This window comes from Emydura macquarii, unplaced genomic scaffold, assembly GCF_026122565.2.
Source record: "Emydura macquarii macquarii isolate MOO-44397 ecotype Brisbane River unplaced genomic scaffold, CSIRO-AGI_Emac_v2 contig_1551, whole genome shotgun sequence".
NCBI classification, from domain to species: domain Eukaryota; kingdom Metazoa; phylum Chordata; order Testudines; family Chelidae; genus Emydura; species Emydura macquarii.
Genome location: NW_027131688.1, coordinates 15,067,572 through 15,127,266, shown reverse-complemented (window position 1 = coordinate 15,127,266; position 59,695 = coordinate 15,067,572). Strand labels below are relative to the sequence as shown.

Sequence of the window (59,695 nt, the reverse complement as noted above, 5' to 3'; positions counted from 1 at the left end):
ATCACAAACTTTCAATGTTTCCCTGGTGAGACTTGGTCTTCACTTGCAGCTTTCCTAGGCTTAACTTTTCATTGCACTGTTCATGTTTTGGTGATGTGAGATATTATGTCTAGTTCTGGGTGTTTAATTTCATTGTCAAAGTCAATATTTCTTGTGCTTTAGCACCTCTTGAAAATGCTCCACTCTCTTTGTTCTTTTTCTGTTAAGGTCTTTTTCCTTGTTTACCCATTACAGGCCCTCTGGCTAATATAACATTGCCAGTTAGATCCTTGTTGAGTTGTAGTGTTTTACTATCCCTTCTTTCAGCAGCCTCAACTTTTTTGACCATTTTATCCATATATTTCCTTTTCTCTTCTTACAATGCTTCTACTGTTTCATCCTTTGTTTTATATAGATTTTTGCGGCTGCTTTTTTGGTAGGTGTTTTTAAATAGTGGTTTGCTTTGGCTTGTTTCTTTTTCCCCCCACATAGTTCCACATATCCTCACTTATCTAGACTTGAAGTTTGCTTGTCTGGAAACTAACTACAGTTTTTGTGGCATTTATTATACTGTCATGCAGAAAGTACCGTAACATGTCCATGTTGATTTCTAGCAATGGATCTAAGTCTTATAGCACCTGAAATTGATTCTTCAGTTCAATTTGAAACTGCTGCTGTATCCATTAGCCTTTTTGCTGTAAATTTTCTTGGTACTTTCGGAGATTTTGTTTTCCTTAAGTTTACCTTCAGTCCTGCCACACACAAACTGTGGTCACTTCCAACATCAGTTTTTCTGTATACTCTAACATCCTAGAGAGTTGATCTAAATTTCCTTCCAATATGTAGCTTGTCAGTCCAATTCCTGGTGACTCCATCTGGGGAATTCCAAGTTACTTTATTTATCTGAGCCCTGATATCAGGTACAGTTGTACTAGTCTTTCACAGTTCTGATTTTGGGAACCAAGACCATGATTGCTCATTGCTTTCTCCATTTTGTTGTTATCATCAACCTTGGCATTAAAGTCCTCCATTACTGAGCAATCAGAGTTTATAGACGTTGTTGTCTGTTTGTGCATTACATTTATAATTGTCATTTTCATGTATTGTGTTTAAAACCTATGTCAGTGTGATTCGCTGTTAATTCGTTCCCAATATAAGTGATTTTTCTGCTTTTGGAAATCACAGTGTTGCTACTTGATTATCTTATGACTTTATTTTCATTTTTGAATTGCTTTTTATCAGCTCTTGGCCATAGACATTTTCTTACTCTAAGGATTTTGAGAATATATTAATCCATTTCCTCATCACCTGTGTGGCTTTTGTTGTTGCAGCCATCATTCTAATGTTTCAGAAAGTTATTTTCATAGGTTTTTTTTTTTAAACTTTTTTACCTTTACTAAAAACTTTTCAAACACTTGGCTTCCTGATGGCTTTCACCAAGACTAGTTATTTCAGCAAGACATGCTGTTTGCCAGAGTGACTATCACTCAACGCCCCCCCATGTGGAGGAGCAGTGAGCTGCTTTTTGTCTGGTCCCTACCCTATGACCTGTCTTGGTTGGATGAACGTACCAGGAGTTAAAACTATCTCTGGCATAGCTCTGAGGATCATTGTAGCACACAGGTCTTCCTACCACATCAAGGTGCAGTCAGGGTGGGATTTTCATGAGTGCATCACATTGACCAAACTCTGCTCCCATTAAAGTCAACGAGAGTTCGACCAATGATTTCAAGAGGAGCAGTTAGGCCAATGTTGAGTGCTTCTGAAAATCCTACTCTAAACCTACAGAGAATCATTGCAGGTGGTACCTTGAGTTAGGTCTCATGCTGTAACTATTAGTCTCTCTTTTCACAGGGTTGTATCAAGAGCATAAAGTTTGGCAATCTATTAATCCAGTGCCTGAGGAACAGTTTCTTTAAAAGTGCCATCATTACAGGATTTTCCTTGGGTTTCAAGCCTGCAGAGCAAAATAGGCAGCAAGCTTCAGAAGCTGAAGATTTTTTTTCCCCCCAAGATTGCTATCCCACACACATCAGTTCTGCTTCTGCAGTGGAAATGGAGCAGTTGATTGGTACCTCCAAAAGCCAATTCCTTTTTTACCACTGACGAATGAGAAGCTCCCTCTGGCAGCCAAAGCAACTTGGTTTTGGGCTGATTTTCTTTTTCTGGGTTTTCCCCTCAGGGGTTAATTGATCATCAGTCTGCTGTCAATTTTAACAATTAAAACATTTAGAGAGGCTCCTGCCATCTCTTTGTCATTGGATTAGATTTTTTGCTGGTTAGGCCTTTTTCTCTCCTCTCTGAGGTTAGCTTTGGCTCCTATGGAGATCATGCAGGCTGCTGCAAATCTCATGAAGGGTCGCTATAGTACTCTCTTCTTGCAGACTTTGCGAAGCAAGAAGGAACACTCTTCATTTACAATGTTCGTGTTCTTTTTCTAGCACACTGCTGCCTAGCTCCTGTGTTAAAATTATGGATTCCAGACCCATATTAGTGTAGCTAACTCCCAGCTGTAACCTGTTCTGGGTACCTTTCCACCCATTAAACAAATACAAGTATAGATACAACACATCTACATTGATATCAATGTAAATACTGTGTTAGCTATAAATCTGCATTTGTTTAAAACTGGCACACACCAATGAATGCAGAAAATGCAAACTTCATGATAAACTTCTGTGTTTAATTTTCTTTAGCAATTTAAAATATTTTTAAGGGCAGTAGCAACATATCAACTGTTGCATTATGAACATCTTGGGAAAACTTGCCATTTAAAACACAGAAAATCAAACTTACCAGTAACAAGAACCCTTTATCACTTTTCAGAGCACGGTCTGTTGTAGACATCTGCTTGTACCATGACTGCTTTACACACACACACATCTACAAAAATCTGACTCTATTGAAAAATACTGAAAAATGTTTAAAGCCCTGCTCTAAATTATATTTAAAAGAAAAATCTCAAACTTCTATGAGAATTGACTTAATTATTATGGAGTGTATATACACAACAGGAGCTATTAAAAATCAGATTTGTAGTCTGGGTGCAAGCTGGGTGTCATTCTTATGAGTCTAGCTGCACCTGTATCCCTTTTGGTTTCTCAGGATATCTAGCTCAGGTCTTAGGCCTCTTGCCTCTCTTGGGGGTGGAATCATGCAGTTCTTCCACTATTAGACTGGTATATTGTTCAGACTATCCTATGCATATCTACTGCTTACCACCCTGCATTTCTTCTTTTGGGAACCTGTGACACATGAGATTGACCAACAGTCTCCTTAAAATAAAATACTTTTATTTAGCTATTGGAAGAAAGCATTCTAGAAAAAAGGATTTTAAAACAAGAAACAACCTACATGCATGTCTATCATACCTACAATACTACCATCCCATACTGGTGACCTAGGGAGGCCTTACTTTTTCAGATACACCTATGTTTTCCAGTGCATAGTGTCTTTCAATCTAGTTCCCCCTGGGACCCATCAAGAGTGTCTCTTTTTAATCCCTGGCAAGGTTCTTTGTTCTTTTCAATGTTAGTGGGTTTTGGTCCCTCCTGGTCAGACCAGTTCCAAAGGGGAGGGAAGGGGAGAGTATCAAGCCAGACTAGTTAGAGCTGATAGTCCGATGACCAGGCCAACATACACTATTAAGAAATTGTTATATGATACTCCATTATCGTGTCACTGAGGTTTGTGGACCACTGGTGGCAGCAGAATACTTCGGTGGTTTGCTGAGAGCTGGCTCATCCTGGTGGTGATTCTCCCTGTTAAAAGAAACAGCAGGTGGAAGGGGAAATCAAATAAAGTGCAAAAAAGCAGGCAGTGTGAGAGCTCTTGCGAAACGAAAACCACAACCCTTTATGCCACTGATGAAGCTAAAAATACTTTTCCATGTAAGCAATTGCTGTAGTTCAGTGGCCATTTGTAAAAGTTCATCTACTTTAAACTGTATATATAAGTGATCAGCAGACTTAGTTTGAGCTATATGTATACATTTAGGGCTTGATCCTTCTCTTACTGAATTCACTAACAAAACTTCCACTGACTTCAGTGGTGCAGGCTCAAACTGTTAGCCATCACTTTTGATGATCCAAAAGTTTGATAATCTCTGGTATACATAATGCATTCTTGATGTTCGTTTAGCCCTTGGCCTGTCTGCTACAGCTGCCAAAAACGGTGCCAATTATAAAATATGACTTCTTCACTGCATTGAACAATGGACTGAAATCACCTATTTATTGAAAATCACTGGACAATTTTCAGAGCACAATGACTTTGGTCACTACTAACCTGGGATGGATTTAAATCAATAACCTAGAGCTTAAAAATCTACTATTTTCGCAGTCCCCATCACCCCCCATCCAGGATACCACAGCTTATCCCTTGTTGTTCTCCCCTGACTCCCAATCACACCCCATGCCCCCCGATAACCTGCATACTATCCCTGGATGTTTTATAACTTTGTCTCTTTAACTTTATCGGTTACCTTTTTTATTTTTGTTAAACATTCACTTTAATAAAACTTTTAACCTCATGTTTTAAAAAATAAACCACTAACAACTAATTAATTGTGGACCAATGATTATTAAGTATTTTTGTTGTTGATTTAAACTAAACTGGCTGGCTTAGTTATGACTATAAAAACTACAACTGGGTTTTTTAGTTTATATAACTCAAATGGTCAGTGACTTTAAGAACTAAAAATATTTATTTAGGGCTAAGACTGCGATATGCCAAAATTCAGTCTGTTAAAGGGTTTAAGAGTTGAAAATGTAACTGCTGCCAGTATCTTTGGTATAATGGTAAGAGCACAAACAGTGCCAGTTTAGCATGCAGACTATAGAGTGGCATCACAGTTGTCATAGCAACGGCTGTTGCTGAGTTGGCCTCATTACTGTATCAGTATCCTATCTAGACTTCAAACTGACTAACCTCAGTAATAGAGTTGAAGGAAAAATATAAAATTCTTCTAGTTTGGTTTGGCTCTTCCCTTCAATTCTTTTCATTAAAGGGCATGTCTAGACACTGCTACACCCCTTGCTAATCAATGTAAATGCTTATTTCGTAAGCAGCATTTGATAAAACACTTGACTACATCTTTTAGTGGATGCATTATTTTATAATAATGGTAGTAGAACAATTTGAGACAATAACTAACTGGTCCAAATACACAGTGCTTTTCTCATATTACTTTGAAATTGTGAATCCCAATCCTGACAGCTGCTAAGCATTCTCAATGTCTGTTGATTTCAATGGGAGTTATTGGATCAGGCCCCAGGTCAATAAATAAAATTACAACCTCCCCAACATCAGTGCAATCCAAAACTCAGTCCACTTCAAAGTGAATAATTCCATGAGAGGCAGAATAATTTTTCAGCAAATAAGATGTCAACGGTATGTGTGTGTGATGGAATTAGAGCTGATTTTGTAGTAATTTATGAATAATATGACCTCATTATTGGAGATACTTTACTGTATGAATAGGTTTGTTTTGTAATAGGAGGGTTGTCAGAACAAACAAGCAGGAAGGAAAACAGCTCAAGACAAGCCACTCTTCAGTCAACACTAAGGGGTTGTTAAGAAACAAAGCTGGATAGGAAAAGACCACTAAAACAACAGATGATCAGAAGGACTATTGCAGTGTAAAAAGGAACTCTCGAGAGAAAGAGGAAGGGTAGTTGCTGGAGGAGCAATACTGGGAAGCTGTACAGAGTGACACACACAATCATCAGATAAGAAGTCTTCAATAAGAAAGATGTGTAGACTATTTATTTTGAAAATCCTTTTTCGCTTATGCTTTGTTCTTACTGTGAGAATAAAACAATACTTTGATTTTAAGAAAGTTGGCTGGTCACTGTATACGACAGTGGTCATGTATTGCTAAAGAGAAGAACTGTAGATACCAAACCCAGTTGGACCAGCTGGATAGGCATGGTTGATACATAACGTACTTTAGCCGCCACAAGTCCCAGTCTAAGAATGGGAGAACTCTGGAATTCCACCCCATGGGAGGTAAATGCATGAGACCTAACGTGAGGGGGTGTGTACTCAGAGACCCCCAAAAGGGGGCAGAGGTGCAGTAGCTCTAGAACTATAAGGTGCATAGTTTACAAATGCATTCTTTGTTAGTATTTATTTATTTATGTTGGTTATTTAATTACTCTGTATTATAATGAAATAAATCAGTAAGTCCCCTCCACTTGTTCCCACTCAACCACTGCATTAAAACACAAGATCTTCTGATCTTCTCATGCTGTTATTCCTCTCTCTTGCTGTATCGACTATGCATTCATTATCACCATTTCCCCACTTTTCCTACAAGCACCTTTGTACTTGCTCTCTTCTTTGCCATCATAAGAAACCCACGTGTCATTGATTATTTTTAGGTCATATGCTTATTCAGTGCCTGCTGACTGACATACTGCAAGGATAAAAGAGCCACTCCCCTCTAGCATGCTAGTTGGTAGCTTTCTTGGCCTCTATGCTGCCTCTTGTAGATTTTTTTTAAAGGTACATACTGCTTTTTAAATAATAGGTCACGCGGGAGATGGGGAGGACTGTATTTAAAGTTAGGTTTTATTTCTCTCTTTAAGCACTCAATTCTCACTATTTGTGGTGGAAAAAATCTTTTTGTTGCAAGTCATTTGAGATTACCACTTGCACACGATGCACAGCTTGGCAGATATAAAATTAAACACATGTGGAGTGTGTGGTGTTCATTAGTGCCTCAGGCATACTGTAAACACTTAAATGCTTATTTATTAATGATTTTCAATTGAAGCGCTCAGAAAGTACTTGAGAAACTGAAATCAAGAGTTGAGTAAATCATATACTTTCTCTAATTATATACAAAAAACAATGATAAAAGGACATTAATATTGCAACATCAAACACTAGAGTGGAAATACCAACAATTTTCTCAGCAGGTTGACTCAAAGCTCCCAGCCTCCTGTATTAGTTAACAGGTGCTAACTTTCTCCATCTTGTGATAAAAATACTTCCACAAGAGTTCTCATGAATCCTTACACAGTTACTCATGAGCTGCTCAGGAAGCCAATTTAAGATTGAATAAGTCTGTTGTATAAAACAAAACTGGGCAGACTGTGCCCAACAGCCCTGTCCACCATGTGACGATCTAACTCTCTCTACAGTCCTGTCCTTCACCTTCTTGATGGCCACTTTTGGTGGCCTCTGTGCAGTTCAGGATCCATACAGGGAAGAAAGACTGGAAACAGGAGGGGATGCTGGGGAAAATTGGATGGTAGGGAATGATTATCTACTCCCTGCTAAGACCACAGAGTTTACCTGGAAAAGGCAATCCGTTCCAAGATTCCACAAAAGGATTAAACAAATACATGGACAGTGAGAACATCCATGGCTACTTAGATAGAATAACAAAAGTTATAATGGATGAAAACTCCTGCTTCAGAAGACAAGCCAACTACCAACTGTCATGGATAAGGAAAGAACATCACCTGCAGCCAGGTTATTCAGTTCCTATCGTATTTTGTATTATAATAACTGTCAGTCTGTTCTCACAGACTTCACCTTACCATTGTGTATAGCATTCAGAAGCAGCTTATTTCAAAGAGCGCTTTCAAACTTCCTAAACACATCATCCTTTACTAATGCATGTCAAGTAGCAGTATTTAGAAATCTGCCTATACAAAATAAGATACTTTATAAAATAATATCTAAGTTTCAAGTAAAGCAAGATGCTTCCATATTTTTTCTACAATTTTAATATATGTATGAAACCACTCCAGAACTAATGAAGTTTGCATTTTTCCTTTTAATTAAATTTTATTTGCCTATGTGGAAAAAACCTACCTTTTTACTGACTCACTCCTTGTAATCTTATACCACCTAGAAGGGAATAAGATGCATGACTTTAAAAAAAAATCTTATTTTTTGTTTGTATTTTAATAGTGCCTAGAGGACATAAATGGCAACCAGTGTCTTATTGTGCTAGGAATTTTGCAAATATGTAGTGAAAACACAGTTCCTTTCCCAAAGGCCTTGCAATTTATGATAATGACTTAGGTTCTACAGTGTCTGGTACCTAAACTTGGATCTGTCTGAACTGCTCTACCTTGTTTTAATTTGTTGCTCATGAAATAGAGGGCTGCTTATAATAATTTTAAAAAGTTGTTTCTTGAAATTTTTTTAACAAGCAGCTGCCAGTGTCCTACAAAGGAAATGTTGTGATGTCCTGTTTGGTTTGCAGGGAACTCTGTATTCTGTGCCAGTGTCAGATTTGAATATAGTATTGAGACTCTGCAGTACAGGTATGACATTCAGAAAATGATATATTCTGTTACAATGCTTTTCAGAACCAGATGGGAGTACTAAATATCACCTTTGCAACTGTAGGAGGATATAATTCAAAGTGATTTTGCAGCAGCTTTTTCAATGGGAACAATGAAAAGAGGAATTGGTTAAGCCTCTGACCAAGAGCATTGCTAAAAATCCCAGCAAGTTTGTAGAAGGGCTGTTAATCTAAAAATATTTCTCAGTTCAAAACTGACAATTTGTAGTGCAACCCAAGTAACATCTATAATAGAAACTGTATCAAATGCATTGCAGTTTCACAAAACATATATAGCATGTTAAAGTCTTCAAAATTGTCATCCAGCAATCTATACGTAGACTTTAGAGTGTTTTGTCACTGATTTCAATGGAGCCAGGATTTCACTCAGTCTTCTATTTGCTACAAAATTAATTACATAAGCCCTGATCCTGCAACCAGAGTCAAGTAGGCAGACTCTTGCACCTGTGCAGAGTCCCATTGACTTCAATGGGAGTCCACCCATCTAGATTTGATTTGCAAGACCTTAGACAGAATGTCTGTTTCCATAGCATTTTTATATCAGTCTGAAAAAATTCCTGTTGCCCACTCACCTGAAACTGGTAAAATATCATGAGCATTTCATGATCAATCATAGTCAAAGGCACCAAAGTAGATTTTGTGCTTATGCTTGTACATTTTCATAGCAATTTTGAAAGGCTATTATATCACTGTAGTACTAAACACGTGATAGGTCACTATCATGGCTGTACTGTTCGTATGCATTATATAAAATTAGATTTTAAATGCACAACTCAGAAAAAAAAATCTGACCTACGAAACAATTGCTATGGAACAAAAATTAAAGGAAAAAAACCATCCTATGGTAGCCATTTGTGAATTACTCTGTCTTCTGTGTCACTACTAATAGTGATGTCTGTACTCCAGTAAGCTATTTGTCTGTAACTTGTCCTCAATGCAGAAAACTATACCAAATACACTACACTAATAAGAAACCATTCAGAAATAAACTTATTGTTATTGAAATCTTGGTTCACAGAATATCAACACTGTTATGAATTACAAAGAAAGTTGACTTTCTCACATTATAGGATGTTCCCAGATAAGAATGCACTCTAATAGTCATAAAAATAAATCATTATGCTGCTAGAATAACCAAATAAAGTAATGTAAAGTAATACTGTAATGTGAAATGAGTAGATTAATGGTCATATTGCAGTATGTTTAAGTTTACATTTTTTAACATTAGCTATTTCCACCTCTGGCTTCTCAGGGTTAACAAAAGTTAAGCTTTGTTTTATAGTGACAGGTAAGTGAAATGTCAATATTATGACCTTCTGACATCAACTTCTGCTTACCCTGTTAAAAAAAAATCATCTTATCATAACACTGCATTTACTATGCATGGTTCTATGGTTATTACCCATGTGACTTGACCACATTATTGGCTTTAGCTAAAGCCCTTGTTTTACATGTCAGAAAAACATTATAGCTTAGTTAGCTCAAATGCAACTCAAAAGTTTAGGCTGTGTGTGTATGATTAAAAAAATTGGGAGTGGCAACTAAGCTAATCAAAATGTTTCTATAGAGTTTTAAAAAATCCTCCTGGAAACACTTTTACTTTAAAAATAAATTTTCACGACAATATTTTGTAACTCATACTTAGCACCATTCAGTTATTGCAAAAGAACATGAAACGGACTAGAAATGAGTTATAAAATCAATAGTGAAAATGACTAACCTGTGTTGGAAAAAAAGCATAATATAACTTACACATTTTAATACTAAAGAGTAATTTTGATTTTAAAAATTCTTTCAATTTGTATAAGCTCAGGTATTTGTAAAATAAATAAGGAGAATTACTTAATTATACTAATATAATATAAGGCTGTTTTTGTTCTTCTGGCTTTTCTGAGTTTTAAATTGGTTTCTCTTTTCTACTTTTTTGTTACTGGAATGTTTATATTTAACCCCCTCCTCCCACCATTTGGAAAAACGTAATAGCAAAAAATTGTAGGAAAAACTGACCTATAGCAGTTTGATTTTTTTTTTTCTGGTTAATATTTGTTTTAGGCTATCTTTAAGCTTACACTGACCACCCCTTCTCTATCTGCCATGTACTCTCCCTTTCCTTCTGCTCCTACCTTCTTACTTGGATTTCCTAAGTAATATCCCTGTAATTTCTCAAGACTGCATTGTATTACACGTTGTAGATCCTAATCCTATAAACTCTACATCTGTGGACCCTTATGCCTCCTATAACCCCACTGACTTTGTTTCCATACTCACTACTGGCATATTAAGATTTTTGTTGGCAGTCTGTTGCCTTGATCCCATACATCTAGAAAGGAAAACTTAGTCCCCACTTAAAATCTAGATCAGATACAACAGAAACAGTGAACATTCAAATGCACTGGTATTTTAAAAATTCTTAATGTAATTCATAGAAGATTCTGTGCCCTACTCTATAAATGTTGTAGTGTTACCAATTCCAAGTACTGACAAATCAGCAGCCCTCCACCAATAATGGGATTGACTTAGAAATCATGATTTAAAAAATATATATTTTGGATTCTTTTGATTTGCCTTCTGGTATTAGAGCATTTAGGTTTGTGTTTCTAAGGTGTTCACTGTAATGATGCAGAATCTTCCTTTAGCTCGAGTGGCGGGAGTTGAGGTTTTGGGGGCTGGCGGAATGACTTGTGTCACTGCTGTAGGTACGAGTGCCTGCAGTGTTGTTCTAGCTGTGCTGGTCCCAGGGATCTTAGACAGATAAGGTGGGTGAGGTAATAGCTTTTATTGGACCAACTTCTATTGATGAGAGAGACAGGCTCTCAAGCTTAACAGAGCTGAGAACATGCAGAAGAGCTGTGTACAACTGAAAGCTTCTCTCTCTTGCCACTAGAAGTTGGTCCAGTAAAAGATATTACCTCACTCATCTTCTCTCTGTAAAAAACACTTCTGGACCTTCTTTCTGTAATGTACTGCACAGCAGCAGCCCTAGGGGCCTCCGTGCCTGCAGCTGTAGTTACATGTCCAGGAAAAAGGCCGAGGCTGCATAGGGGGCACGGAGAGCACCCGGTATGGCGTCAACCCTGGAAAAGGGGATGTGAGAGGGTGGCTGACTCTGGCCCATTACTGGTCACAGCCTTGCACAACTGCCCTGTACACAGTGGCCCTTCACTCTTAAGAATATCACGTGCTGGCTCTGTACGAGGTTGCCTCTCACTACACCTAGCCCCCCAGGCCTGGCTGGTACAGAGTGGCCCAGGGCTGTGCATCGCACTGCATGCCGGGACGGGGCCTGTCCCTGTTCGTGGCACTGCACCTCGGGGCTGTAGGTGCATGGCGCTGCATGTGGGGGCCCATCACTGTTCTCCGCATCACACACCTAGACTGCACCTGCTCCTAGCACGGCTCGCCTAGGCCTACCGCTGCCAGTGCTGCCTCAGCGCCGAGCGAGGGCGCCGGTTTACAGCAAGGGACGAATTCTTTGCCGAGCGCTTCTCCCTGCCTAGTCCCGCCCTGCGCCGCGTGCTCCCAGCGCGCGACGACTCCATCCTTCCAACGCCCGTCCGCCCCAAACGTGCGTCAAGAACTTCCGCTGGAGGTCCCGCCCCAGCCGCCTTCCTGACCAATCCCACTACCCGGACTACCGAGGTTATACCCAATCATGAAAGCCTAGGACTCGGCGGTCGGCGCCGCGGAAGCAGCCTATGGCAGGCTGGGCTGGGCCGGGTTGGGTTGAGAGGGCAGCAGGGTAGGGTGAGCGTCGAGCGCGCGCCGTCTGAGGTTGGGGCAAGGCGCGCCGGCGGCGCCGCGTGCGTGCGTCGGCTGGTCGTTTCGGGGCCAGGGAGCGAGGCAGGCGCGGGACGCGCCAGTAGGAGGTTCAAGGTGACGTCATTTTCCCAGCCTGGGGCCGGGGCTGTGTGGGGACTGTCGGAGCGGGGGCGGGAGGGAAGAACCCGCAGGGACTAGGAGTTGTACTGTGAGAGGAGGCGGGGGGAGGGGGAATGAAAAAAGGGCGCAGGGTCTGGTGAGGGGGGTAAGGTCTGTATGGGGGAGAGGTTGTGGGTCGGGGGAGAGGGTAAGATCTGTGGGGGTAGAGGTTATGGGGCACTGGCTGGTGAGGGGGGTGGGGTTGTGGGGCATTGGCTGGTGAGGTGGGAGGTTTGTGTGGAAGAGGGGTTGTGGGGCAGTCGCTGGTGAGGGGGGAGGTCTGTGTAGGGGGAGGAGTTGTGGGGCAGTCGCTGGTGAGGGGGGAGGTCTGTGTAGGGGGAGGAGTTGTTGGGGAGGGGCAGAAGTTGGGGGGTGGTTGTACAGTGTGTTTCATGACCCCAGCAGTAAAAGAGCGTGCTGAGTATTTCTGCACTGGAGGTATCCAGCTTGTGCTGACATCTTGGCTTATGTTGAATAGTCCTGGGTGGTTCCGTTCTCATATCAGATATAAATAACTGCTATTACACAGGTCTCGCTGCACGATGTACGCTTTTGATGTTGCCTAGTATGCAGCATCAGAAAAATTTCTCGACTCCCAACATGTACAAATTGGAGCTCATGATTTTCTCACAAACGAATAGATACTGGCCTACCTTTTGGTACCTTCCATGACCGGTTTGGTACAAGAGTCTGATAGTAGTTTTCTGAGCTTTCACTCCTGGTAGGCATTGAGAAGTACCTCTTGTTGAGACTGCTGAATGAAAAAGAAAGGCAGTCCTGACCACCATTTTCACCTCTTGTCTTTCTGGCAAACCACGTTGAGATGGTTCTCATTTCGTTGGTTGTGACAGCATCCATGTTGCTGTTAACACACCAGTAAAAATGTACGTCATTTTATTCTCTCATATCTTCAAGATCCCTATATTTTGAAGTAGGAGAAAATCATGATTTAATCTACAGTTTGACCAGTATAAAATCTTTCTTGTAGTCTTCTGTTCGTTTAGCATCTCCACACAAATTTAAGAAATTGCACAAAATAGAAATAGCTTAAGCATTGGTGAACTTTTAATTTCCAAATGAATGTACAAGGAGTAACTCCTACTGTTGTTGATAGGGTTATGAAAAATTTAAAATTGTTATTATGGTTTACGTACTTTATCTATACATACATGTGTAATATACTGCTCTGACAAAATCAACATGAAGGCAGAATTGTTCTTAAATATGCTGTTCTGTATATGAATGTAGACTTTGGTTCATTTTATTCCCCTTGAAGTGCATTACTTCTGTAATTTCTTCCTTTAAAAGTCTGTCCCTGTTTTTTGCACTTGTGTAGTGAGTTTCTTTAGCATTGCAAATAAAAATATTTCACAAATACTTCTCAGACATGTTTTCTGACTAGCGGTGCACTAAACAAGATGGCACAAAGGATTCTGGGGTATCATCAGTTTCTAGATGGTAAGCTTTTCAGAGAAAGAATGGTCTTTTTGTTTGTTTTTTTAAAGTGTGCTAGATGCATTAGGAACTATAGAAATAATATTAAACCTAGACCACCATGAGAAGGACATGTTCTAGATCTATATTTGAGATGTGAGACCTACAGTTGAATTCAGATACATACTACTCTGTCCAATCTTCAATCAGAACATGCTATAGTTAATACCCAATAGGCTACATATAGACTAGTAAAGGCCCTGACGCCATCTTGGTATTTGCTACTACAACACTATTATCTATATACTGTATTTTAAACATTTTAATAACTTAGAAATTTCACAAGGCAGGGGAGGGCAGAGTCTGTATAGTCTAGCTGTATGATATTACAGACATGTCAATAGTACCTAGCTACAAAGAAAGGGATTGAATGGCCAGTGGCTTTTTCCTTCAGCATGATTGATTAGAGTTAGAATTCCCCATAAGTAATTATGACTTACAGAACAAGGGTTCATTTTGCTGTGTCAAATAATTTGATTAGAACGCTTGAGCCATTTTCTGTTGCACATGGGCAACAATTATGGGAGAAATGTTAGAAGATGATAGGTCCCTGAAGACACCTACATAATAAAGCATGCAATTTGTCCTTAATTTTTTAGCTTTGGATAAATATCTCACACATGAGCATATCACACTGGACAAATACACTGGCAGTACATACTTACCTAAAATAAGAAATTAAATGATCTATAACTCTACCACTAGTCCTGTGACTTTAAAAAATCATCCTCTCATCTTTGATCATTAATTAATATTTTTCCACAGGACACCTGCCTCATTCAATCCACAGAAAGGATGGTGGTCACTGAGATTCAATATTTATTTTATCCTAATCATTAAGTGTGTAACCCCATCCCTTATTTATTGCAACATTTCAACTCTGCACTGAATATAGAATTATTAATTTTCTCATAGTCTTGTCTCTGGTGCTCATCACTGTAGCAGGTGATAATGTTTCACAAACATGAAGTGATTTCTTCACAATATTCCTGTGAAGTAAGGTGTTGTTTATTATTATCCCCATTTTACACAGGGGGAGTGAAGTCCAAAATTATCAAGAATAATAAAAGTTTTATAGGCCTTTATATGTTCAGACCACAGGTCCCACTGAGTTGCAATTGAGAATGCTAAGCACTTCTGCAAATCAGTTGCCAGATATCTCATGTTAGGTACCCAGAAAATGAGGAACACTATTAATGCCCACCTGTGAAAATGTTGGTTTACATGACTTGCCCAGAATCTCTCAGGGTTATAATCCAGTTCTCCAGAGTGATTTCATCTGCCTTAATCACAACATCTTCACTTTTCTTTCTGTAATCCCCCTGCCTCATTCACTGCATAACTTTCTACCTGTGCACTAGGTGAGATGGGGTCCTACAGATATCTCCTTCATTACACAGTCCTGGTTCATTCCCCTGAGTACTGTGCATTGAACGAGATCGAGGTTTGTCACAGTGGGTCCCTCTATGTGTCCTTCCAGGCCTCAATCACAGACTGCACCACTTCAGGTGTCCTTCACTAGCAGTGTATTTTAGTGTGGTGTTCAAGCAGGCCACTGTCTGTAACACTACGTATATTTACAGTCCTCTAGCCATCTTCCCCACTTGCTTCTGGGGATGGGAACAGGGTTAGCAACAGCCAGTCCTGCGTACCTCTGCATTCCTTCAAGATCTCTGCTCTCCGCAGAGCTTTCTTCCTCTCAGTTTATATACTCCCAGCTGCTGGGGTTGCTTTCCTCTCAAATTAGTCCCTCAACTCTTGCTCTGCTCAATTAATTGATCTTCCAGTTAAGTCCCAATAAGCTTATACTGCTGGGAATTTGAGTGGCAGGGGGCTGAGTCAGCTCCTGACTCAGTATATTCTGTTACAGAGTGAAAAAAATAGAATATGATCATTAATTGAAGACTGTCATAAAGCCTAAGCAAAAGGAGGTCATATAAACTTCATGCAGACAACCTTAATTCTGGTACTTCCTAACTTTTGAGTGCTCAACTTTACAATCTTAACATACTTTTAACATTATAATAAAAATTTCCCAGGTTTTTAAGAAAGCAAACTGAAAAAAAGAAAAACCATGTTGACCACTATGTGGTCGTAGAGTTGGAATCTTTAGCCCCCCAGCACACACTTCTTACCACTTGAGCTAACTAATTGGTATCAGTAGTAGGCTGTTGTCCTCTGTGGCCCTTAGAGGTTGATGAAAGACATACTTTCTTAATCTGTTTCACAGCTATTTGATACGCATAAAGAGGAATGATGATTCTCAGGAATTTTGAGTTCAATTCCAAGTTCAGGAAGAGGGTGGTCTCTTGTGGTTATCAATCCTTTATATCCTGGGCTCCCAGTGTCAGAAACCGAGGTGAGGATGAATTAAGCTAATAATTTGCTGTTTCCGCGTGTCAGATGTAGAGAAAGTAACACTAATCCATCATCAGAGTAAGAGGGTGTTAGGTTATAAAATGACAAGAGAATGCTTGTCAGCAATATATCTTTAAAAATTCAGTTTTAATCTTATATTTTTATTTTGTTATTTGACTTTCAACATATAGAACTTGCAGTTAATTTTTGAGCTCCTACTCAAGAAAACATCCCTATCCAGGAAAGCTCTTAAACATCTGCTTAACTGGAAGTCAGTAGAGCTTTCATGGATTGTACGGGATATGTACATTTATATTATAACAGAAGTGTCATGGAAGAGAGTTAACTGACATGGCAGTTTAATGCACTAGCCTTTCATTTTCTCAGACATTAGTTTGATCACCAGGAAAACCAATTCTTGAGAGACAGTTTTCCACATCACTAAACACAACTTGAAGTCTTGTCAGAACAGATGAATACTGGAATAGCGTGGATGCACTAAGCTGTTGAAGCAACGTGTCCCAGATCTTCAAAGGTATTTGAGAATCTAGGCCCATGTGAAATTTGTCCAGTACCTGCATTTGCTTTGCTTGGTTCTAGCCAATGCTGTCAGTATCTCTTTCAATTCCTAAATTGCACTACACTAACTAATCCTATGCAATAAATCTTACAAATATTAAGATGTTGAGAAGAGGCTATCACCAAGTGCAAGTGTCTGGTTATTACTATGTGATCATTGTTCGAATGACTGTAATCATAGTTTAGAGTTTGCGGTTCAATTACTACTTGGAATAATCTTTTATTTGTAAATGTTGTTTGGGGGAGAGCTATGTTTTTGTTTGTTCTGTTTAGATTACATTTTATTGTAATCTGCTGCTGCTTCTGCTTGGTTCTGTAGTGAAGTACTATAGGATCTCAGCTACCTGAACACTAGAATTATTCATATAATTGGGAGTCAGCTTAAAGAAAAATACTGTAACAAAATGTTTAATAAAGGCACCTGCTGTCCAACTCTTGCTGAAACCGTTCATGGTTTATTTTTTATTTGGCTTCAGCAGCACTATCCATTAACATGGCAAAGTCTTAAAGTTTTCCTTTATACTTCTGTAGTGCCTGTAATTGTGAACACCCATCTCCTCCCAGCACACAAGCCAGAACTAGCACACTCTTCTTGTTTCCAAATCTCTTTGTTATTGCCAAAACCTTTTGCACAGCTTTTCAACAAGAATTAATAAATATGAATGAATATATGCCTTATGGGTGAGCAATTGACAAAGTGACCTTATAAAATCATAGATTCTAAGGCCAGAAGGGAACATTTCAGTCATCTACTCTGACCTTCTGTATAACACACGCCACAGAGCTTTCCAAAAAGAATTCTTAAGAATATATTTTTTAGAAAAACATCCAGTCTTGAGTTAAAAATGGGCAGTGATGGAGAATCCACCATGATCCTTTGGAACTGTTCTGATTGTTAATTACTCTCATCCTTAAAAATTTACGCCTTATTTTCAGTCTGAATTTGTCTAGCTTCAACTTCCAGCCATTGGATCATGTTACAACTTTCTCTGCTAGATTGAAGAGTCCATTATTAAATATTTTTTCCTCATGTAAATATTTGTAGACTGTAGTCATCACCCCTCAACTTTCTCTTCGTTAAGCTAAATAGATTGTTGACCTCCTTGAGTCTATCACTATATGGCTTGTTTTCTAATCCTTTAATTATTCTTGTGGCTCTTTTCTGAACCCTCTCCAATTTATAAACATCCTTGAATTGTAGGCACCGGAATTGGACACAGTATTACAGCAGTGGTCGCACCAGTGACAACTATAGAAGTAAAAAACCTCTATACGCCTACTCAGAATTTCCCTGTTTATGCATCCCAGGATTGCTTCACAGGATAGAGTCCCCCATCCTGTAAGTAGGGCCTGCATTTTTTTTTTCTAGATATATACATTTATATTTAGCTGTATTAAAACACATATTGTTTGCTTGTGCCGTTTACCAAATTATCCAGATCACTCTGTATCAATGATCTGTCCTCTTCATTATTTATCACTCCCCCTAATAAACTAAAATTGGCAAATTGTTCATTCGACAGGGAGATGTGTTGGCTGTTCCTCTGATAGGCAGGTTTAGATACTGGTGGTTTTGGATAATCAGGGACCCTACTCTAATAATCACGTGCTTATGTCTGTTGCTATGGAAGTGATTGAGAGCAGGAATTAACATTATGATTTTCGTACCTAATCAGAAAGGACAAGCAGATGGAGTATGAAAGCACTAACCCATGTTCAAAAAACACATATCTCTATTACTAAAAAATCTGATACCTTATACAAGTTTTGCAGAATTTGTAAGTGGATTGGTTTTAACTTATATAGTTTCCACAGTTAATATACTGTATCCCCCACTCCAGAGGGAAAATAATGGATTTAAGACAAAACTAGTTGAGCTGCTGAACAGATAGGGGTACATAATAGCATCATGCTTTGGGAGCTCTGTTGGGCCCAAAATGTTAGTACTACCGTAATTTGAGAAGGGTCAGGATCTCAGCATTACATCTGCTGTGGTGTGGTGTGGACTTTGATACTTGCTGGATGTTTAAAATGCAAACACAGGTGTTTGTAGAATGACAATTTACTTCACTTCTGTTTTTGGAGACCATAACACCTATTCTCAGATTTGGAATCGTTGTCTTTGTATTGCTAATCCTAAATGCTCAAAAATCTTGAGTCAGTCTCCCCCAAAAGCATGATATTATCTTAAAACTCATGAGATTTAAAAAAATGTTAGGCTGTTTATTTGTTTTCCAATTTCTGAACTTTTAGGGTATACGGGGGTCATGTTTTCAGCTTTTTGTCACAACAGGGAGGGCTAGAAACTTACTTTTTTAATGAAAGCTGAGATTTTCATGTAATCACTTGATCCCAAGGATTGAGTCTCTAAGAAAAATAAATACTATGAGATTCATGATAAAAGTGTGAGAGTTGTCAATACTGTTACTCGACATTTTTAAAACTTAATTGAAGTCTTCATCTTAATGGCATAACAAGATAATTTTTCATTTACCAAATACAGTATGTGTGGTAGTAAGATAGGGAGAGGATTAGAATTGCATGGTTATCCAAAGCTAGTTTTTCAGATGCTCTTGTAATGATTAGATAATTCTCTATTACTTTTATCAAATTACTGTATTAAGCTTCTTTAAATCTCTGATTTTCTAGTTTCATGAAGATGTGTTTCAAATATTCATTGACTGATGGTCAGTTAGTGACACCAAGTGGATTTATTAGAGAATAACATGAGTTTCATTAATGAGACATAAAGATGGCAAGTAAAATGTGATTCATGCTCAGACATCTGTGTGCGCATGTAATAAAGGCATTAGTGGCAACTCCACATTTAAGGATGTACACTTAGTTCAGGACTAAAATCCTTCTGTTTCACACTTCAGTGAGTAAAAATAGTCTCCAAATTTGGCAGAGGATAGTTGAATTTCCTATATAATATCATTAGGAAAATTTTGCAGAAGAGACATTTAATAATGCTGTCTTTTTCAAATTTTGCCCTGACTATCTCACAGGCTTTTGGGGTGGGGTAGGAGGCGGGGAGGCAGGCAAGGGCACCATTTAGGGTGGGCAAGGTGCACCTGCTCTCCTGAATTATGTACCACTTTATAATTTTACGAACAGTACACATATCACAAACTTCACATTTTAGCAGTCAAGTTCTTTTTGCTGATTTTCCCAGCCTGTTCCTACAAATTCCATAATCCACAACCACCAACTCATGGCGCTCTTCACTTCAGTAGGTAGTTTATTAGCTTGCAACACCAGTTCTTGAGTTGAAACAGTGCCGCATCTACATACCCACTGCCGGAGGTTGAAAAATTCCACTTTTCAGACATGGTTTTCCATCCTCTGTGGCAAGTATTTTTTTTTTAGCTATATGTGTCATTATTTGGTCTCCTATTTTACTTTGATTAAAATCCATTTAACTTGCTTACATCTTATTCCATTGATTTTTTATTCTGTCACTTCAATATTTGTTGAATTGAGTCAGGCTTTAGGCAGAGTCTGCTTTATTTTATAAGATAAATACCTTGTTTATTTGAACTACGTAAAAGCGTAGAAGTAAGTAAACTCTCTGAATTCGTAATGAATGTTCTTATGTTTTAACTCATCTGATGATCTTACAAAATAAATGCATGTTGCCCTGACGGTCTGAAAACTCACACATATAATAGGCCAGGAATTAAAAAAAAATATTATAGGTTTTAACTAGTTTGGGGGATTGTGTTGTTGTTGTTACTGTTTTTTCTTGGTACTCCCGTTGAAATGCGCAATGCACATATATTCTCTGTAGTTTTATTCTTTCAGAGTTCATTAAGGATTATAGTACTTTTAATTTAGTTTTTTGACTGGTCTGTGCATTTCATAATTTAATTTTGTTCTTATGCTTAAATTTAATTCTTTTAGTAGCGAGTTCTAAAATGTCTAACCTGTGCTGGCTGGAGTAATTATCATTATTACTCTTATTACCATATTCTGCTTAGTCATTCATTATTTAAAGTGCTACAATCAAATAATAGTATCCTTCTAGAATGTAAATTTAGCTTTTATTCACCTTAGCAGTGAGAGTTTCAAGACAAGAAATAAAGCAACTATTTAATATCTATGAATATCGTTAACATTAACTAAACACATAACTTTAGACACTGTGCAGATGAAGGTTGCTTATTTTCAAATTGTATTTTTACTTATATCTGTAAAATAATTTGTATGAAAATAAATGCAGTTCCAAATCTGATACTAATAATAATGATGGAGTCAAATGTTAGTGATTCACGTACATGAATGTGATCAGTAAATATAAATGCCAAAATAATTTGAAAAATAAATTCCCATTCTTAATAAAAGAGAAAGAGAAAAATCCTTAATTGTGTATGCTAAAGTTAAGTAAATACATTTTTAGTGGAGTGAAAAAACAATTGATTAAAATAAATAATGGCAGTAACACAGAGTATGTCTGAAAAGTTCCAGAGGGGTAGCCATGTTAGTCTGTATGCAGCAAAAACAATGAGAGTCCTGTAGCACTTTAAAGACTAACAAATTTTTGCAGGCATAAGCTTTCGTGGGCAGCAACCCATTTAATCAGAACAGAGTATGTCTGTTAGAGAAAGAGCCAGAGTTATTGCTTCAATGTGTGATGCCCGATCTCCGAAGCATACCTTGATGCAGAGTTCCTTGTTGAATTCTGTGTATATACACGGATGTCTTTTTGTGTGAGTGGGGGTGGTGGTGGTGGGTTATCTAACTGTGTTAAGTAGACAGCTATCATGGTTTATATAGATTTTCATTTGACTGACCATTTTTTCCTTTGGTGTCTTCAGTTTCATTTTGCAGAATGCTTTGCCTTCACAACTAACATGCTCCCTAACATCTGAATCACTTGCACTACCATAAGCCAAATCAGATTAGGAAGTAGTAATAATTTCCAAGCCTTTCAAAAAAAATTGCTTCATAGTATTTCATATGTTTTTTTGTTTCATTCATTTCACAAGTATTCACTGCCTCATTGAAAGGCATTGCTGTGTTGCCTTTGAAAAATATTTACTTCAATAGAAATATAGTCATAAAATAAAATCCACACTATTCATACTATATTATTTCGTTTTTATGCTTAAAAGTTTATTTTTAAATTTTTTTTTTTAGTGTACAATGGCACTTGTGGTACCACAGCAGAGGAACATTTTACCTTTTTTTTTTTTTTTTTTTTTTTTTTTTTAGAAGGCTCCTGACAATGAAAATTGTTACAATGAAGAACCATCCTGGAAAATGAACTGTGTAAATGCTTCCTCAAGTAACTTTGTTCTATAGTCAACACAGAAAAACAATTCAACAACAGAACATCCATTGAGCATGGCTTTAAGAAACGGAAAGATTAAAACAACATTCACTCAGTTCCAGGTATAAGGCAGTTTCATTTCATGGCAAGACTACTTGAAAATTAGGATCAGCAGTTTGAAAAGTGTTGCCGATCAACTTGTTTCCCAATTTCAGGCTGCTATAGCTGAAAATGTCCAGGATACTGAAACACTCTTAAACGTATCCATGTTCTGTGCAAGACAGGGTGTTGCTTTTTGGTGGCATGATGAAACATAACTCAAGCAATAAAGGCAATTTCATTGAAATTCTTGAGCTGGTTGTTTCCACTCAGCCCAGCCTTTTGAATCAACTAAGAAGCAGGTAGGATGATTTAATACATTTTGCTGCAGAAGTCTTGAGAGAAAGCATTGCTGAAGAGATTAGACAAGCCAAGTATTTTTCTGTCATTGTCGGTGAAACTAAAAATTAATTAAAAAAAAAAGTCTCATTTTATGTTACCATCGAAAAGGAATAATTCAGGAAAGAGCTCTGGGCTGCTTCCACATGGAAAATCTAAATGCTAAATCTGTTTCAGAAATGATTATTGAAGAACTACAGCATTTGAAGCTTGATATTAATTACATTGATGCCTAGTACCATGATGGAGCTTTTGTGCTGAGTAGGCATTTAAGAGGAGTACAAGCTTGACTTCAGGAAAGCATTACACATGCCATTTATGTGCACTGCCATGCTCACAGGCTTAATCTTGTCATTGCAGATGCATTTTCCAGCATCACCCATGTCAGGTAGTCTTTGCATTTGCTCAGGAACTGTACATCTTCTTTAGTAGTAATTACAAGCACCAAGAACTGTTTGTTAAGGTACAGCAGGAGATAGGTCAGAAGATATTTGAGCTCAGTAGATTATGTGAAACTCGCTGGTCATGTCAGCATAACTCCCTCTGAAAATAGCATGCACATTATGGAAGCTGGAAGCTGTTTCAATTCAGAGAGCTGATGGACCATCAACCAGTAGCACTGCAGAAGGTTTGATGGCAAGGCTAAAGAGCTTATCCTTTCTGTTGAGGCTCTTTGGTTTTGGAAAGAATATTCAAGATTTTGAATAGTGCTTTAGAATAATTGTAAAATGAAACCTTAGTTTATCAAGTGCCATAGAATTAGTAGCAAGCAACGTTGCTGCTCTTCAAGAAATGAGAACATCTGGAAGGAACTGTATGATGAAGCTGAAATCAGTGACAAGGAACTTGAAATCGCTATTCTGGTTCAGGCAGTTGTAACTGCTGAGCACAGCAATACAAAAATGGCAAGAAAACCTAACAAAATATCCTCCAAGCCGGCCTTGTTTTTGTTAGTGCACTGCGTCAGTCATTTACACATGATGTTCCAAAGAACGCTCAAGAATCTATAAAATCTGATTTCTACTATCCTGTTCTGGACAGAATTCTTGCTGATCTTGTTGGACAATTCACCTCCAACTCCAGTCTGCTTTCTGCACTAACTGCTTGTTACCCAAAGAGTGAAAATTTTCTTGATTATGCAAAACTGAAAATAATTGCAGATCACTATGGATCAAAGGCACTGATTTTTGGCAGTCTGGATGTAGAAGCCAAAATTGCCAAGAAGCTCATTGCACCCAAAAAATTGACTTCAATTTCTGAATTCTGGAATGTTCTCAATGATTTACCAAGGGGTTACTAGTCTTTGCTGTCTATTGCAGATGTTGTGTTGAGCCATCCGTTTTCCACAGCATCAAATGAGAGGTGCTTCTCTGTGCTCAAGAGAGTAAAGGACTACTTAAGATCCACAATGAGAGATGGGCGCTTAAGTGACTTGGTAATTTTACGCTGTGAAAGTGAAGATTCAAAACACCTGGATATCAATAAGGCCATTGACAGTTTTACCAAGATGACCCATGGCATTCTCCATTGTTTTAGCTCATATCTGGAATGTTTTTTTTTTTGTTTTTCAATAATTTATTTACCTTTAAACATTCCTGGAAAAAATTAGCTATCTCATTCTCCTCTTCACAATTTGGAACATAAGACATTTAAAAAACAATAACAATTGCAGGAGTAAGCAGATTTTATTTATTTTTATTTTTCTCTACTAAAGATAGTGTACAAAGTATCAAACTTGTGTTTCTGATATTTGTGTTAAAGCTCCAAAACTGATACCTCATGATTTGGGATTGGGAATATTTCACTATATTGTCTCCTGATTGTTCTAAATCTACATATAAATTTAAAATATAGCTTTAATTGGTGTTTGTGTATATATTTTTTCTTTCTTTAAATAGGAATTAGACACAGTGCTTCTGTCAAAAAAAATTCTAAGTTATCTTAAAAAAAACTAGACCTTTCAGGTGTCTAAGTAGCCCCTAGAATCATGGTTAAGGTCCCCACCACCAAAATTTGAAATAGTGCCCCTAGAGGTGTGTGGGGGGGGTCCTCTAGCTAAAAAAAATGTATATCAATACACATACACACTCACATTTCTTAGACATATACTGCTTTTGAAATCATACAGTTAAACAGTTATTCTCTCTATTCATCATAACCAATTTGATCTCTGCCATAAAGATACAATAGAATTGTTCAGATCTGTCCGCTTTTTCTGTTTTTTCAATCTGATAGCCTCTTTCACTGTGAAGGTGTTAGCTAGGTTTGTTGGCCCAAATTACTATAACTAACTCCTCCTTCTGGCCCTCTTGTTATTAGAGACTGAAGTAGTTGGAAGGGATTGGTGAAAAGGTGAGGTTTCAGCTAATCTGTGCTGTCAAAACAAGATTGCACTTTCATTAAAAAAAGAGGGTATGGTCTGGATTTGACAAGTCTTTTGTGGTTTGCCATTGCAAGAGATCTGCAATGATCTGTAAGAGATGAATCACAATGGTTGGCAAATACAGAGCAACTCAGCAGCTTTGGGAAGTAGCAGGAAGTTAATGCAGCTTTAGTGGGGGATGGGGAGAGAGAGGAATGTTGAGGAGCATGGAGGTGTGAAGCACTTGTTATGGCTTGCCAGGGAGTCTTTGTGTTGCTAATCATAGTAGGTCTGTTGGACAGAGAAGGCCAGGGAAGCATTAATCCTCATCTGCTTCTCCTCCTGTGCAAAGCCTCAGTCCACCTGCTCCTCACTCTCCCATTTGCCGTCATGTATCACCTTATACCCCACTCTCGCTTACATATTTATAACTTGCAATCCCTCCTACCCTGGACCATCACCTTTCCAAAGCCACTACTTTCTCTGTGTCCACCAAGATCACCACCTATGTTGTGCTGTCTCCTATCCCTCCCCACACACTTAAAGAAAGCTAAAAGGGAATTCACAACACACTTTTATTAATTTAGTCACTCAAATAATAAATAATAATAATAACGAATTTCCAATCAACACAATCAGTAAAATATCAGACTCTTCAACTCTGAAACAAAACTTCCTTTCACTTCTAATACAAATCCACTCACAGTACATGTATTCAATTGGTCAAAATATACTCCAATTCTAACCTTGGGGAAAGGAGATTATTATTTTAGTGAAAGACATACTTTCAGTCTGAAAGTGTTCAATGTGTTGTTATGATCTTAAAAAAAATCTGAGCTCATAATTATGATTCATATGTTTTAAAACCAGAAGCGGACTACTATGATCACCTAATCTCATCTCCTTCATAACACAGACCATAGAATTTCACCAATAATTCCTGGATCAAGCCCATAACTTCTGTCTGAGCTACAGAATATGTTATGAAGGACATGATTTCAAATGATGGATAATTCATGACGTCCCTAGACAATCATTGTTTCAATGATTAATTATCCTTATTGTTAAAAATTTGAACCTTATTTCTAGTCTGGATTTGTCTAGATTCAACTTCCAGAGATTAGATTTTGTTATGCATTTATCCACTAAAGAGTCTTCTGCTAGAAATTTTGTCCATATAGGTATTTACAGACTGTGATGAAGTCATCTCTTAACCTTCTTTTGGATAAACCAAATAGATTGAGCTCCTTAAATCTCTCACTGTAAGGCAGGCTTTCCAGATATCAAATTATTGAGCTTGCATATCTGAGTGTGATTTTTGTGTGTGTGTAATACATATAATATTCTGTATGTTCCAGATAAAGGAATGGTGAAACCTGTTAATGTCATCTATTCATTCTAAATTGGTCAACTGATATTGAGTTATTTTAGTAGATTAAGGCCTGTAATAGGTTGCTTTTACTGCTGGCATCAGGGCACTATGTTGCAGAGGACTTTGCCTCTTGCACCCCTTTTCCCCACCCTCATGTGGCCACTTCCTTAGCCCCACAATGGTCTGTCTCTGTCTTTTCGCAAAAGTCTTAATCTGGGGTTTTGTGGCCTGGCCTTCTGGCCAGGTGACGTAAAAGTTCACTCTCCTTCAAGGTGTAACAAGAATCCAATTATAATTCCAGTGTCTTCCAACTAATAATTCTTCTGCCCCTCTCAGGCGACTCTGAAGTGTCTTCTGCTTTTGCCTGTACTCCTAGATCCTGCAGAGTTTCTCCTAAGCTGTTTCTTCCCCAGCACGTTTTCTCACAATGCCTTCCCTCCCCAGGGAGTCTGGCAGTTTACCTCAGGGATCTCTCTTTTTTGCAGGCCATGTCTCAGGGCTCCCCTCCACATAAACCTGACCTGCTCCCTTTGGTACTTTTCCAGCCTGGTTTTCCCAGGCCTTTCTCCAAGAGGATACTCTCCTTGTTCCTGTCTCCTAGGTCTTTTCCCCAGATTGAGTTCAGCTCTTTTTAAGTAGTCCTCTCTCTGATCCTCCACAGCTGGGGTCAGTTATTCTAACTAAGCTCCAACACACCCACCTGGAATCACTAAATACCACTATATTGCTAGACTAGATCACTAGTGAGACTGAGGGATACCTGCTAAGTTGCAGGCCAGACTGAGCCCAGCTTGCCTTAAAGGGCCAGCTAACCTGTGACAAGACCCAACTTTGCAAACTCTCCATGTGCAGAACTCTCGTTTAATTAAGGTGTGGAGAATCTGAAGGTTCAGACTTCATGGGATTTTGTGTAATATAATGTGATTTTGGAAGAGAGTGTTTACCACTATAAAAAAAACCAATGTTACTTACCACTAACTGATGTTCTACGAAATGTGTTGCTCATGTCCATTCCACTATAGGTGAGTGCACGCCACCGTGCATGGTTCCCGGAACTTTTTTTCCCTTAGCAGATCCCGTAGGGTTGGCTCTGGTGCCCCCTGAAGTCCCGCGCACATGCCACGGTATATGAGGCACTGCCGGTCCTACACCCTCTCAGTCCCTTCTTTCTGCCAACTCCGGCAGCGGGGACGGGGGGTGGGTTAGGGAATGGACATGAGCAACACATCTCGAAGAACATCAGTTACTGGTAAGTAACCTTGTTTTCTTCTTCGAGTGATTGTTCATGTCCATTCCACTATAGGTGACTAACAAGCAATACCTTGGAGGTGGGTAAGAGTTACTGGTGAACTGCTGTCAGCATGGCTCTACCGAATCCCGCGTCCTCTCTCGCCTGCTGGACAGTGGCATAGTGGGACGTGAAGGTTTGCACTGATGACCCGGTGGCAGCTTTGCAGATGTCCTGAAAGGGGCACTCTCTTCAGGAAGGCTGTAGACGAGCCTTGAGCTCTGGTTGAGTGCGTTGTGATGGTTCCCGGAAGCGGCACTCTTACCTGCTCGTAGCAGAACTTGATGCATGATATAATCCACGAGGAGATGCGCTGCCTCCATGAGCAGGGCTTTGAACCGGATCTCTTGCCCCTTCTGAGTCCGTGGTTTAAAAGCCCTGCAGATCTTGCATCTATCTTTCCTGTGCTCTTCCCTCAGGCACTTAAGGCACTGATTGCTGGGGTCGCTGAGCGGGAAAGCCTTCCCGCAGGAGGCACACGGCTTAAATCCCGGCGACTGGGGCATAGCCTGGCCGCTCTAAGTCCCTGGAGGGACTTCTTATCTAACTATGCCAAGAACACTTAACAACTACTTAAAACTAACTAAAACTACTTAAATAACAATATTTCAAAGGGGAATAGAACTTGCAGAGAGCAAGGCTAGTATCAGCAACTGTCATGGGCGGAAAGAAGGGACTGAGGGGGCATAGGGCCGGCAGTGCCTCATATACCGCGACATGTGCGCCGGACTCCAGGGGGCACCAGAGTCGACCCTACGGGATCTGCTAAGGGGAAAAAAGTTCTGGGAACTGTGCACGATGGCGTGCACTCACCTATAGTGGAATGGACATAAGCAATCACTCGAAGAAAAATGTTAAATATATCCTTCAACAAGACACGACAGGTTTTAGATAGTTCTGGGGACTTTTTGACTTCTGAATTTTCATATCTTCTACTTAATCCCTATGCTTCAAGCAGCTGTTTAACCGTACTTCATGTAGTACCTCATCTGATGACAGCTATTGCAGCACATTGGCTTTACATAGAAGGGCTAGAAAACTGCTTCCTTCAAAGCTAATGCCAGGGCTGCTGTGTTAGTTGGTTGCCAGGCAATGTGTATGGTATGTATAGCAAGCTCAAGTATATTTACCTCTGTAACATGCTTACGTACCTCTTGCTTGAGAGTGTAAATCCCAAAGTAGTTAGGCTATCCAGACAGTGTGCCAGTCACATGCAGAAAATGAGCTAGGCTCAGTATTTCTTTAAAATATTAATTGTATGATGTCTTAGGTAATCTCTTCTATGTTTGACCCACGTTTGAGAGTGCTGTTTTCCATTGTTTCAGTGATTGTTCACTTGAGGTGTAATATCAACCATCATAGCCCACTAAGCCTATACTATTCTTTATCAGTTGATGATGTGATCAGTTGATATTAGGTCTATTCTATTCAGATTCTTACACTGGTGTCATCACTGTAGTGTCTTAGTGCCTTCCAAAAATGTATTGACTAACATCGCTATCGTTTGTCGTGTGTTTTTCTTCTTTCTTTTTCTCTCCAGTGGGAAAATTGTGTGAGGTTTTTTCATTTTAATTTTAAGAAATTATTTATTTTATGGCTGTTGTGCTACCTGAGTTTGTTGTTGAAGGCAAAGTCAAGGACATTTGTCTTGCACTTAGAACAGAGTATGGTCATGTCTGAGGAAGTCCTTAGATCCTGTGGGAATTCATTCTCAAACTAGGACCAGCCCCAGAGAGAGCTCTGTTTTCTGCACAAAGGAACTTTACTCATAACATGGACCAGAGGAGTGGAGATGTTGACCATGGTCCATGTTCTGGAGTGCCAGGTGATCATTTAAGTGTCTGGAGCCCACACCATTGAACACCTTAAAAATAAGGAGTGAGACCCTGAATTTAACTCTGTATTCTATGAGAAGCCATTGTAGAGAGCCTGTTGTGCTCATGGTAGCCAGTGTTGATGAGGAGAAACACTGTTGTGTTCTGCATTAGTTGGAGTTTCTCAAGAGCCGATGACTTCATGTATCAAGTATATTGCATTGCTGTAGTCCAGCTGGGAGGGGATGAAGGTGTGAAAAACTGAGACTAGGTCATCATCTGCCAGAATGGGACAGAATCTCTTTACTAACCATAGATAGTAGAAATCATTACTCACATATGCTGCTTTGTGCAAGCTTAGTTATCAGCAAGGAATCCAGGAGTGCTGTTAAATTACTACTGACTTTAACCAATTGTGGGTGTGTATATTCAGCTCAAAGAAGACTAATGACCTTGCAGCCAGAGTGCAGGGTATTTCCATTTACCACACAGTATAACCTTCATCTTTCAGAGGATAAGCTTCAACTAAATGTTCTGCATGTTGGCCAAACAATGGATCAGTTTGGTTTTGTGATGCAGTGCTATTCTATGCAATGGAGTAAATATAGAGCTGCATATTGTTGACATTTGGATCCATGATATCCTATCAGTTCTCTTAGTGGCTGAATGTAGACATTGAATAGGACTGGAGGTAGAATAGATCCTTGTGGGTCCCCAGGGGTGAGTGGTCTGGAGGCGAAGGTACAGTTTTCTGTAAGTAAGGTTAAGATTCTGTCACGGGTTTTATTTTGTAAAAGTCAGGGATGGGATGCAGGCAATAAACAAAAATTCACAGAAGCCGTGACCTGTCCCTGACTGTTACCAAAAATACCCTGCGGGAGGGGGAAAACAGCTGCTGAGGCTTGCAGCTGCTCCAGCCCTGATGTTCCAACCTCCGGTGATAGCTGCTTCAGCCTTGCTCCAGAAGTCCCAGAGGTCTCGGAATGTCATGGAATCTATGACCTTCACGACCAAATCATATCCTTACCTATAACTACTCCCTCCACGGATTCAAATAATTTCAGCCTGTTCTCCTGTAGTCTTGCAACCTCTTTCAGGTGGAAAATACTCTGTTATAATCAGCAGTACTGAATGTTGCAGAGATCGAATGAACTTCTGCCCATCATACAACAAAGCCACTAATATTATTTCTGTTACATATCCTGGTCTAAGATACTGGCTTCAATTACATGAGTTTATAGGCAACCTTTGGCTAACTTCTCTATGAGCTTGCTCAGGATCAGAAGGTTTGATGCTGGGCAATAACTAACTAGATCTGATGCATCTAGGGTGGGTTTCTTCAGTGCTGGTCAGACTATTTCATGTTTGCAGGAGGATTCCTTTAGTGAATGAGGTGTTGTCTGCTTCAGTGAAGATGGGCATTAGTTGCTCATGCCTCTTACCACTCAGGAAGAGTTGGGGTCAGCTTCACGGGTCTTGAGCTGAGTCTCCTTCCGGGTATCTGGTTCTTCCAATGTGTAAATATGTTAAATTCATGGAATGAAGTGGGTTGCTTGTTGGTCAGCAGAGGGGAATTGGATCCATGAAGCCTGAGAAGGTTTCCTGTATGCAAATTATCTTTGTGGTGAAGTAGGAGGAGGGATCTTTGCTTGATGCTAGATTCAGCTGTTGACTGCAGACAGTCAGGATGGATGAAACTGTTTACCGGTCTGAGTAGTTCCTTAGGGCAAGATTTAGTAGCTTCTTTGGAGGCCAAGGAGTAAGTTCTCTTGGCCTGGAATGCAGTCTCGGCATAGCCTTGGAAAATTTTATATTTCAGACTCTCTCTTTCATCCTTTGTTTTGTGCCACTGATGTTTAATCTTCTTGTTTTGTGCCCTCTTCACATCATCTGGATCAGGCTGTCAGAAAACCAAGGAGATCTGTGTGGGCAGTTAGGAGGAAGCCAGGCTATCATTTGGGAATCAGAACCTCAATGCCTGTGGGTAGAGGAAGAGGATGGTTCACCAGAGCCTTGGTTTGACATGTGGGTGGAGTGCTGCTGACCTTTAACTTGTTTTGGAATTTTATGGGGTTCATGGAAATTTGTGGACAGACTAGGGTCATGAGTTGTCTGGTTACTGGAGAAGTTCTCATCACTGCCTTAGTGAGGTAATTGTGTATCCAAGGCAGGTGGCTGCATTGTAGTTTTCTTTGTATTGGCATCTAATTCAAACACCAGGTCCCCGGTGTGACCAGCTGTATGGATTAATCAGAGGTGACCTATGAAAGTCCTGAGGAAACATGTAAGGAAATTTTTGTTTCCTCGTTAATAGTAAATGGTAAATGGTACTGTGACTAAGGCAGTGACATTGGTGTAGTGTTACAAAAGTTATAGCTTAAATAAAAAATATTTTTCCCAGAATATGAAGTGGGAGTAGTAATACCACATCTGCACAGGAGAAAGAGCATAATTCAGACTAATTTCTTATCAGTTTTCTCCATGGAAGCTGTGAACAGTAGGAACAAATTTAAGCTTATGGTTGCATGAATTGCAGAACATCCAGAAAATGCAGTAATCATGGGTTTAAAAGAATGAGCTCTGGTGCCACAAAAAATATATATGTTAAAATTATTGGTCTGAAAATACTTTATTAAAATATTGGTAAATAAAATACTTTTACTTCATTATAGATATTTTGGAAACAGTGTTATAACAGGAGCTATTGTTCCCATTATATTTAAATTTCCTTATATCCTTTTTTCTAATTGCTCTGAATTTTAGCTGAAATTTCCAATGCTTGTTCTGACTCTGAACCAAATGTTTTGGAAAAATTTCAGCAAAATATATTCAGACATTTCTAAGAAACAGCTTTTTATTAATCACCCCATATTTTTTATCAGAAATTTTGTGTTTGCCACTCAATGGCAGAGCCAAATTTGAAAGAAATTGATTTAGGAGCTCTGAAGTTGTGAGTGTTAAATATTTCATGTATGTGCAGTAAATTTTTCTTTTTATTTCTTGATCTATGGCATGGATCAATATGGCATAGATCAATGGGGCAAGTATGTGCAAGTGGGTTTTTTGCTCAACCTAAAATGTCTTTGAAAAATCTCACTCTTGAAGAACTTCAGCATAATCCCAAAACTTGTTTGGACTCTTAAAGTCTTCCAAAACTTGCAAATGCTTTAGAGAGTCCCCAATATTGTAGTGTTACCGTGAGGAGAGTGGTATGGCAGGAGCAGTGCCCCCTTGTGGACCTTCCAAGTGCCCAGATGCGGATCTTCCTGTCAGGGAAGAAGTGTCAGTCTTTGGTGTCCACTGAGGCTCCAGCTCACCAGCTAATTGTCCCTTTAATCTTACCCACTTTCTGAGTGGGGTTGAGGAAGTCAGCCCCAAAATGTTCTACAATAGAAAGCAAACGTAACTCTATACTGGGCCTTCTGCCCTGAGTCTTCCAGGGGGTGGGGGCATCCCTGCCCTTTCTTTTGGGCTTGGTTCCTAAACAGTCTATGATTCGACTATGTCTGTGTGTTTCTTTCCAGTGGCTGCTTCAGCTAGCAAGCTTGTCTCAGCGACTCTGTAAGTGAAACTCCCTTCCGACAGAGAGACAGAGCTCCATCCCCCTTCTTGGCCAGTCAGCCCTGAGCTGAGCCAGGCTCTTTCCTTTTATTCCCCCTCCATCTTGGCATTGACCACAGGTATAGCTGGGCAGAACTTGCTGGGTCCAAAGGCTCTTCTTAATGCTTTCTCTGTTGGAATGGGGCTCCTCTGACCCATCACAGAAGGTGAGTCACATCCTGCTACATGGCCTAGAGTAATGAACAATATTCTGTTCCCAACTCTGCACTGACTAATACTTCCTACATAAGGAATACCGTGACATAAACAAATATAATTATCTTCATTTAGAAATTAACAAAAATGTAAAAACATTACTTGCCTAAGGTTATACAGTAAGTTGTGTCAGAACCAAGATTAGCAAATAGATTTCCGAGGTCATGCCCCATGGCAAATTCATAGTGCCATCCAGGCAAGTAATTTAATCTCTCTCTTTTGCAAATCTGTAAAATGGCAATATTCCTTGAATCATAAAACAGTGGACAACTGGAAGGGACCTTGATAGGTCATCTAGTCTAGTCCCCTGCACTGAGGCAGGACTAAGTATTATCTAGACCATCCCTAACAGGTATTTGTCTAACCTGCTCTTAAAAACCTCCATTGATGGAGATTCACAATTTCCGTAGGTAATTTGTTCCAGTGCTTAACTACCCAGACAGTTAGAAGGTTTTCCTAACGTCTAACCTAAAACTCCCTTGCTGCAGTTTAAGCCCTTTACTTCTTGTCCTGTCCATATTGGATGAGGAGAACAACTTATTGCCTTCCTCTTTATAACAACCTTTTATGTACTTGCAGACTGTTATCATGTCCCCCCTCAGTCTTCTCTTCTCCAGACTAAACAAATCCAGTTTTTTCCATCTTTTGTCATGTCCTGTTTTCTATATCTTTAATCATTTTTGTTGCTGTCCTCTAGATGTCATCCAATTTGTCCACATCTTTCCCAAAGTGTGGTACCCAGAACTGGACATAGTACTCAAGTTGAGGTCTTATAAGTGCTGAGTAGAGAGGAAGAATTACTTCTCATGTCTTGCTTGCAACACACCTGCTAATACATCCCAGAATCATGTTGAAAAAAAGCAAACAGTATTACAGAGTTGACTCATATTTAGTTTTGATCGACTATAACCTCCAGATCCTTCTTCTGCAGTACACCTTCCTCGGTAGTCATTTCCCATTTTGTATTTGTGCAATTGATTATTCGTTCCTAAGTGTAGTACTTTGCATTTGTCCTTATTAAATTTCATCCTATTTTATTCAGACCATTTCTCCAGTTTGTCAAGATCATTTTGAATTCTAATTCTGCCCTCTGCAGACTTAGAATTATAGAATCATAGAATATTAGAGTTGGAAGGGACCTCAGGAGGTCATCTAGTCCAACCCCCTGCTCAAAGCAGGACTAACCTCAGCTATATCATCCCAGCCAGGGCTTTGTCAAGCCTCAGCTTAAAAACTTCTATGGATGGAGATTCTACCACCTCCCTAGGTAACCCATTCCAGTGCTTCACCACCCTCCTAGTGAAAAACTTTTTCCTAATGTCCAACCTAGACCTCCCGCCCTGCAACTTGAGACCATTGCTCCTTGTTCTGTCATCTGCCACCACCAAGAACAGCCTAGCCCCATCCTCCCTGGAATCCCCTTTCAGGTAGTTAAAGGCCGCTATCAAATCCCCCCTCATTCTTCTCTTTTGCTTGGTATTGTCCGCAAACTTTACTCTCTGTGCCATTATCCAAATCATTTATGAAGATATTGAATAGAACCAGACCCAGGACAGATCCCTGCGGGATCTTACTTGATATGCCCTTCCAGCTTGACTGAATCACTGATAATTACTCTTTGGGAATGGTTTTTCAACCAGTTGTGCATCCACCTTATAGGAGGTTCATCCAAGCTATATTTCCCTGGTTTGCTTATGAGGTCATGTGAGGCAGTGTCAAAAGCCTTACTAAAGTCAAGATATATCACATCTACTACTTCCCCCCATCCACAAGGCTTGTTACGCTGTGAAAGAGGGTGTTAGGTTGGTATGACATGATTTGTTCTTGACAAATCCATGTTGACTGTTATTTATCATCTTATTTTCTTCTAGGTGCTTACAAATTGTTTGTTTGATTATTTGCTCCTTTATCTTTCTGGGTATCAAAGTTAATCTCTCTGATCCATAATTCCCTGGGTTGTCCTTATTCCCCTTTTTATTGATAGGTACAGTAGTTGCTCTTTTCCATTCCTCTTGGATCTCTGCCATCCCTCATGTGTTCTGAAAGATAATTACTAATGATTCAGAGATCTCTTTAGCCAGTTCCTTAGCATGTATTCATCAGGTCTTGCTGGGGTGAAGACATCTAACTTGTCAAAGTAATTCTTAACTTGTTCTTTTCCTATTTTAGCCTCATATCCTACCCCATTTGCACTGATGTTCACTATGTTAGTCATCCAATCCCTGCTGATTTTTTGGGAGAAAGGTAAAACAAAAAAAGCATTTAACATTTTGGCCATTGTTGTGTTTTCTGTAATTATCTTTATTAGAATTATCTGTTGTACAGTCCTCTGGAGCAAAATGTAAAGCTGGCACTTTACTTAATGGCAATGTCATTCTTAAATAATTATGATTTTCTGAATTAAAACTTCCTTTGGTTATTTAAGCATTTTTGCAATCACTTAAGATTTTTTGCAGTGTAGACCTGGTCTAATTGTCTGAATTTTGTTCTACGTGAGTGTCTCATGTAATCTTATAATGGAGAGTAGTCCTCTCCCGTGCTCCTTTGTGATCTCTGAGCCATTTGCTGCTTTTCTAGTTCATGATTTTATATCTGTAGGTCTCCAACTTGTGCTTCACCTCCTATCCAATTTCCCCTTCTCCATACTTTTACTCTGTTACTTTTCCTATTTAGTTATAATGTAAATAGAGTTGGCTAAAATTAGAATAGTGAATCTGAACTCATTTGAATTTGGGTGAAGATATATATTTGAATTTTCTTTATCCATGCCTACCCATACAATTTTTGTTTCATATCAAATCCAAAACTAGAAAGTATGTACCCCAGTTTGAATGAAGCCAAAATCTCACATGAACAACTGACTTTCTAAAACTTCCACCTTTTTGTGGCCAAAGTTGCACAAGAACATATTGGAATAAGTTGGTGCTGGCTAACACGAACTTTAGTTTAAACTGAATCCAGATGCAAACACCATTTTCTTGGTCCATCTTTGTGAATCCTGCATAGTGATGAAGAAGAAACTTCGTATTCTGTATTGGGAATGTTGAAAGATTAAGGTACAAAGTTGTTCTTGTTTCCTTCTAGTGTAGACTCATATACTTTAAGGCCATAAAGGACCATCATGATCACCTAGTCTGACCTCGTGCATCTTGCAGGCCACAGAACCTCACCAACTCATTCCTGTAACAGACCCATAACCTCTGAGTTACTAAAGTCCTCATATCATGAATTAAAGATGTAAAGTTACAGAGAATTTATCGTTCACACTAGTTTAAACCTGCAAATGACCCATGCTGCACAGGTAGTTTTCTTTCCCTCTGGTTTTCATTGAGCCGCTAGTTCAGGGTTTCTCAACCCCTGGATCGGGACCCAAAATTGGGTCACCAGAATGTTTGAAAGGGTTGCGTGGCAGCTCATATGACTCCTGTCTCATGGGGCTGGCTGAACTTGCTTCCCTGCTCCCGACACTGCAACCTCTGGGGTCCCGTTTGGCCTAGCCATCATGATGATGGGAGTGTGGGTAGGCAAAATTTGAGTGAGTGGCACTTCAACCCCATGAGACAGGTCACAACTCCACTCACACAAATTTGGTCCAGTCAGGAGGGAAGAGCCAAATCTGAGTGACACTGCAACCACAGAGGTTGCAACACCCGGAGTTGAGAGCCAAGTCCATCCAACACGGGTGCTGCAGGATCTGCCACTATGGGGTGAGTGTTGGGTAGGACTCAAACCCTCTGGGAGGTGGGAACTTACTGATACCACTCCAGGGCCTCCACCTCAGACTATTTACTGGGGCGCAACAGGACATAAACATTTACAGTTGGGTCCTGAGTCCAAAAAGGTTGAGAGCAAGTACTCTGGTTTGCCCGTACCAAGCCTCTGTGACTTTCTCCTTGATGCTCTTCTGATTTACATTTTTCCTCTTACTGCCCCTGTTATTTAAGCCTACTCCCTGCTCCTTTTTTCTATCTCTTAGCCTTTACTGCTGTATTTAGGCCAAAATTATACTCCTAAAACACATGTGAGGAAGTAGAGATGGAATTGGATTTACTGAATGGGAATGGTTTATATTTTCTTCTCCACCCCCACATTATTTATCTGGGAACCTAAACCTGACTGAATTGTTTGGAAGTATAAAACAAATGTCTGTACTGGATTCATCATTGTGATTCTCTGTTGTTGCAAAAGCCATACAATTAACTGTCTCTGACCTGTTCTCTCAGTCTCATCTTTGCACTTTCCACATAGCCCCTTATACTTGGAATCCCCTTCCTGCCTCTACCCTCTTCATCTTCAAGTCTCAACTCAGTAAAATAAACAGAATCAAGTGCAGTTTTTACATATAGCACAAAAACGTTGAAACTCTCAACTACATACTTATGTTTACCTCCGTTCCTTGTTCTTTGTTGCATCTGACTCCCATCCTAAATTTAATGTCGTCTGTTTAATTTGTAAGTTGTTTGGAGCTGAAATCCTTTCTCCACAGTTGGCAGCCCTTTTTGTACCTCAAGGAATTGTAATATACTGAGTAATTGTCTACTTGTGCTTCCTTTTACTGATTAGTAGACTTGGCTGATTCACCTTGTTTTCCAACTGGTGCTGATGATATGAGAGGTTCCAGAAAGCATTATGCTGTTAGTGAAAGTGGAGCATGTTGTGCAAATGCTAATATGTTCTCCTAAACCAATGCTGTGCTTGGTGTTTTCATTGTAAAATGAAAACTATGCATTCAATGCAGCTGTGTGGTCCGCTTTCTACTGGCCAGGGATTGCTTATTTAGTTCTCAATTTTAATTTTTTTCTTGAACTTTTAATAATTGTGAAAGGGAGGGAGTAAGGATTTGTTTTTATTGTTGAGAATGGGAATGAACTGAGCATGATTCGACATACAGATGTTTAAATTGCTTGCAGTGTTCAGTTTTTGACCTGCAACAAGCAGACTGCCAAATCTGTAAGTTATTTTCATTTTAAATAAATGCTTCTACTCTCCTATCGATAAGTTACTCTGACATACTGATTAAGCCTTCTTAAGATAAACACCTCATTTCCCCCACTTTTTCCACCCTGTTTTTCAGAGTAATGTGATTTAATTTGTTTGGATACATTATTGCACTGACATTCCCTTTTGGGAAGGAGGGAAGAGCTGCAGAATGACACAATTCCCAGTGGCCATTCTAAAAAGAGGAGAAATCTACTTATGAATCACTGGGTTATTTTTTGAAAATCTTGCTGGATTAAAATGACATATTTATCTATCTTCATTAGTCTAGGAAATGCTTTTTGTAACTGTCATGACAAACATAGGACATTACAATATATGTTCTGATAACATTAAGTATAGCCCTGCAAAATTGACAAATATTTATTTTTTATTTCTTTAGAATTCTAACATGCCTGCCCCAGGCACTTGGCACCCTTGACACTTTAAAAATGTAAGACAAAACGAGAAGCAAACTCCACCATAAACCAGAAATAAACAACTATCCTATACATCAAAAAATCTCAACCCCCCCCCCGGCCTCCCACATCAAGTATCCCCCTTCAGGGGACCATTCCATCCTCTCTTTACTTCCCTGCTCCAAAAAAGCTAGTACAAAGGTGAGCTTTGCAGCATACCCTGAGGGTCAACAGATTTAGGCTGTTTCCGATTGGTAGGTGTTAAAAGCTTGGAAGGTGGGGTGTTTTCACAGAAAATGCCCTGCAAGAAGCTGCTTCTCTCTCAAACCAAGGAAGCTGCAGCTTGAGTGCCTCTGTTGATCTCAACTATTGTAGTATAGCATAAGGGAGTGGGTATCTCAGGTAAGCAGGCCCCAGACCATTTAGTGGGGCTTTATAGGTCAAAATTAACATCTTAAAGTGCTCCCAGAAATCCAATGGTAGCCTGTGAAGATAATGAAGCACTGGTGAAATGTGCTTGTGGTGAGATACTCTGCTTAAAAAATAGGCTGCTGAATTCTGTGCTCGCTTCAGCTTCTGAATGGATTTAAGTGTTAATTTCAAGTAGGGAACACGTTGTAATAGTCTGAAAGTGAGTTGACAAAAGCTTAGGTAATGGTAATGGTAGCCAAGTCCACATCCAAAATAAAAGGTCACAACCTCTTGGTTCACCACAAATGGAAGAAAGCTGTGCAGTCTCTGCTGTAACTTGATCATCTAGCAATAACTGAGGTAGCAAATATGAGTTACAAATGGTGGCCAAATCCCTTCAGTCAGCTCTTCCATTTGCTTTCCTCAGTTATCCAACATCACTTGTGTATTTTCTGGGTTGTGACTCAGTCAGCTCACTAAATGATGGTGTTCCATCTCACCCAGTCATTGGAAAAGGCATTTGTCTGCACCCCTTGAGTTGGAAGAGAGAGAAACATAAAGCTAGATTTCATCTGCAAACTGAAGGCACCACACCAGTGCTTCCTTGCTGTCTTTCTAATGGCTTCATATTCAGTTCAGAACCCTGCATGAGAGTACCCTGGGTGAAGACAAATAATTGCCCAAGACTTCCTCTAGGATTTCACTGGAGATAGGAACAAAGCTGTTCAAGAGCAGCCTTGCCTGCTCCTTGCAAGGTTTGCAGTTTATAATCAACTGTGCCAAAGACAGTTGACTTTATAATATTGGCATGGACACTTATGGTGATCAATGAGAAACAAGTAGTCATTTTTCATACCCATATTCACAAAGGCCAAGGAACTCTGAGGCAACTAGATACTGTGAGGGAGGTTATAACACAACCTTTCAATAATCTTAACCACAAAGGAAGATTAGATACAGAGCAGTGATTAGCCATATTGTCAAGGTCAAAACATGGCTTCCTGAGCATAGCCCATACTGATGTTTTCTAAAGAGAAGCAGGCAGCTGTCTTTTTTTAAGGGAGGCGCTATTGTATTGGTTTAGATGGACTAAATGGGCCAAAGATATTAACATAACCCAATTGCTGTCCAACATTAAACAGTGTTAAACAGAGTTCAGGGTTTGGTATACAGAGACCTCTGGCTGCTTAGCACCATGGCAAACACCATTTAAAAATCCTTTAGCCTTTTATTAAAGACCCAGAAAAGAAGAAAAAAGAGTTAAAGCATTTGAAATGTGAAGTATTAAGTAAGGCTTTCATTTTAACAGCATCCCTTATTCTCTTTCCCTTTAGCTGGAGAAAGTTTTTAGAAGGAAAAACCTCTTTGTTTGACAGTCTCCTAGATCAGGGGTGTCAAACTCATTTGCTGTGGCTGGCCAGATTTGAATTAAATGTACTTCAGGTGGGCCATACATACCATAAATCAAAATACTAGGCCCAACCATTTTTATGTAGTATTATATTTTATTTGCTAGATACCAGCGATATAAAAACTGCAGTAAATTCACTTCTACAACTACTACTATTTTACGATTAAAAGAATCGATCAATGATTAAGAATTATAGTACTTTATTTACTGCTACTGCTGCTTCCTGATGCCTGACACCTCTTACTTTGGACCACTGCATCAAAGTCTGGAGCAAGGGACTGTGCTGTGGCAAGCTTGAGTATTGCGTTCAGGTGTGTGTCAGTAAGTTGAGAATGAAATCTTGACTTGTTGATGTTCATTACAGAAAAGAGCTGTTCACAGACATATGTTGTCCCAAACATAGATATAACTTTTTAAGCAAAAGACTTCAGCCTGTGATAATTTGGTCCTACATACTGATAAAATGTTCCAACATCAACACTAGAAAACTTATCCCTCAAAACAGAATCACACTGCAGTTCGATTATTTCCATCTGAAGCTCCTCTGAGACCTCGTGCACATTGACAGAAAATGGGTTACGGAAAATTGCAAAGTCTTTCTCAAGGTATTTGAAGTCAGAAAAACTTGCTTGGAATTCATTTCTTAAGTTGGAAACGTTGCTGCTGTACTTTTTTGTGAGAGCATCACAATGAAACTCAGCTGTGTTGCATCAAGATTTTAAAGTTGGAACGTGTGGGATTATTATCTGAAAGTTGCTTTTCCCAAAGCTGAAGCTTAATCTCGAAAGCACTAATACTGTCAAAAACATCTGTCACCAATTTGTTGCGCCCCTGCATCTTGGTGTTGAGACAGTTCAGGTGTTCCTTGATGTCCACCATAAAAGCAAGATCTTGAAGCCATTCATTATCCTGCAGTTTAGGCATAACCTTTCCATTCTGATTTAAAAACAATTGTATTTCACCACGCAATTCGTAAAAGCGTTTCAGTACAGCTCCCCAACTTAGCCAATGAACATCGGTGTGATTTGGTAACCCATGGGGTTTCTCAGTTACTTCCATAAGGCAGTTGAACTGCCTGTGGTTAAGGCCTCTTGCTCGTATAAAATTAACCGTTTTTATAACCACATCCAAAACATTATCCAGTTTCAGTGTTTTACTGCACAGTGCTTCTTGGTGTAAAATGCAATGTAAATTACAAAACTGATATTGCAGATTGACAGCAAGCAATTTTTCCTTTAACTTTGCAGCAACTCCAGCTTTTCTACCCACCATTTGTGGTGCTCCGTCTGTAGCCAGACTCACAGCTTGGCATCCAGTCTACACCTAATTTGTCCAAAGTTTCCACCAAATTATTGAAGATATCGTCACTTGTTGCTGTGTCTTTCATCGGAACCAATTCTACAAACTCTTCTGTTATGCGCATGTTTTTATCAACACCATGAATGAAAATTGCAAGCTGTGCCACATCAGTAACATCCGTACTGTCATCAACTGCAATCGAAAATGCAATAAAGGACTTGACTCTGTCCTTTAATTGATTGTTAAGGCTCTCTGACAAATCACTGATTCTCTCAGCGACTGTTTCTCGAGAGGCTTATATTTGCAAAGGCTTGCCGTTTATCTGGACATATTAATTCTGCAGTCATTAACATACATTTCTTTATAATTTCCCGTCTGAAAAAGGTTTTGATGACCGTGCTAGTTCATGCATAATCATGTAGCTTGCCTTAACTGCAGCTTCGCTTACTTGATGGGCATTTGTAAATAGCGATTGCTGCTTTTTCAAGAACTTCTCCAATTCAGAAACTTTGTCCTCATGCAACTTCACATATATTTATCGTACTTCTCAGCATGCGTGGTATCATAGTGCCTCGGAACATTGTACTCTTTGGCAACAGCTACATGTTACGTACAAATCAAACATGTTGGCTTTCCATTTAGTTTGGCAAAGAAATACAAATTTCTCCACTTCTGTTGAACCACACAACATTCTTTATCTATTTTTCTTTTCTTCGATAACATAATTACAAGACCCTACACAAGGCTGTGTAAAGACACAAGGCTGTGTATATATGTACAAGGCCTGGCTTACACAAGGCTGTGTATGTGAGACACAAGGCTGTGTATGTATATACAAGGCCCAGCTTACACAAGGTTATGTATGCGAGATATCATCGTAACAGTCTGGCATACACAGCGCTCTGCGATGCCACGAGGTATTATTTGTCTCAATTACTTAGTTCCACACATTGTAGGAGCATTTTACAGCTATCACGGTTTGATGGTATTTTACTTTGCAGGGCTACAGTGAAATTTTGAAGACTTGTTGTTCTATAGGAGAATTGAGTAACCCCAAAATTATGCAGTGGAAGAGATGTGCCTTTACTAGGTACCAGAGAGAGAAGGAGTATATATTTTTCAGTCTGAACAAATCTAATATAACAATTGGCTTCTGTCTTTCCTAAGCTATTTGCCAGTGTATTTTTGGGGCAGTTCTTCTGGAAAGATGTATGGGTGGCAATAGCAACTGAAGTGGGAGAAAATGGTAAACTGAGCAGCTATAGGAAGTTTTTTCTGCAGCTGAAAGTAGCGTGTGTTTTGAAGTGAGAGGGCTGTAAAGAAGCAGTTCTGCCTCCTGCGATGCCCCGAGACCACACTCTCTCCTCTCCCACCTTTTGGAGTGCAGTCTCGCACAGACAGCGCTCTGCGCGATGCCCCAAGACCACACTGTCCCTCTTCCGCCTTTTGGAGCGCTGCCACCAGAGTACACAGATCTCGTGGCAGCGTGCGACGCCGTGAGATCTCGCAGCATTGTACTCTCTGGTGGCAGCATGGGCTGCCACCAGGGGCTGGACCAAAAAGGTTGGTAGGCCGTATCCAGCCCGCAGGCCGGATGTTTGACATCCCTGTCCTAGATGGTGTCAAAGATGGTAATAATTGTCCTTTTGGGGAAAAGAGAAGAAATTAGTTGAGAGGGGCTGGAGCTGCTGCTGTTAAAGTCTGATCCCGTTTCATCCCAGGTGGTGGTTGGGATTCAGTGGAGCTGTAGAAATGGTGATGTTATCTGGGTCCCTGTTTCTGGCCCAGTCTGATCAGGATATCTTTTAGTATTAGGATGAAAAAGGTCTGGGGTCCCAGGAAGGTCCCAAAGCCTTTCTTTAAGGACCCAAAAAGGAAGTGATGGGCAGAAAAGCCCACTTCCTCATTATTTTGTCCATCAATTAGGCCTAATATCTGACACGCCAGGAATTTTGGTCAGTTAATTTCTGATTTATTTTTTTACCACACATGATTTAAACATAGTGCTTGAATTCTATCAGAATGGCCTACTATGTTTGGACTAATTTAGTCTCTTTGGTTCCCATGCACCAGTTTATAACATTCTTCACTGAAAGCAATTTGATCTATTTTCCATCAGCATTTGTTATTATAGGTTATTATATCATAAACTTTGACATACTTTTTACAACTGACCTTACAATTAGGATAAATTTGTTGGCCCAGTTATTACAACAGCACTTGCTATCACTATTAGTACTTCCCTGCTAACCTCCACCTACCAGGAAGGACATGTATCTGATACACAGATTGTGTCATGTTTCAGTAGTACCTCAGAGAGCTCTACTGATTAAAATTCAAATAGTAATGATGTAGCATATGTTGCCCCCAGATATTGTCCTGCTTCCACAGAAATGAAAAGTTTGGTCCAAATCTTGGCAATCTTTAGGGATTTTTTTTTCTACGTTGTGTTCACAATATAAACTGAGGCTTACATACTTCTGTATTATTATTATTATTATTCTAGAGATAGATGCTGAAGGTGTAAATCAGGATTTAACAAATTAGTTGTTTCCCTTTACTTAATTGGAGACGCTTTAAGAATTATGAATAAACTGTAACCTTCCATGCCATATTTCTTTGTAAAGGGTGTTAGCTATGTTCAGGATCCTTGTGGATCTGGGGAGTGAGCAACCAGATTAAACAACAAAACTGATCCATCCAGTGTATTGCTGTGTGCTCTCTTGGTTAGTCAACCAGCTGCATATTTTGAAAACTCTAATTATGCCAAGAAAGATGTGGACAAAGTAGAGAGAATCTAGAGGAGACGAACAAAAATGATAAAAGATTTAGAAAACATGACCTGTGAGGAAAGGTTGAAAGAATTGGGCATGTTAAATCTAGAGCAGAGAAGGCTGAGGGGGAGCGGGAGCATAATAACCTTCAAATATGTAACAGGCTGTTGTAAAGAGGACGGTAGTAATTTGTTCTCCAAGTCCACCAAGGATGCGGCAAGAATTAATCAGCTTAGCTTGTAGCAAGGGAGATTAGGTTAGATATTAGGAAAATTTTTCTAACCACAAGGGTAGTTAAGCACTGGAACAGGTTACCAAGGGAAGTTGTGGAATCCCTGACATTGAAGGTTTTTAAGAAAAAGTTAGACAAACACCTTTCAGGGAGGGTCTAGGTTTACTAGGTTCTGCCTCAGTGCAGGGGGATGGACGAGATTACCTGTTGAGGTCCCTTCCAGGCCTACATTTCTACAATTCAAATAAAAAACCCACAATTAGTTACAATAGCTGGAAGTTTCACGTTAATTTTAAACCTAATTTACAAACTGTGTATCCTCTTTTCCAAGGATAGCACCTAGTTGCTAATCTCATAGGTGCTTTACTGTATCTACGGACTTGTCTATACTAAAGAGTGGGATGTAAGTTACAGCGATGATCAAAAAGCACCATAATTACAACGCTTGTGCCTGTTCACACACCACTTGTGTCGCTAAAGCGCATCCACAGTTGGTGCTCTAGCATTGACAGTGAGAGCAGTGCACTGTGGACAGCTATCCCACTGTGCAAGTTGTCTCCTTATGTGACTAGGAGTTGTGGGAATGTGGGAAGGCAGAGAGGATCACAATGCATCATGGGTGTGGGCTCAGTGTCACATGATGCAGTGATTTCCGTCCCATCATTCCATGGATTTCCGACCGCATTTTGTGGCATTTTTCAATGGCCCCTGTTTCTTAAGCACCCACCATCTCTATCTGAAAAGATGAATCCTGCACTTTTCTCCGCTGTTGTTGTCAGTGTTCTGAATACATCGCAGGTGCTCATGCAGTATATCAGGAACTCCCAATCAGAACAGGAATCTAAGGCGCCTGACCTGCTGTGTGCTATGCAAACACACAATGCCAGATTACCGTTTGCATTCATGGAACATCTGCACATAGTGCACCACCACTTTTGGGTGCGTGAAACAAGCACTGAGTGGTGGGATTGCATCGTTATGCAGATCCTGGGATGACAAACAGTGGCTGCAGAACTTTAGAATGTGCAAAGTCACCTTCATGGAACTCTGTGTGGAGCTTGTCCCTGCCCTGCGATACAAGGACACCAGAATGAGAGCTTCCCTCTTGGTGGAAGCATGTGGTAATTGCCATGTGGAAGTTAGTAACTCTAAACTGCTACCAGTTGATCACTAATCAGTTTGGAGACGGGAAGTCCACCGTTGGTGCTGTGTTGTCGCAAATGTGCATGGCCATTAATCACATTCTGCTACGAAGGACAATAAGTCTTGGAAATGTACATGAAATAATGGATGGCTTCATAGTGATGGGATTCCCTAACTAATGGCGGGGTGATGGATGTCATGCATATCCCAATTTTGGCCCCAAATCATCTTGTGATGGAGTGCATCAGTAGTTAGGGATACTTCTCTTATGGTGCTACAGGTGCTTGTGGATCACCATGAGTGTTTCACTGACATCAGCGTGGGTTGGTCAGGGAAGATGCATGATGCACTTATTTTCAGGAATACTGACCTTTACAAAAAGCTGCAAGCAGGGACTTTCTTTCCAGACCAAAATTTTCCAATGGGGGATGTTGAAATGCCGACAGTGATCCTGGGAGACCCAGCCTGCCCCTTACTGCAGCATTATGAGTGACTTTAGCAGCTCTGTTTGCTCCTTCATAGATTTTATCATGCACTCTTGACTTGCTATCACTCACTCATGTTTTCGCTCCTCTCCTGCCTATCAATGTTTTGATTTTTGGTCGCACGGTGTCTCCATGCCTTTTTTCTTTTTCTTTTCCCCCACCTTAGAGGACTGAAAGAGTTCTTGGAACATTTCCTCTATGCTTCTCCATGGTCATTTTGTTATCAGCCACAGGTGCTGGGCAGGTGTGTAGGGATTTCCCCTCAGGGGCACATCTGTAGAAGCACAATAAACAATGAACAGAAGCATGATTGTCAGTGCACTAATAGCATTGATGCACTACTGTAAAATACCCCTTTCTCACTGTCCCCTGGCAAGTGCACAGCTTGACAATCACCCAGGGCATGATGAGTTGTGCCCAGGAGGGGGCATGCAAGCTGGGGAAAAAGTTCTGGATGGTTGTTCGGGGTATTGATGCACTTAGATAGGGAAAACATTCAAATTGTGCCACCACAGGCGGAGGCCATATATTCAACATATTCATACATGATCTGGAAAAGGGTAAATAGTGAGGTGTCAAAATTTGCAGCTGATACAAAACTACTCAAGATAGTTAAGTTCAAAGCAGACTGTGAAGAGTTATCTTACAAAACTGGGTGACTGGGCAACAAAATGGCAGCTGAAATTCAGTGTTGTTAAATGCAACATAATGTACATTTGAAAGCACAGTCCCAATTGTACATATAAAATGATGGAGTCTAAATTAGTAGTTACCACTCAAAAAAATGATCTTGGAGTCATTATGGATAATTCTCTGAATGTATCCACTCAATGTGCAGCGGCAGTCAAAAAAGCTAACAAAATATTAGCAATCATTAGGAAAGGGATAGATGATAAGAAAAAAAATCATATTGCCTCTTTATAAATCCATGGTATGCCCACATCTTGAATACTGCGTGCAGATCTGGTTGTCCCTTCTCAAAATAGATATATTGGAATTGGAAAAGGTACAAAAAAGGGCAATTAAAATGATTAGGGGTATAGAAAACTTCCATCTGAGGAGAGATTAATAAGATTGGTACTTTTCATCTTGGAAAAGAGGTGACTAAGTTGGGATACGATAGATGTCTATAAAATCATGACTGGTATGGAGAAAGTAAATAAGTGTTATTTACTCCTTCTCTCATAACACAAGAACTAGGGGTCACCAAATGAAATCAATAGGCAGCAGGTTTAAAATGAACAAAAGGAAATATTTCTTCACACAACGCATAGTCAATCTATGGAACTCCTTGTCAGAAGATGTTGTGAAGGCCAAGACTATAACTGTGTTAAAAAAGAACTGGATAAATTCATGGATAGGTCCATCAATGGCTATTAGCAAGATGGCAGGAATTGCTATTTGCCAGAAGCTGGGAATGTGCGATGGGATGGATCACTAGATGAGTACCTGTTCTGTTCATTCCCTCTGAAGCACCTGGCATTGGCCACTGTTGTAAGATGGGATACTGGGCTAGATGGTGGCCATTCTCATGTTCATAGAAGCTGATATCTCATTCCTGAGAGTAAGTGGGGTTGCTAGAGTGCATCTCTTCCATGTGAGCAGGTTCAAACTGGGTCCCAATGCTGCTCACCTGTGTGCTGCTTTGATCCCTGCATAAGTGATTGCCGATTGGCACGGGAAAATTTCCTACACTGGGGGAGGAAACAAAGTAGCTCTGCTGAGGAATCTCCGGAAGAGGATTGGCAAGTACCTCAAGGAAAGTTTCCTAGAGATCTCTCTGGAGGATTCCTGTGAAATCTCTGTGTGCATTAACACACTTTTCCGTCACACTGCCTAGCTTCACAGGGGAATGGGAAGCACATGCAAACACAGCTACTCTTGTGCATTTCTATCCCTTCAACCAGCTGTATAATGCAACAGAGCAAAGGACAGATGTACCTCATGTAACTGAGCAGCATCAGCTCAAAAAAATCACTTATCAGAGCTCCCCTCTTCTGCATCCTGGATGCCAGAGCTGGAGAGGTGGGACTGGCTCCAACCCTCCGGGACTGAGAACTAAACTCCCCAAATCACCAAACAGCCTAGTCTCCTGCTTCATATCATCTTTCGACTCAACCTCCTCGTCCATGACTACTTTGTCAGGGTTGAGTCAGGTGTCCACTGTCTCTGGGCCCATGGAGGTATCCATAGGGCTCTTGGCAGTGGAGAAGGGGTCGTCAACAACGATGGCTTCCAGCTCGTGATAGAAGCAACAGGTCTTTGGTTCTGCACCAGAGTGACGGTTTGACTCCTTAGTCTTTTGGTACCCCTGCTTCAGCTCAATTTTCATACAGCACTGCAGCATTTCCCGTTCATAGTCCTTCTCCGCCATACCATGAGAAATCTGAATGAAGGTATCAAAGTTCCTTTGGCTGGAGCAGAGCTGGGACTGCACAGCCTCCTCTCCCCAAATGCTGATCAGATCCAGAGCTCCAGTGTGCTCCAAGCAGGAGAGTATTTGGTGCATGGAGTCACCATGGTCAGCTGGGAAGATGCGATGTGAGCTTTCCATGCCAACCAAGCAGGAAGTGGAATTTCAAAAATTCCCGAGACTTTAAAGGGGGAGGAGTGGATGTCTGCAGGCGGCAGAGTTCAAACTGATGGCCAGCGCGGTCAGGATGGGCATTGTGGGACACTTCCTGGAGGTCATTTATGTCGTCTACACTGACACTCTGTCAGTAAAAGTTTGGCGCAAAAAGCTCTATGCCTCTTGTTGAGATGGTTTTATTTTGTCGCAAAATCAGGGAAGTTGGGTTGGCGGGGCGGGGACTGTAGTATGTTTACCACCACTGTTTTGGTGCAAAAAGCTGATTTTGGTCAACAAAAGTCCGTAGTGTAGATTGGCCTAAGAACAAAACATTAGGAGACCTGTTGAAACAGTAGCAAATTTGTTGCAGGCTTGGCAGAGGATGGCAGTGGTAATATTGCATCACAGAATATGTTCTGGAGTGCATAGCATCATTTGACTTATGTAGTCTTCTAAGTGGCAGCATTCCAACACTGTTATCTTCTGTTGTGCTTGGAAGATCATTATTTCCTATTTATCTCACAAATTTAACACACATCCTATTCCTCCTATTTAAACTCTCCCACCAAAATATAACAGTGACTTCCCCTTCTGAAAAGGAAGGGCTGGCAGCTACACCCTGAAGTCAGCATGAATTGTTTATATAACCTTCGATCAGGAATTCCTAATAGACTAAAGTATTTTTCACCAGAGCAGAGATTTTGTTGCATATTAGTATAACAGGTTTTAGCGAGACATGGTAGCTGTCAAATGCAGCATTAATAGTTTTCAGTCATTGCATTGAAAATAGAAAGAGCGTACCCCCCCCCCCTTCATCTTCCAGTGCATATAAATTACATTTCTCTGGAAAACATGAAAACATTTTTTTCTGTATTTCAGAGCATCTTAAAACTGTGAAATTGGGAATAAACAACTAGAAGAGACCACAGGCCCAGTCTGTTTTCTAGAGAACCCCAACATGTTCAGCTGAAACTGGGCTTTTGCAGTCTGTGCACAGTGTAGGATATAATTTGACATTTCCCTGTATTAGTAAAAATTTTGACACACAAGATGAGTGTTGCAGAAATTACACATGGAATAATATCTTTTATCAAAGTCAGTAAAATTAAACAATCACAGTTTACTTTTCAAATGGCTGACATTTGTCAGGAGAATGTCTGTCTGAGTTTACTTGACCTTTCTGGTCTAAAAAGGTTTGATTATTTTGAAGTAGAAATATAAGTCAATATGGAAAATTACCTTTTTCTTACATACGGAATCTGGGACCCTCTATATATATGTTCTGTAATCAGAACAGTTTAACGATTACCCCAGGTTCTGCAGACCACTTCATTCCTGTAGGCACAAATTTGGAAATATTCTTTTAAAACGTAAGTTTCTATTGTAATTCTTCGATAACCTTGATTAAATATGCAATGTTCCACCTTTTTTACTTTCTGACACTAATGCAGTTATCTAGGTTTTCTTTCCTTAATTTTTTAAAAAAGCAGACCACAGATTTGTATGAGCATTGTTAAATGGTTAAGCCACTTTTTTTTCCCTCTCAAAAACTATGGTCTGTTTCTTTCGTCTTTTTATCCATTGCCTCATCTTTGAGGAACTGTCATAAAACTATCTCGTGTTTTTTCACCCCATTGGTATATCAAATGAAATTAAGAACATAATTATTTTTGAAAAAGCACCACAAAGGTATGTAAAGTTTAACAAACTCAGAGTAAGTCTCAGTCCCTGCTCTGAAGTGCTTACAGTCTACTGAACAGTGCTTATGAATTGGCCAGTGTTTATGTAATTGCATTGCTGAAAGCTTGCCTAATCTGGAAGACCTATCCAGAAAGGTTTGGAAGAAGTAAACTGTGATGATTAAGCTTGTGCACACAGTTGTGCCAGACAGAATATTGTACTTTTTCTCTGGGGAGAAAAAGAGTTTCCACAGGATGTCTGTATTTTGTGGCAAAAAAAATGCACTTGCAGATGTATTCTGTAGGATTGCTTTGATGTGGAATATTAACCTGAGGACCTTATTGTCACAGGAGGCAAATAGTTTTGTGAGATTATTTGTGATTTGGGAATTAATTTTTTTTTTAATGTGTGTACTTAAACTAATGTTTTGTGTGAATTTGGTCCTGTTTGTTTCATCATATGATGAATATTTTACACATTATGAACACCCCAAACTATCTATTACCAGACACTACAGACAAACCCATAATGATATAGAATTCAGATATATTATAGAACATTCTATGGTATCCCATGGTAGCTGATAATTTTTTTTTCCTGGAAATTTTAAAAGGTTTAACTGAAACAAGTAGTATATGTGACTAAGTGCCTTCTCACTTCATCCCTCCAAAAATACCATCTTCTGTATTGCTGCAATACGTATAAGAATATGTTAATCTGTAGCAGCCAAAAGTGTGGTAGATGTTTTGTAGACACATGACACAGCCCCTTTCCCAAACAGTTCACGGTCTAAATGTATAAAAAGGCCAAAGGAATTTGAGAAAGTAATATTTGTATCCCTTGCCCAGTTGTCCCATCATACATCTGGCTAGTATTCAAGCTTTGCCTCATTTTTCTTTATTGTTTTCTCTGCTATAAATAGGGTTAGCTATTCTTTTATTACTATCTCCTGGATGCTTGCTCATTCATCTATAGCTTCAAACAGTATCTCACGTTCATTTTTTAAAAAATAAATTGAGCCTCCCTTACTCTCTCCTGTAATCCATCCATACACTTCCTTCCTGACGAGTCATTCCCTTCCCTCTGCACAAATACCCCACCCATGCAAAATGGTCAGTTGACACAAGTAGTTGCTGCTGTTTGCACAAGCTGCCAGTGAAGTCCATGGGAGATATTGTAGTAATGTTTTACATTCAATTTACACTGGCATAAGTATCTATACAAGATGAAGGGCACTGGAGGGAGAATTGGGCCCACAGAACCTGGTGTATGGTTTTTCAATTAGATAATTTTTATTGAAATTATGGTTTTGATTTCTATTTTAAAAGAAAAACCTCAGTCCATCCTGTAAACTTTGCCAGCCACATGATCTGACTTCTGTTAAGCTTTCATAACCAAATGACATTTCTGAAACTTTTGTTCCTTTATAGTGGTCAAAGTCTGTAAACTGATGGAATCTTAGAAATTGGCCATCATAGCAAATTATATCAATTTAAAAGGGGCTGTGTTAAGTTTTCTGATTCAGAATTAGCATCAACTCTTTACAGTAGCTGCACAATTTCATATTGCTTTATAATGTAGAAAACAAGATATGCTTGGTAAAAAGAGATCTCCTGTAGGGCACGTCATACATTTTGGAATAGGATTCTTTTCATATTAAGAAATGAAGGGGATTTTTTTTAAAATAAATAATCTGCACATTTTAGGACCTGTGCACTTTACTGAAATATCTTGCGTTTGCAGGAAAGTTCAGTAATTTCCCAGAAGAAATTGCATCTGAATGTAAGGTTTTTACCTACAGTCTATTGTAAAGTTCTTTGTATAGTCTACTTTTAAATTATTTGATATAGGTCATTCATCATTGCTCTTCTGGGACAGTTCCATAGTCTAAAAGCTGTTGTCGGTTGCTCAATTTCATCCCATGACTCCTAATTTATCACACCTTGGATTACCCTAAACAATGAACTATTGTGTTCATTATATTTAAATGTTTTATTTTACCCTTTGCACTAAGGGCTAGATGTACAAATATATTTAGGTGTGTAAAAATGCAGATAGATGCCTTATGGGATTTTGGAAAGCACCTAAAGAGGTTAAGTGCCTAACTCCCATTAACTAGGTGCCAGTGTGAGTTAGGCATTTACCCTATTTAGGGTTTTCTGTAAATTCCATTAGGCACCTATTTTGCATCTTTAGGCAAATTTGACCCTAACTGACCATCATGCAGCCAAGTAGCATTTCAGGTAATATTACATATAGCTCATCAGGTTAGCATGTTGACTTCAGTATCTTTCCACTAGTCAAGAACATTGCTTTCCTACTTATCAGTATTATTAAGCAAATTTGGCTAGAACAACTTGCAAATGATTCACAGACAGAACAAATAAGATTTTATAAGCTTAGTTAAAATACTTACCTTAAAACACATTTTACCAAAATGGTTTCTTGATGGAGCAGGAGATTCTGTTCATACTTATTTCTGCTTTATTCTTTTGTGTATATATCAAATGACAGTAGCTATGGTATAAGAATAATTTAAATCTAGTTTTATGCATGAGATCTATTGTGCAATATGTTGTTCCAGAGATTTTTAAGAGTTAGAAATTCTGCATAATTGGAATTTGTTTAATTCAAATAATGTATTTGGGATTTTATGTATTGCAGATTCCTACCAGTTTTGGGTATAGTCTTGCTGACAACTGCTGTGGAGATGATTGAGGAACAGTTTGCTAATCTGTGCATAGCAAAACGTTGTGCACTAACTGAAGACCCCACTTACTTACTGGATATAGATGTTTCAAAATGTGTTCAAGCAGAAAGCAACCACTTAATTGCTGTTTCATGTTCTAATAAGTCAATTAGAGTATATAACAGAGAAACATTACACTTGCTAAGGGAGTATAGTGGCCATCCTGGGTTACTTAATGGAGTCAGATTTGCTCATACAAATGACAATATGTTGTTTTCAGCATGCAGTGATGGCACAATAAAATGTTGGGATACTCGCTTTGGTACTCAGGAAGCTGTACAATTATTCCGTGGTTATCCTTCAAATGTTTTCATCAGCTTTGATATTAATTGCAGTGATCTCATAGTTTGTGCTGGGACAGAAAAAGTTGAAGAAGACACATTCATGGTGTTCTGGGATGCAAGAAGTAATACAAACTATGCATGCACAGCTAAAGAGCCCTTAGGAACCTATTCAGAGACTCATAATGATGATATCACTAAAATATGTTTCCATCCTCTCAAACCCAATTTGGTAGTCTCTGGGTCAACTGATGGATTAGTTAATGTGTTTGATATTAATAAGGAAAATGAAGATGATGCTTTGATTTCAACTTGTAATTCCGATTCATCAGTAAGTTTTATTGGTTGGTCTGGGAAAGATTATAAGCAGGTATATTGCATGACACATACAGAAGGATTTTGTTGGTGGGATCTTACTCAAATAGATACTGAAGAACCAATGACATTATTGCATATTCTGGATGTCAGAGAAGTAGTCTGCATTGAAAATAGCAACTTAAACTATCTGATAGGTGGCTTGTACCATGAAAAGACAGACAAATTGTTTGTTGTTGGTGGAACATGTATGGGAAACATTCACCTAATAAACTGTGGCATTGATGGACTGAGCCTTGTGGGCACCCTTCATGGAGGGCACTCTGCTACAGTTCGTTCATTCTACTGGAACATGACAGATGATTCTTTGTTGACTGGTGGAGAGGATGCACAGTTGTTGCTGTGGAAACCTGGAGCTGTGGAAAGGTCCCTTGCAAAGAAGGCATCTATGAAAATTGCTTCCTCTGTTCAGCAGCGAGTGAGAATTCGCAACAACTCTCTCAAAAGCAAGAAAAAATAACATTATGAAAATGGGATTCTTCAGTTTGTAGAGTTTTTCACTGTTGTAGAGCAATATATTTGGGATTATGATTTATTTGCACTGTGGCGAATATAATTTAGTATGTAAATTTCATTTAGAAATTACACTTGGTTTATCATGTGAATAACTTTTTTAAAAAAGCAACTGATACTTATTAAAAGGGTAAACATTTACTTTGTGTTCATTGAACAGAGTGTCTTAAAATATTTTATATTTTTATATCAAATTAATTATATCAAATACAAATATTGGCACAGAGATCTTGGTTAGAATAAAAGCCTGAGACTTGCATACTTTATATTGCTGCCATCAATTAAATGCTTTGGACATATTTTAAAAGCTTTCAGATTTTTAGCCCTCTTTTTCTTACTTGCCTTACAGACAATTTAGTGAATGAAATTGCTAACTATATTAAAGACTTAGTGTCACTTACTGATTCTTAGAGGAAGAACTTACTGATGGAACAGAGGAAGGGTATTGTTTTGCACTATTATCTCACTATTTAATGACACGTATGTAAACAGTGGTTCATAAAACACACTTTATAACAGAAGTGTGAATTTGTTCTGGAAAACCCAAGTACTTATATCTGAAGTACCTGTAGCTTTTTTTTATGCTTATGAAAAGTGTTAAATTGACATTATTTGGAGTAACTGGGCTCTCTCAGCACAAATACTATTCTGTGGGTATGTCTATACTGCGGTGTTAAGTCGATTTATTTTAAATTGACTTTCACCCGCCGAATTTTAGAAGTTGGAGGAGCGTGATTCCACCACACTTATTGTGTCGGGGAATTGCGTCTCAACTAGTTGTGCTTGGTCAGCAATCAAAGCAGTGAACCGTGGGTAGCTATCCCACAGTGCAACTAGCCGCAGAGGCTTTTGGGAAGGTTGTTATCCTCCCTGTCTTGTCCTAGTTCAAACAAATAAATGATCTCCTTTTTGGACCATTTTTTCAAATTCTTCACTCACTGCCACGCGCACTCCCTAAGAATGGAGCCTGCTCAGCTCTGCACTATTATTGTGAGCATCACAAACACCTCACAACTTATTCTGCAGTATTTTCAGGGGCGAGACAGTAGCTGCACCTCTGAAAATTGCAATGTTACAGAGGCCACCTTGCTACAAGCCATAGAATGAAACAATTCCCGTGTGCAGCAGGCTTTCACGCACCATCTGCAGTTGCTGGAGCGCCGCTTCTGGTCCCGGGAAATAAGCAATGACTGGTGGGATCACATTGTTATGGGGTGTGGGATGATGAGCACTTTCTTTTAACTTTGTGGAGAGCTCTCCCCAGCCCTAAAATGCATGAATACTCGCTTGAGAGCAGCTCTGACAGTGGAGAAGAGAGTGGCCATTGCTCTGTGGAAGCTAGCAATGCCAGACTGCTATGGGTCAGTTGGGAATCAATTCGGAGTCGGTAAATCCACTATGGGAACAGCTGTGATTCAAGTGTGCTGGGTCATTAATAGACTTCTGCTAAGAAGGATAGTGACTTTGGGAAATGTGGAGGACATAGTGGAAGGCTTTTCCACAATGGGGTTCCCAAACTGTGGGTGGGCGATAGATGGCATGCACTTCCCTATCTTAGCCCCAGACTACCTTGCCACAGAGTACATAAATCGAAAAGGGTACTTCTCAATAGTGTTGCAGGCCCTTGTGGATCACAGAGGATGCTTCTCCGACATCAGTGTGGGGTGGTCTGGAAAGGTGCATGACGTGCGCATCTTTAGGAACTCAGGTCTGTTAAAAAAGATACAGGCAGGCACTTTTTTCCCTGACTAAAAAATAAATATTGGCAGTGTTGAAATGCCAATAGTAATCCTAGGTGATCCTGCCTACCCCTTGCTCCCCTGGCTAATGAAGCCCTACACTGGGCACCTGGACAGCGAGAAGGAGCGTTTTAATAATAGGCACAGCAAGTACAGAATGGTGGTGAAATGTGCATTTGGACGTTTAAAGGAGCGCTGGTGAGGTCTGCTCACTAGGTTAGACCGCTGTGAAAAAAACATCCCAATAGTTATCTCTGCCTGCTGTGTGCTCCATAATGTCTGTGAGACAAAGAGGGAGATGTTCCCATTAGGTTGGGTTGTGGAGGCAGATAGGCTGGCTGCAAATTTTGAGCAGCCAGATGGCACTGCAATGCTGAGAGTCAATTGCGGAGTGCTGCACCTCAGGGAAGCATTGAAAAACCGCTTTTGCAACAAGACAACAATAATGTGCATTGCTTATCTGTGCTGTGCTTTCACTTCACATCCCCTACCTATCCCCCACTGAGCCAGTTCCCCCCCTTCCCTTTATTCCCTTTTTATCAATAAAGACTAATGAATTGTAAAGTAGTACTTTCTTTATTGGTGATCCTTCTCAGAGGGGGAAAAATGGAAGAAAATGGAATGTTCCGCATGCACTGTGTGGGGCCAGGGATACAGAGCCCATTTTGGGTGTGCACACACAAAAGAATCACATATAGAATAATTGAATATTAGAATTGGAAGGGATCCCAGGAGGTCATCTAGTCCAACCCCCTGCTCAAAGCAGGACTAACCTTAGCTAAAACATCCCAGCCAGGGCTTTGTCAAGCCGCAGCTTAAAAACCTCTAAAGATGGAGATTCCACCACCTCCCTAGGTAACCCATTCCAATTCTTCACCACCCTCCTAGTGAAAAACTTTTTCTTAATATCCAACCTAGACCTTCCTCACTGCAACTTGAGACCGTTGCTCCTTGTTCTGTCATCTACTACCATTGAGAACAGCTTAGCTCCATCCTCCCTGGAAGCCCCTTTCAGGTAGTTAAAGACTGCTATCAAATCCCCCCTCATTCTTCTCTTTTGCAAACTAAACAAACCTAGTTCCTCAGCCTCTCCTCATAAGTATTGTGCTCCAGCCCCCTAATCATTTTCATTGCCCTCCACTGGACTCTCTCCAACTTGTCCACATCCTTTTTGTAATGGGGGGTCCAAAACTGGACACAATACTTCAAATGTGGCCTCACCAATGCTGAATAGAGGGGAATAATCACTTCCCTCGATCTGCTAGCAATGCTCCTATTAATGCAGCCCAATATGCTATTAGCCTTCTTGGCAAGCAGGGCACACTACTGACTAATATCCAGCTTCTTATCCACTGTAACCCCCAGATCCTTTTCTGCAGAACTGCTGCCTAGCTCGTCGGTCCCCAGTCTATAGCTGTGCATGGGATTCTTCCATCCTAAGTGGAGGGCTCTGCACTTGTCCTTGTTGAACCTCATCAGATTTCTTTTGGCACAATCCTCCGATTTGTCTAGGTCCCTCTGTATCCTATCCCTACCTTCCAGGGTATCTACCACTCCCCCTCGCTTAGTGTCATCTGCAAACTTGCTGAGGGTGAAATCTACCCCATCCTCCAGATCATTAATGAAGATGTTGAACAAAACTGGCCCCAGGGCCGACCCCTGGGGCACTCCGCTTGTGACCGGCTGCCAAGTAGACATGGAGCCATTGATCACTGCCGGTTGAGCCCAATGATCTAGCCAGCTCTCTATCCATTTTATAGTCCATTCATCCAACCTATAGTTCTTTAACTTGCTAATAAGAATACTGTGGGAGACTGTATCAAAAGCTTTGCTAAAGTCAAGATATATCATGTCTACCGCTTTCCCCACATCCACAGAGTCAGTCACCTCTTCATAGAAGGCAATCAGGTTGGTCAGGCATGACTTGCCTTGGTGAATCCATGTTGACTGTTCCTGATCACCTTCCTCTCGTCCAAGTGCCTTAAAATGGATTCCTTGAGGACTCCATGATTTTTCCAGGGATTGAGGTGAGACTGACTTATCTGTAGTTCCCTGGATCCTCTTTCTTCCCTTTCTTGTAGTTGGGCATTATATTTGCCTTTTTCCAATCATCAGGGACCAACCCCAATTGCCATGAGCTTTCAAAGATAATAACCAATGGCTCTGAAATGACATCAGCCAATTCCCTCAGCACCCTTGGATGCATTGCATCTGGCCCCATGGACTTGTGTATGTCCAATCTTTCTAAATAGTCCTGGACCTGTTCCTTCAGCACTGAGGGATGTTCACCTCCTCCCCATTCTGTGCTGCCCAGTGCAATAGTCTGGGAGCTGACCTTGTCTGTGAAGACAGAGGCAAAAAAGGCATTGAGTACTTCAGCTTTCTCCACATCCTCTGTCACTAGGTTGCCTCCCCCATTCTGTAAGGGGCCCACACTTTCTCTAATCTTCCTTTTGTTGGTAACATACCTGTAGAAACCCTTCTTGTTCCCTTTCACGTCCCTTGCTAGCTGCAACTCCAGTTGTGCTTTGCCCTTCCTGATTTCATTCCTGCATGTTTGAGCAATATTTTTATAATCCTCCCTAGTCATCTGACCAAGCTTCCACTTCTTGTAAACTTCTTTTTTGTATTTAAGCTCACCAAAAACTACTTTGTTAAGCCAAGCTAGGCGCCTATCATATTTGCTATTCCTTCTGCACATTGGGATGGTTTGTTCCTGCGCCCTCAATAAGGTTTCTTTAAAATACAGCCAGCTCTCTTGGACTCTTTTCCTCCTCATATTAGCCTCCCTGGGGATCCTGCCCATTAGCTCCCTGAGGGATTCAACATCTGCTTTTCTGAAGTCCATGGTCCATATCCTGCTGTTCTCCTTTCTTCCTTTTGTCAGGATCCTGAACTCGACCATCTCATGGTCACTGCTGCCTAGATTGCCACCCACTTCCTACTTCCCCTACCAAATCTTCCCTGTTTGTGAGCAGCAAGTCAAGAGGAGCATGGCCCCTAGTTGGTTGCTCCAGCATTTGTACCAGGAAGTTGTCCACAACACTCTTCAAAAACTTCCAGGATTGTCTGTGCTCTGCTTTATTGCTCTTCCAGCAGATGTCAGGGTGATTGATATCCCCCATGAGAACCAGGTCCTGTGAACGGGAAACTTTCTCTAGTTGACTGAAGAAAGCTCATCTACCTCATCCTCCGGTCTGGTGGTCTATAACAGACACCCACCACAATATCATCCTTATTGTTCTTGTTTCTAAACTGGAGCTCAGAGCAATCATAGTGCTCTCTTACATACAGTGCAACTCCTCCACCCTTTCTCCTCTGCCTGTCTTTCCTGAACAGTTTATACCCATCCATGACAGTGCTCCAGTTCTGTGACTTACCCCACCAAGTCTCAGTTATTCCAATCATATCATAGTTTCTTGACTGTGCCAGGACTTCCAATTCCTCTTGCTTGTTCCATCTCCACTCCTTAAAGGAGCCGTCAGCTCCTTCTGCTCGCTTTTATCTTATGCTGCCCTTCCCAAGGTTGGAGTAACATTCATATTAAATGCATCATTCAGTAATTACCCTAGATTTCACAGATGAAACTACACTTCAGTGAAGCTTAAACAAATGTAAGAAT

General features: G+C 39.9%; 1 protein-coding gene and 1 long non-coding RNA gene across 2 annotated transcripts; one reads left to right on the top strand and one right to left on the bottom strand.

Moving 5' to 3' along the window:
• Window positions 1–3,260: 3,260 nt before the first annotated feature.
• On the bottom strand, window positions 3,261–11,839 carry LOC137157573 (uncharacterized). Its single transcript, XR_010921149.1, has 3 exons — window positions 11,676–11,839; window positions 7,807–7,842; window positions 3,261–3,740 (listed from the first exon to the last, which is right to left on the bottom strand). It is a non-coding gene; the product is annotated as an uncharacterized lncRNA (long non-coding RNA).
• A 247-nt stretch (window positions 11,840–12,086) lies between these two features.
• WDR89 (WD repeat domain 89) lies at window positions 12,087–54,648 on the top strand (the record flags this gene model as incomplete). Its single annotated transcript, XM_067555184.1, has 3 exons — window positions 12,087–12,178; window positions 17,856–17,993; window positions 53,081–54,648. Coding segments are annotated over 3 exons (1,431 nt in total), but the record flags the coding sequence as incomplete, so codon positions are not given.
• Window positions 54,649–59,695: the final 5,047 nt, after the last annotated feature.